Source organism: Oreochromis aureus, linkage group 20 (assembly GCF_013358895.1).
Source record: "Oreochromis aureus strain Israel breed Guangdong linkage group 20, ZZ_aureus, whole genome shotgun sequence".
NCBI classification, from domain to species: domain Eukaryota; kingdom Metazoa; phylum Chordata; class Actinopteri; order Cichliformes; family Cichlidae; genus Oreochromis; species Oreochromis aureus.
The window spans coordinates 7,725,223-7,778,655 of NC_052961.1; the positions used below are offsets into that span (position 1 = coordinate 7,725,223).

The 53,433-nt window shown below is 38.5% G+C and overlaps 3 protein-coding genes across 6 annotated transcripts in view; 1 reads left to right on the forward strand and 2 right to left on the reverse strand.

Annotated features, from left to right (window-relative positions):
* The window catches only part of znf217 (zinc finger protein 217), a 6,758-nt gene extending 4,073 nt beyond the window's left edge, over window positions 1-2,685 (reverse strand). Inside the window, exons 1-2 of one of the 4 annotated variants that reach the window (XM_031741963.2) lie at window positions 2,533-2,685; window positions 1-684 (exon numbers count right to left, since the gene is read on the reverse strand). The exon at window positions 1-684 is cut by the window's left edge and continues 666 nt beyond it. In XM_031741963.2, coding sequence (XP_031597823.1) covers window positions 1-643 — 643 coding nt within the window. In that variant the 5' untranslated portion in view covers window positions 644-684; window positions 2,533-2,685. The other 3 variants (XM_031741962.2, XM_039604676.1, XM_031741965.2) reach the window with 3 other exon arrangements.
* Window positions 2,686-7,955: 5,270 nt separating this feature from the next.
* Window positions 7,956-24,003, reverse strand: bcas1 (brain enriched myelin associated protein 1). Its single transcript, XM_039604635.1, has 14 exons — window positions 23,918-24,003; window positions 22,344-22,499; window positions 22,125-22,191; window positions 21,858-21,942; window positions 19,683-20,062; window positions 15,083-15,262; window positions 14,082-14,141; window positions 13,786-13,821; window positions 13,293-13,508; window positions 11,471-11,512; window positions 11,267-11,332; window positions 10,175-10,297; window positions 9,413-9,631; window positions 7,956-8,994 (listed from the first exon to the last, which is right to left on the reverse strand). The coding sequence occupies exons 3-14, from the start codon at window positions 22,164-22,166 to the stop codon at window positions 8,914-8,916; spliced, it is 1,530 nt and encodes a 509-aa protein (XP_039460569.1). The 5' UTR covers window positions 22,167-22,191; window positions 22,344-22,499; window positions 23,918-24,003; the 3' UTR covers window positions 7,956-8,913.
* Window positions 23,989-29,014, forward strand: pfdn4 (prefoldin subunit 4). Its single transcript, XM_031741989.2, has 4 exons — window positions 23,989-24,079; window positions 25,502-25,609; window positions 27,154-27,294; window positions 28,597-29,014. The coding sequence occupies exons 1-4, from the start codon at window positions 24,053-24,055 to the stop codon at window positions 28,726-28,728; spliced, it is 408 nt and encodes a 135-aa protein (XP_031597849.1). The 5' UTR covers window positions 23,989-24,052; the 3' UTR covers window positions 28,729-29,014.
* The last annotated feature ends 24,419 nt before the right edge of the window (window positions 29,015-53,433 follow it).

Consider the following 53,433-nt stretch of genomic DNA (forward strand, 5'->3'; position numbering starts at 1 on the left):
CGTGGTCAGGGAAGAAAAACCCACAAACCATGCACATTTTGTATGCGGTGCCTACAGGCTCTGATGGAGGCTCTTGGATGATACCATTAATTGTGATTGGGCTCTCTGGGTCTTGCTGGGCCTTGTTCTTTGCTCCTGCTTTTGCATGCATCTTCATGTGGTTCTTGAGGAACCAGTGCTCTCTAAACCGACGCCCACAAAAATTGCAACAATAAGTAAAGTAGTCCTTGTGCTTTCTCATGTGGGCCTCAAGCTCGCTGCCATCTTGGGATACGTGACCACACAGGATACAGCTGTGAACCTCGTCTTTTTCGGCAGGAAGGCTGCTTTGTTTGGCCCGGGGTCTCTCTCCTGGGATCCTGAATTCTGCTTCAACCCGAAGCACAGTCGGCTCGGAGAATGTTGTGGGGTGCTGTGTTAACACATGGGGGCCAAGCTCATCCTGATGAGTGAAAGTCTCCTCGCAGAACATACAGTACAGCGGTGCACTTTCTTCATTTTGCAACACAGTCTTTTCTGGGTAGGTAGTGTGTGGCGTCATGCTAAAGCCCAACCCTGGGATGCTTGCATCTTTACTAATAAGAATATCTTGGGCAAGTCCATCTGGGCTATTTACAAATGGCAGCAATGAATGAGTCGGCATTTTCTCCTAATGTTTTACAAGCAGTCCAGATTATTAGGAGCCTGGAAAAAATGGGAAAAATGTTTTTTAGGCTTTGCTCAAAAAACAAAACAGGATCAGGTAACTGGAACACCTAAGTTATCATAAAATCTGTTTGAAAAAACACCACAGAGAGAATTGCCTTTCCTTACACTGAAACAGGAAATGTATCTTTTTTAGCAATCAACTACACAGACAAGTCATTTCCTCTATGTGCAGGCCAATGATAAAACAGTCTTTTTTTATCACTCAGTCGCAGACATTATTTAACTTAATTTAGAATTTATGCCTTTGTGTCTAAGCTTAATATGACTAACATTAACATAATAAAATTGTACAGTAAGATGATTAAGTAAGGTCAATGTTTTTTTTCATTTTTTTTTCTAAATCTAACAAACCTTTACTTCTGTTTTTTTGTTTCTAACAAAACACACCAACTACTTTAACTAATCACACTAAAAATGTAGTGTTAAAATACAATCTACAGAAATAGATTAACTGATAGTCAACAACATAAAAAGCAACATCCCAGCAAAAGTCTAAGAATTTCAAGTTGTTAAACTATTTTTGAAAACTCTAAAATCTTTACTCACAAATCCCAGCATATCCTTTTCTTCAGGCATCAGTGACAAAAAACAGTGTGGTTTTTCTCTGTGTAGTGGTTTCAGCTTGTATACTGAACTGCTTATATTGGGGAAGGCTCGAACTGCTTAGCTCTTTGATTGGTGGAGAAGTGGAGTAACTGGTTCAGCAAGGACAAAATGCTCAAGGCCCATGCAAAATGCTAATCAAGGCTGTGGCACCAGCAATACCTATAGCTGTCTACTGTAGCATCAAAGACCCTCCCCCTTTTCACACATTTTTAACTGTTACCTTTAAATCAAGTTTTCAGTAGAAGGCTACAAAACAAAAAACCCACAAATGAGTAGATAAAGGGGAAGTCCCAACTGTAGGTTTCAAGTCATTCAAGCCAATGATAAATAGTTTTATTTTCAGTTTTATATAATACATGCGCACACACACATATATTTTTTTTATACATCAACGCTATTCATAACCAATTTACCTGGAATTAGTTTGCTGTGTGGTACTTTTGCCTTAGGCCAGGTGAGCACAGGAATCTCTTAATGATCCTGTGTGGTTTTCTGAAGTACACACATGCTTCGGGAGGCAAGCGTTAACGTTTGCCACCTTGTTATTCAAGAAAGCAAAGCTCCGGTTTGAACGTAATTTTACCCCGGAGGCGATGCTCGAAGTTAACAGTTGAAAAGTTCCAGCTAACGTCAATAAAGTCGGTGCATTTAACAGACTGGCTATTACGTTTCTATATGTGCATCATAAGCCGAGCACGAGGGCTTCCTTACTCATTTTGGAAACACTCAGATCAATTATCAGCCCTGTCCGCGTTTGTGACTGAGGAAGACTGAATTTTAAATCAATACATCCAGACACAAACCCTACTCGAGTGGCGACGACGTTATTTCATGACAACACTGTGGTACAAAAAGAACATTATCGACCTGACTTTTTTTTTTATGTGTGTGTCTACTTACGCTGTCCCCTACGGTTTGTTTTCCAACGCCACTTTCAAAAGTTCACCCAGATTGAGAGAGTGGCATAACAAAACGCTAACTACTTTTACTCCCATAGCCTCGGTCACTCTTAACGACAGCAACGTTAGCAAACAACACTTTCTGTTGCCTCGACTTCGAGCAAACTGTAGAAACTCACCAAACAATACCTACCAACTCAGAATTTCCGGATTAATAATGATACTGATACTACGAGCGACTGAATTCAGGGAATTCGGGTGTTTGCTCGAGTTTGCTTCTTCATTTCACACAACGCGTTGCCGCTGGTGGACAGCTCACCTATTCAATTGTTTGAATGTGAATCATATTTGTTCGACTTGGCGAGTCCTCCCTGCTGCAGCTGTTGAAATCCGGGGCGCGCTCTCTCAACTTTTTCTCAAGGGGAAGATGGGGCGCGTGCACGACAGCCCCCCCCCTTCCACCACCACCACAAAAAAGGGCAATCACGTGGTCACGTATAACAGAGAGGGATTAGTGCACATAATCATCTTATCTCATACACGCCAATAAAGCATGAGGGCATATTTTATTTGATTGTTCTAGCCCACAATGAGCTACTTACAAGTCGTCACATGTGAGGTTTTTATTTTTTATTTTTATTCCCAGTGTTTTCACTATTAGATGTGTAAGCTGCTTCATTTGTGCTTCAAACGGCCAATATTAGAGTCGTATTCGCTTACAGTGAAGTCTCTTGTCACGCTTTGCGTTTCGAGTGGTTCAATCATGTGTCTAACGATGCTTTAAACTTCCACGGAGTAAGAGTGAGTGCGCTGAATAGACGCCATATAACACTCTTTGATGTGTACGCTGCATTTTAAGTTACCTAAAAGTGCAGCCAGTCAGCACGTCATGCACCAGCTACCATGTGGAGCTGGGGGAGGGGTGCCTCAAACTTTTCACAGTTACATGAGGCTTTTTTTTTTTTTTTTTTTTTTTTTTGCAGAAGCAGGTTGGTTGAGTCATGAGAAATTACAAGTTCTTCCTATATGGTGACACAAAAACGTACCAAGGCGCACAGCCCACTTTTATATCCCATATGAGTTGTTGCCACCCAAAACATACCTCTGACAAAGCCATGAGATGGTGCATGTAAACACATTTGATCTTACAGAAAAATGGAAGGAAAAACCTTAACTTTTAGTTATATACTATATTGCTGTTAATAATAATAGAGAATCAGCACACATTTACTGTTGGATTGTGTAATCACCTAAGATTAATAGACTGGTGCTTGTGAGATAAAGACCTTCACCTACAGTAGCCTCCACACCCTCCTATGTAAAATCAACCCCTCCTCCACTCTTAAAAGCAGAGACACTGATGGGCACTTAATCAGTCAATGAAGATATTCAGCTGACTTCAGTGTACACTCATTATGCAGACCCACTCTACCTCCCCCCCAGAATGGCAGCAATGTCTGGAGGAAAACAAAACTTTATCAGTAACCACTCCCAGTTGAAAAACAGTGAACAAAGACTGGAGTGCTTGATTTGCTTAAGCTATGGCTCTCACATGAGCCAAGGGTTGGCTGTAAGCAGCCTGCTCTTTTGCCTATATTACAAGCTGTTGTCAAGCACTTGTTGTCACCAAACAGGTTGAACCAATGTTGTTCTCATAATGAAATAAACATACATGTGATTTTCCAGCCTAGAAAACATACTTAATAAAAATGTTTGGTTTGAATAATGAATTTGATAATTAAGTTCATTCCAAGGATACCAATGAACTTTTTTTCATTTGTATTTTGTCTTAATAAATGACTCAGCTGACTGATTTAAAAAATGCATATTTTTTCTTTAGTAAGACTCATTTACATATGCTGCTTACCCTAAACTAAAAAACACTTTCTCCCCTCGCAGTGCTACGATTCAGTTATAGGTACTCGTGCCTTCCCCCGAGATCCTGTTGCAAACAAGGCTAGTATGTTAATCAAAGGCACCACATGTGACACATCGAGGCCTCTCGGTCATTTCCTATTGTTCAGCAACCACAAAGCCTCTGTGAAAAGCTATCAGTCTGGAGCAGCAGTATCATTCCTCAGGATGATGAAATTGCCAAAAGATGTTGTAGCCCATCACAGGAAATGCCTTTTATCTGAAGCCAGTGGTTGTTTGTGTCTAATCCTACAAATATATCTTTAGCTGGCTGGAACTTTTATCATTGATTTATTATGATAATTTAAATAGCATTCATCATCTGTAGTGGCAATGACAGCAACAAGTGGCCGAGCATTGTTTACTTTTAACTGATTTAATTAACTCTGTGCTATTGTTTGACATTATGCTAATAGATTTTTTTGAAGTCATTATCTCAGATAGTTTCTTTATTAAAACATTTAGCTAAAAGCAGTTAAATCTAATTAAAGAAGGGGTATCTGTAAGAAAAAAACTCAGTACTTTAGAGAATTATAATGTATTCTGCGGGCAGACATCCTAACAGGAATTGGATCAGCGACTCGGGGAAGGCTGTGATGGCTTGTTTTTTGTCTTGACGTGTCAGGAGCAGCTGACCGCATTGTTCTCCTTCAGATTCACAGCCTGAGTTCTTTCATAATCCTGGTGTCGCTTCTGAAAGACACTGATAATACGTAAGCTTCTTTATCACCCCAAACGTTTATTCAGTTCTACCAGCTGTTGTGTTCTGTTGATCATAGAAGTATCAGTGGCCAAACAGAAATTTTCACAGTTCATACTGAAAACAGTACCCGTCTTTTCTGAGTAGAAACTGGGTGAAGGAAGTGTCTCTTTGTTCTGCTGCTAGTGCCCCGCTGTCTGCGTGACCTCTTTTGATGACTTTTTTTTTCCTGACCTTTCTTTGTTTCACTATGACCTCTCAGTGAAGTGCATAAATGACAGTTACACATAAAAAAGACACAAAGGATATACATTATTTGTTGATTAACTGTGCAGGAAAAATATATGCAAATGTTTAAAAAAAGCAAAGAACTTTACCTTTTTAAATTATGGTAATAGTGACGTATGTATTTGCAAACACAACACTTGTTATTAGTTATAATGATGGCAGTCACGTCAGTCTCTTGTCATTCAGAGTGTGCAATCCTTGTGATATAATCATCTCTTCTATAAAAATTTTACGTTATGAGCACCACACCTAAAACTGAAACTGATTTGTTCTGTTTACAAAACTAAGCAAAACCAGCTTAGCAGCCTGGACATACAACAGCTGTGGTATTTGCGCGCATTCCCAAGTTTCTAGCAAGTTAAGCACACATAATAACATGTAAACAACATCTTTTATTATCTCTACTCTCAAAATGATCCCAAAGCTGTAATACTGTGCTCAGATTCTGCCAACTTAGAACAAACTTTGATGTATCCAAGTGTAAAAACAGAAGCGAAAGTGTTTTTGTCTAAATGTATGTCTGTATAGTTGTTCTTAAGATGAACATTTATCTATCAGTTGAAGGCAGGTCATGATTACGTCACTCATTTGCATCCCTTCAGCAGTATAATCTAATTTTCCGCTCAAAAGACTAAAACAAACAAACAAAAAATGTAGAGACACAGTAGATAGCATCCGCATTACAAAACTTCCCTAACAGACACGCACATGTATGTGTTGTCCCCGTAAGCACTGCAGGGGGAACACATTGAGAGATTTAGCTTGCTTTTTCCTTATAGGTAAAACAATTACATCAGTTTGTGAAAGGATCAGAACCGGTTATGACAGTTTTCTTTTTTCTTTTCATCAGTACCCGGAATAGTTTTAACCTCTCATATTCCATATTACTAGCAAGCACTGCCATGATGCACTTTAGTGCTGACAGCAGGCCTCCTATCAGGCTTCTCCTCCCACTATTCCCCTGTTTCACCCCCTCTGAGCTCAGTGCATTCACACAGTCACATGCATTGTCCTAGGATGAACTGCAGCAACATGGTGGCTGAGAAAATCTGCTGCACTGTGTACAGTCTGTGCATTGTTAAATCCATAGTTGGAACTATCTCTTTATTAATAAGCCTTTTTAGGTCATTATCATATGTGATTGTGCAAAAAAAAAAGGGAGTGACTAGTCCTTGTGACGCGCAATCACTTTCCCAACTGGAAAAAGTGTTCCCTTAACTCTCACTCCCGGAACGCTGCGTGTAGGGGCATGCAGCTGTTATCATCATCTTCACTGTTATTTGCCAAGTCACTAAATACAGAAAAGGCTGAGCAGATTTCTAAATAACTGCACACGGAAGTTTAAAACATCTGGAACTGTTAGCAAGGCCACAAAGTTGCTTGTGATTTCCAGTTAAAGTATTGTGTAAGGGCATCTTTTTAGTCACTCTTCCAATTAGTTTTAGTAATCTAAGCGAGATGTGTGAGTAGTTTTGCTTTCTTCTTCACTTCCGTCTCATTAAAACTCAGTCAGAATTCCTCACTCCCAGATTCATCAACACTATACTCTGTTTGCTAATGAAAATGAGCTCTTCACACATAAACAAAACTGCTGGCAAAGTCGTCACAGTGTATCTTAATTGAGACATTCCTCCAGGGAAAGGAGAGACAATGGAGCACATGTCTTAAGCTGTGCAAGCAGCAGTACCTCACTTTTTCTCCCTCAGTGCCGTGGCAATTACTTTGATGCACAATTTAAAATGATCACACCTATTATAGACAGTAATACAAGAATAGTGTGCCTCATTGATACCAAAGGAGCAGTGTGAGTTATGCCTTCGGGGGCTGCGACTCATCACTTAATGGTGGGTGAATAGTGGTTCTCAGACACTTCTATCTAAAACACATCCTTCCAGAGACTGCACACTACGCCATCAATCACAGAAATTACATCATAAAAGGAGAAGATGATTTGAGGTCTTCCTTTACCTGAAATATCAAATTCCTTAGATCTTATTTTACATTTTTTATCTCCAAGGTACGCCTCACAGACACTAAAATTCGGCAGTAATGTCCAACAGCCATCTGTCCGTCTAAAATAAAAATATGAGCTGTACTCTGGTTAATTTGCTTTTTCTCCAGGTAACTGACATTTATTTGCTGGCATTACAAATATATACGAGTGGGTGACAAATTAAAGGAAAACAAACAAAAAAGGAAAACCTTTTCCAAAAAATAACACTCCCTAACTTGTTTTGTTGACCATGGCAGCACGTTAGCCAGCTGTCTAGCATGTTAGACCACTCATTCAAATGGAAACTGATCTGCTGACTGTGAAGGCCACAGAATGCGATTTGAATTCTTGTACATACTTGTGGCTCGAGGTGCCATCTTGGAAGAGGCCACTCCCAACAGAAGCATTTCATCATAATAAAGGGTTAAGATGGCTCCCCATAATCTTATAATGATTTGCACTGACTCTGCCCTATATGAGAACACGTGGACCCAAAAAATGTTGCCATGCAACCACCAGATCCTCTCACCAAAGGGGTCAAGGGATCAGGTTTTTCCTTTGATTTGTCAGACATCTTTATGAACATGAGTCAGACTTACAGTATTTGACTCAACACCCAGAATGGGTGTAGAGTGATACGCCACACCTTTCCTGCACTCATATATGCATAAAAATGGTTGCAATGACACTGCTCACGCAATAGAGGCATCTTTTGTTTTTTTTTTGGCCAGACTTGCCTGGTCATCTTTTTTTTTTTAAATTGCTGGAACACCCAATTATTCTTGATAACACTCCCCATGCTTTTATAGCTTACATTAAAAATGAAAACTCTGAAACAAAACAGACATGTGGTATATTTATTTGCATTTATTGTCTTCAGAATAGCTCAAGTTTCACATGCACACTACATAACGACAAACTAAAGCGTCACATTAATTGCACATACGCCTGACACAGTTTACTTACACCGGAAGACTTGTTAGTTGACACGAGACAAAGTGCTAAAATCAAAATAAAAGCTTCTCGGTTGTGATTTATGAGTAATGCAGAGCTTATCACAAGGAGACATTTGCACAAAGACACCATTTCAATACCTCGGATGCATTTTTAAGCATTTGTTGAGTATTTACAATCAGTTCCCCAAAGATCAGTAGAGATTGTGATGTCCCATTAAAGCTAAAAGATAGCTTTTTGTTTTAGTCCACATATAACTTGCATAGAGTTCAAAAATCTGTAAGCACACTCTGCTATATAAACTTTAATACTCCTTAGACCAGCTCCATTAAGAGCATTTCTATGACTCATATCTACGTACTTCATGTTAACCACTGCATTACCTGAACTGTGTGAATTCTCTGGTGTGAAGTGTAAAAATAGAACCTATATGACATTGAGTTTTATTGATTTAACACAAAATAGTTGTTCAAGGCAAAGCATGGCACTATATATTGCATAAGCCCAGTATGTTAGATTGCAAAACAGAGAAAAGTCATTTTAAATGTCTGTAGAAAATGTCACATTGCTGACAAGACATTTATGTGACAAAAAAATATGTCCAAACAACCTTTGACCATTTTAAATCTCCACAAGTTCAACTCCCTGCTAACTGTTCTGTCCACTTTCCTTTACTCTTCCAAAACCTTACCTTTGATATCGTGACTTTTAAGCAGTAACAATTAAAAAACAAAGTAGTCAAAGTAACTCAGGGGATTCAAGAAGGCGATAAGAGAGAAAAAGAAGGACTGAGTACAAGTGAGAAGGAGGGAAGGAGACTGTACAGGAAAACGTAAGGGTTGCTTCTGGTCTCATTTGGCTTTCTCAGCTCCTTGAGCAGCGGTCAGTGGCTCTGTCTGGACTCCGGCGTCTGTAGAAGGACGTTTCTGAGTCTACAGTTTGCAGGGAGAAAATGGCACATTTTGTTGCAGTGTCTTTAATTTGTCTTTAGAAAATGTAACTCTTTCAATATCTATTTTTATTTAATTTTTGTCTTTTATAAGCTTTAATTGTTTTTTTAGTTGAACAAAAACTTAATTTCTTTCACAGGCATCAAATGTATTAAACTGGACTCTGACTAAATTTGTTACATTTAAGTAACGGTGATTGTCCTAAAACTAAACTGCATTTCCAGATGTGTTATATCAGTCCGCTTGGTTTTCAGTAATGTGGAGCCTACACCTTAAGTGTCTGCTGCCATCTAGTGGGGATAATACAAAAATACTTTGCACTATGCAGTGATAAGGATATTATAAGGATATTGTGCATGTTCCTAATGTCAGTATCTGGGGAAAGTAATGTTCTTCTTACCAGATTTTTAAAGAATAGCTGAATGGAGTTCCTCTTTTCCAGTTTTTTGGGCACACTGGCTGCATCATCGCCAGCTTGGGAAGGCACAGAGGCTGGTTTGTTATCTGCAGCTTGCTCTGAAGACTTGGCTGCCACTTTAGGTTCCTCCTTGGCTTTAACTGCTTGAGCTGCCTCCGCTGCTGCAGGTGGGGTCGGGGTCACCTTGTTGGGCTCAGCAGCCTAAAAGTGTCGTGGCACATAATGAAGCATTCGATTATTTCAGTCCTTGACAAGCTAGAGATTCACATACCGGTGGCTCATACACTTCACTCGTTGAGTGCAGATGGACTTTGAGGTGGCACATGAAGTGGGATTAAAATGTACACCTGCTGTTAGGATACGACATCATGTGCAACATTACGAGGGATGATGACATATGCTCAAAGATAACAGCAAATGGAGAAAAATGCTTCTGGCAAAGAAGTTGTTTAGAGCATGTTTTAATACCAGATGTAATTGATGAAATTACTCTGGTTAATAATGCATCTGTTTGCAAGAGGCAACGTATTCCATGTATTTACCAGTCCAGTAGTTTTCCTGAGGAGCCGAATTCCACTTGTGGAGGCTGCCTGGACTTTTGTGGTCATGTGATCTAATAGTACCTCAAATTCACATTAACCTGTTACTTACCATTCTGTAATTTCACCACAATTCATAGCTAATGTATTTCAGAGTTGTTTCTTTTCAGAGATCTTATAAATGTTTATGGGAATAGGTTCTTACTTGGGGCTTGAAGAAAGAAAGGAATGGTGATTTTGAGGCGCTTTTCTTCTCTTCCTGAGCAGGTGGTGGTGGCTCTGGTTTTGCAGCAGCCTCCTGGGTGTCAGCTTTTGAGGAATCCACCTTCTTTAACCAAAGCAGGAAAAAGAAAAATATGTATCATGAATATTTACTAAAAAATCGGGAAAAAAAATCAAAGGGATGCTCATCAATTTGGGTGACAGAGTGAGAGTAGGAGCTTCCATCTGTGACATGAAAGAGGAGGTAAAGCAGTAAAAAGATATCTGTGATCAGAGTAGAGAGACAGAATATAATCAGTTCAAGATAAGAACTAGTGAGGAAGCCCACATTGTCAAGCGCAAAAGCCAAAATCTGTAAAGAGGAAGAAAGAGGAAAAAGGTAAAGCCCATCAATATTCACTTTACATTTCAGAGATGTCCACCTTTAAAGAAACAACCAGTTAAACATTTTGGGAAAACTTTAATTCTTCAAGAAAGTAAGAAAAGAAGAGTCATATAACCCCAGATATCTAGGTTGATTGTGTCACGGTTGAATAGTGCAAGGCTGCAAGGCTGCAAGGCTGCTTCCTCGTACTTGTAGTCTTTCTGCTAAAGCTCAGTCAGCCATCTTGGTACTTTGGCTTCACACATACTGTGATTGTCAGGTATGACTCTTATGGTTATTTTATAGCCACTCATCTCCCCTAACTATTAAAAGAAACATAAGAAAAGAAAAAAAGCTTTCCCAGAACATTAAACACCACTAATTTACTTCAGTTTCTACCACTGGTTGTGGTACCTCTTCCTTTATCTACAGAAAAGGGAGAGTTATTTGTTATATCCTGAATTCGAAGAGCGTAAATAATGATAGTCATTAAATCTTACATCTTACTCATTTTGTGCCATAATGGGGGTTGTTTAATCTGTACAGTTTGGGATGTGATGTGATAAAATTATTTTAAAAATGGACGAATTACAAAGAGTAAATGTGGGAAATGTTCTGGTACAATATAAGTGTGGCAACGTTATTGCAGAGGTGCCTGCAGAGTGAAGAAAATCAAGAATTAATATTCCTAAGCATTTCTTGCTCATTTACCTGCACTTCTACAACGGGCTCTTCCCCCACTGCTGCTGCCTCCTGAGGTTCAACCTCATTTTGAATCTAAGCAAATAGAAATGAATCTTTACATACAAAAACAGCTTTGGAAGAGGGTACGTGGTTTAATCAGAGGCTCAAAAGACCATTCCACTCCCTAAAAGAGTACAAAACCCCAAGAGTGAGAAGTTTCCTTTCATTTACCTGCACTTCTACAACAGGCGCTGGCACCTCCACTGGTGTCTCCTGCAGAGTAAAACTGTTATTTTATTCTGCACAGATGCAAATTGCGATGAACATTTCAAACCCTGTAATTAACCATAAAGCATGTTTGTTATGTAACACGGGCAAGATGGTTTGCAATTAGTCGTCTCCAGCAAGGCCTCGTGTGCGGTAGATTCATGTTCACATCTTAATACATTAATGTAACATTCCCTACATACAGCTGGGAAGATTAAGCAGGCTCTAGTTCACATGTAAGTTTACACCTGGCTGTATCTCTACTCCTACAGCTGACTGTTGCACATGACTGATTGTCTGCAGGACAGCAAAGGAATTCTTACTTTTGTTAAAATGCAAAATGACTTCAGAACCTCAAAACACGTGGAAAGTTATATTTATGGACTACTCACTATGTTAACATGACAATGAATGGTGACTTTATCAACTGGTTAAGGAAGTTCAAATGCATTAGAAGAGTAAGAAAGATCTCCACACTGTAATGTCAGCACAGCCCCACAGCTCCTCTGGCATTACTGCAGATAGTCCAAAGTGCAGGACAAAACCCGCTTTTAGATTGTGTAGATTACTGATTTAGATTATTTATTTTAATTTATTTTACTGAGTAAGAGTTTGATTTTGTTACTTCATTGTTTTTTTAAGTGTTTTAATCTGTTTTCCTCACTTATGTTTAGTTTGATGTTTGTTGTAATGTGATTCTTTTTCATGAAATGTTGTCTTTTTAATTATTTCAGATAGCAATTAATTACTGTTAGCGTACTTATGTTGGACATTTTACCCTCTTCATGTTGTTTGTCTGTTTACTTTAACTTTTTATTTATTTATTATTTATTTATTGCTGTCTTGACAACTTGTAATTCTGCTGTTTGAAAATGAAAGGTGTTGGGTTGAATTGGTTGATCTGTGTTTAAATATGGGACAAAATCCAGCAATTAGTTTGTTTAGCATAAAAGTTCCCCTGCAAAGAAGAAAACAGAAAAAAAAAACATGGAAAATGCTCAAAAATGTAACAACATAACGATTTGATCTTGTAAATTAAAGCCTTTTTTATTTTAAAATACACATGTTGTTTATTTTGGCTCTACGGAAACTAAAATAAAAAAAATCTGTTGTAGTTATGTTCTATAACACCTTCTCTGGGCAGCAGCTAAATGTAATGGCTTCTTGTTGAGCTCACAGTGATGCAAATGTGACTTAACGGTCAGTGCGGTTAAAAGAAAGGAGATGCAGTGTTGTGGGTGAGCATTTGTGGTGCTGGTGGGTGCTGATGAGACTTGTTAGCCCTTTGTCCCTGCGATCTGCTCCTTATGCTGAAGCTATAATCTTTTATTTTTGTCTTTATCTATTATGAAAAGACATAAGGACAATGTCATTCTTCTTATCTAATTCTCAAATAAGAAAACCTGATTCTCCCAAGAGAAAAGGTTTCAGCATGGGACTAATGCTACTTCACAAAACTATAGCTCCTATTCGAAAACAGTAAATTGTAAATTCCTGCTGCCTCTGGACAAATGAGCTCTTGTTCAGTTAGTAACTGATGAGCCATGGTCAGTTTGAGAATATGATCATTTACTGTACCACTGCTGCAGTCTTGCCCGGGGCTTTGGCTCCACTTGCTGAAGCACCATTGCTTTTGGAGGTCTTGACTCCTAGCAATACCTCAAACTGACATACAGTATGTTTCACACTGTGTTCTCATTGAACATGCAGTGAGTGTCTACATGAATAGCTATTCCTTAAAATAGTGATTGGATCTTGTAATCTGCAGTTAAAGCTGTTTGTTTACCTTCTGGCGGAATAATTTGCTCAGAGTATCTTTGGCTGATTTTCCTTTCGAGGACACAGGCTCCTTTCCAGCAGCTTTAGGTTCTTCTTTCGCCGAGGCCTTTACAGGTTTGGCAGTTGGCTCTCCTTTGATTTCCATTTTCGGTGGCTCTGGAGGTGGGGGTGGTGGGACGGACATTCCTTTCGGTGCTGCAGGCGGTTCAGATATTTGTGCAACCTATTGAAGAAAGAGAGGGGCTGTTAAAGCAATGGGTTACACAGCCCTCGTACACTGCAAAGACATTTTTTGACAGGGCAGGTTTGTCAGATATGACATCAGCAACTGTATTTCCTTCCAGTTTCACCCAATAAAAATGCATTGCTATGTAAAATGAGCAAATAAAGCAGCATATCCCGAAATTAACTAAACCCACCATGTGTAATAAATATATACATTTAATGTGAAATGCAAGATTATGGTTATGGAAATCAAAACTTATGGGCTATATGCTCACAGTAGTGGTTGCCGCTGGTTGGGTCTCCTTCTGGGACTATTTTGCAACAGAAAAGAAAGCATTTATAAAAAAGGTTAAACTGAAGCAAACAAAGGATGCAAAAAAAAGCTTTATGCACAAATTCTGCAAAAATAAACCACCTTTTAAAAATAAATGTTACTTTTTAAATTCAGGCAGAAACAGAACAGGCGAGGGTGTGACAGCTCATTGTATAGCTGTCTGTATTAGATAATCAGAGATATGGTTTGATAAAAGCAGCAGGAGAGAGTGATAGGTTAAAATGAACCTCTGTTCACCTTATCTTTTGCGGCATCGGGAGTAGCCGTTTCCTTTTTGGACGTTTTAGTAGGGGTCACCTGTGCAACAGAGGAATAAAAATGAACCGTCTTTATTTTTTGTGTCGTGATCCACAAGAAAACACAAGAGAAAAAAATCGTAATTTTTAACTGTGAACTGTGTAAGCATTGTGGAGCACTATGTATGTGGCGGTTAAGCAGTGTGAAAAGTAAAATGCCAGGGGATACAGTTGATGAAACAGAAAAATAATTATTTGGATAAAACAGAAGCCTTTCATGAATGCAGACATAGGCCTTTATGGTAAGCTAACTGAGGCCCACAGAGGTCCCTGACAGAGCACATACAGTACATGCGCTGTCATTGTGACAGCCATTGTGCTCCGGAGATGGCGTAGGCCTGCTCTCGCTCTATCTTCACAAATCTCGACTTCCAACCGCACAGGCCTCCCTTGTGAGCTCACACTATGGGATGAACAATAGGCCACCACATTCCCGCATGTTCAAAGACTTGATTAGCATGGGGCTAGGGCAATGGTAACTCTTTAAAACGGCATGAATCCAAAAGACAGCATGATGAAGAGGAAATACAATAGCTGCTTGTTGCAACTTTTCCATCTGGCACTGTCATGATGGCAGATTTCGCTATGGTTACATTTAATGTCATATACAGTTATACTGCCTTCCCACATCACTACACAGAACAAAAAGAGTCGCAAATATATACAAACTAATGCAAAATTTTCAAGTGTATTACTACCGATTACTGCTAAATGATTGGAAAAATGACCACACATCTCACTTTGACTGGGGCATGACTGAAAGGTGCATTAACCTTATTTTAGTTTTTTTAGTTTTTTTGCCTGTTTCCCTTCAGAAAAAGAAACAGATAAAAAGTACATTTGTTCTTTCCCCTTTCCCCCAAATAGTCTAATTTGACATGATAAACAGAAATAGTAAGAGCATAAAAAAGTCAGCTTAAATTCCCAAATGATGCCACTTACTAGGGTTTTGAAGAAGTTCATAACTGGATTCTCTTCTGGGTTACTCTCCTCTTTGCTTTCCACGGCCTCACTGTCTCCGTTGTCAGTTTCAGGAACGTTTTCTTCCTTGGGACTGGAGACTGGAGTCACCCTCTCTGGCTCCTTTAATGATTCAGGCTCTTGGTTTAGGTTAGCCGTCTCCTATACACCATGACAAAAGAATTAGCCTTTGAGAATTATGTTAGAGCAGAGCGGAGCTGATATGTAAGCAGTGAGTGTCTTAATCGCAGCATTGAGATGGGAGCACAATTCCAACCATGCCTCTGCCTACTCGGGGCATTGTCAACAATCACCCTTTTATTAATGTGTGTGTCCCACCCCTCAGTCATTGATATTCAACAATGTGTGAGAGTTATTTCTCGAGAAATGTCAGGAAAATCAAATACCTAGCTATGCCCATATGGTGTGCGTCTATAAAATATGTGAACTGAACCAATGTCGATTCATTTATACAGTTTTTTCCTTTTCTTCCAGCAATCTTGATACATTATTTTGGCCCGATTTATTATCCCATTAGCAACTGTAGAGGTGGCCTATTTTGCTTTTCCATATTTTCTGTTACAAACACCAAAATAAATGTTGCCAAAGTTTCAGTTAATGAGACCAGCAACACAGACCTCCGTCACACAGGTCGGCTCACAGTAGCCAGACCCACTTTCTACTCAGGAGGGGCAGCCAATCAGAAGAAAGAAGGTTTAAATCAGAGGAAAGAGAGCATAAAAGTTTGCTCTAAGCAGTGGATGAAGTGAGGAGCACGAGGGCTGATCAAAGTGTATGTACACCTGCATGCAGCCTATCTCGTCCTTAAACAGATGTGCCAGTCTGAACAAGACTTTGTATGAACATTGTAACACATACAGTGATTAGTAACATATATTTGGGCTTTTTTAAAGATTTATTCTTAATACCAGTTCTCTTGATTTTCATATATATTACATATGTATATATGTAATAACTCCCATAACTCCCCTGTCATGGCATTTCTTTTGTCCCATCTTCCTCTCCATAACCCCTAACCGGTCACAACAGATGGCTGCCCCTCCCTGAGCCTGGTCCTGCAGGAGGTTTCTCCTTGTTAAAAGCAAGTTTTTCTTTCCCACTTCTATCAAGTGGGTGTTTCCCATAAGGGGTCGTCTGATTTGTTGGGTTTTCTCTGTACAATATAAAGCACTTTGAGTAAGTGTTGTGATTTGGCACTATAGCATTAAAACTGAATTGAATTGAACTCAAATAAAAGTTCTAAGAATGTAAAGTGCAGAATGAGCACAATATGTCCCTTTAAGTATTATTTGTCATTAAACACAGTTTGACTAAAATCATGAATGAATGAGAAAAGGAAACTTCAAATTAATATTTCCGTGTCTGCTTATTGATCACTGCTCATTCATAATTTATTTGTTTGTTTGTAGACTTGTGGATGTCAATAATATGGAGGACTGGTGAAATTATCTTTCAGTCACCAGGCATGTTGGTTTTCTCAACAGCTAAAGGTGACTGAAACCTAAGAGGTAAACATTCAGTGTTTGAGCTTGTGACTGAGACGCCTTAGGGAAATTCTGTACTTCACATGTTGAATCTATCCGGTTTGCACTGCCTCTCATGCGTCTCTTCAGTGTCACTCTCCACCTAGAGGTGTATTCAACTTCTGGCCTGGGAGTGCTTCGGCACACCTTGCCACAGGCTCATCAAATGGCAGTTTAAGAATCTTCAGAGGTGAAATGTTCACTTTCAGTTGTCTCAAGGATGAGAAAGAGTGACTCATTTTTATTTGTTCTCTACTATCTTTGCCATCTTTGCTTTTCAGAGAAAAAAAAGCAAAAACAAGGTTGGATTTATTTTTTTAGGATTTAATCCCAAGGCTCACATATAAAATCACACATGACAGCATCTATCCTTGACCAACATTCTCCAGGGCAGTATTCTCCTCAGTGAATTCTCCTTAGACTGAAACACAAGGCTCTAAATCTTCTGTGGTGTCCTTCAGTTGTTAGTTCCTCAAGTTTGTTTCAATTATTTGTAGGATTTCTGGAAAAAAAACAAAACCTAACCCTCACTGGTACCATCTTCTTTACAAAGGGCTTGGGTTCTCGTCCTGCTTCCTCTAAGATTACAAGGGTTTGTTCAGGTGTGTTATGGCTTTCATCATCTTTAGATTCTTAACCTTTTCCTTTTCTATGTCACTTTCTTCTACAGCTTTTTCAGAACTTGCAACCTCTACCTCTCCTTCAGTAGATAAACCTTGGACCATTTTCCTCAACACTGTCAGCCACTGTTTAAGCTTGATCTGAAAAAGCTTGTTCAATCATTTCTTTAGCAGCGAGCTCATCTGAAAGGGAAAGACGTTCTTCATGTTCTCCAGGGAGAAGCACAAAAGCTGTTGTCCTCTTCTGTGACTGTGCTGTTGTTATCCACTGCAGGCTCCTGAAGCGTGGTAGCTGGGTTCAAATTCTTGATTCCATCTCAGTTATCAAACATTCTTCAACCTCAATGTCTTCTATAATAATCTCTAGAATACAATGTGGATTGACTTCAATTGCCAGAGATTTTAAAGTAACTTCAGGCTTCTGCAATATTAATTTCTTCTTTGGGACAACTACTGCACTTTTCTCCATACTCATTGGTAGTTACAGGGCTAATATTGTCTTGCTCACTTATTTGTAGCACATCTTCAGCTGTGGTGCATCATCAGGAGTGACCTCCTCATGGGCCAGATCCACCTTAACTAGATTTCCATTCTGAAAACGGACAGCAGCTTCTTTTACAGGCATGTCTTCATTTGCGGCTGCGGAGTTTGGCTTCTCATGAACAACCTCAGAGATTGTTTCCGTCACTCCAGTCACTGCCTCTTTGTCTAGGGAGGTAATGTCATTTGCTTCCCCGGCCTCAGGAGTGACAGCATTAGACTCAGGTTCAGCGGTTTCAATCAGCACTACATCAGCTGACGTGTCTGCAGCTCCTTTACTGTTGTCTTCAGTAATTGCTTCACCTACTCCCAGCTCTGACGCAATTACAGCGCAGTCAGAGGCAACTGCCAAAACTGCTTCAACACAACTTGCCGCTGCTTTTGGAATGGTGGAAGTGAACTCCTTCGCCAGAGTTTTCTCGCTCGTCTGTCCCTCTGCAACAGTGTCATGTTTTGAGTCAGATTTCTCAAGCCCCAAATTTTATGTAGCTTAAAATTGCTCTGCTCTGAACGTTGAGGTTTCATCTTTTAAAGGGTGTCTAACAACCTCCTCAGCTTTGCTAATGGCATGCTCACTCAGTGGATCTTCCACAGTTGTGGCTGTGAAGGCACCATCACCCATTTGTGTTGAAATATCTGCTTTTATGTTGCTAATTCAACTTTCTGATGTTCATTCATTTCCGTCTTGATGGTCAATGTAAACTATAACGGGAGCTTCCTCTCTATTTGAATATTAAATTATGTAAACCAACACACAACTTGTGTCTATTTTCCCGGGGCACGCATGATAACCGTGTGGCTGATCATGAGTAATCAGAAAAATTAGTCATGTAGTATAACATGCTTACATTTTTATTTATTTACTTGCTTATTTAGGTGTTTGTTTTTTGCAATAAGCGCGATTCTACATTATGTTGCCCATTGCAAACAAGGCTAAAAAAACAAAAACAAAAAGGAAAAAAATGATTAAATGCATGTAGTGCATGGACAGTGTTGGACTACATTACACTGCTAAGATGATTTGGACTATTTGGCAGGCTGACAAAATAAGGTAATTTTCTTTGCACAGCTAAAAGTCGACATCAGGGAATTTTAATCATGCCGAGTGTCTTCTGGCAATCTGGTCAACTGATAATTGACAAAAACAGCACAACATAAAAGAGTGTGCCCCCTTTTAGACATTTTCAGGAAATCCCATGATAAGATCAAAACTAACAATGTGAGCGGCACATCTCAGTGCTCTCTGAATTTCCTGTCGTGGGCGTGGGCATCAGTGCTGCTGAGGCCCACGCCCACTAATCTTTGTCAAAGATAAACAACGTGTGACATATTTATCTTCTTTTATTTTTATTTTTTTTAAAGGGTTATACCCTGTGGGCCTGTTTTAGTTCATGTTAGCTGCAGAATGATAAAATAACACAATTCAAAAACACACCACAGTGTCTGTGCTCACTCTAAAAAGGAAGATGTGTGGTTCAATTTTATCTGCTGCTATATGTATTATTATTATTGCTGTTTTTCAGCAACAATGGAGGTCTATTGCACAACATGAGAGTTATCATAATTTATCAGTTTTTAAAACTTAGCTAAAGATTTTTGCTTTTTCCACTGCTTTTAATTGATATGCCACTATTACCTTTAAAATTCTACTATGAGTTTATTTGTGTTTTTGCATACTTTCATTGCAGTACATCCATCATAGATTCCAATGGCCATTCATCCGTACATTAGAAAATCCCTTTGAATTTCCCTTATGTGTAAATTGTGCTATGCAAAGTAACCTGACTTGCCCTGGCTCGTCTCTTCACAGCTTTGTTGGCAAATAGAAAAAAACAACTAGACTCATCTGATGAGAATAAACATGAAAAGTGCCCTCACCTGCTGTGGCTCAGTGGGAGGAACACTTACATCCGTTTGATCTTCACTCTGTGTCTCTTTTTCTTTTTCTTCAACAGTCTCAGCTTCAGCTTTAGGTTCTGATTTCTTTTTGAACAGTTTGCCAAAATGATGACGACCTTTTTCTCCTTTGCTTTTCTTGACCTCTTCCTTCTGGGTGTTGGTGTCAGGAACTTCAGAAACAGCTTGGATTTTGGCGTCAGGGGCTTCAGAAACATCTTGGATGTTGGCGTCAGGAACTTCAGAAACAGCTTGGACAATATCAGGTTGACACTCTGATTTGCCGATCACATCAGTTGATTGTATGGCAGAGTTTAAAGAGTGGACCTTGCCATTTTGGCAGACTGTAGTTTCACTTTTACCTAAAAAATAAAAAAGTGGCAAAATAAGCAAAATGCCACATACAGGAAAAACATTGAAATAAAGGACTGAAAGTATTGTTAAACCCAGGCTGAATTTAATTTTTTTTTAGGAAAAAATTACTATAAAATAACTGTTGGACATATATGCTTAAAGACCCTTTTTAGAATTACCGTCTGCAGACTTACTTAACATTTTCACTGCCAGGTAGCAACATTTTACCACAGGGTGTGTTCAGATGTTTTCACATGTGTGGTGGTGCTTTTCTTTCTTTCTTTCTTTCTTTCTTTCTTTCTTTCTTTCTTTCTTTAAGATATTTAGCATTTTGCCAGGCTGTCATTGTAAATAACAATAAATTACGTGTCTGGTTCAATAAAGATTACATGGACTTACTATACCACCTAGTGGTACAAATTGGCATTGCATGAAAGTGCAGCCCAGCTCTAGTTCCATTGCAGTTGATATCTCTTCAACACAATATATAGATATTTTAAACCCAAAGTCTTAACCAGTGCATCACGTCATAGCTTTAGTTAATTTGGGGAAAGTGTTTTGTTACTTTGAACCAAAGGAAACTACATTAAGCATCTTTATGGACCGACAAACTCAACAAAGTGATCCTCAAGGCGCCTAAATCTGAGATTGTGGAGCTTGATCCTCTGACAGCAATGGCAGAAAGGGGAAAACTGTCAAAGTTATGGGAACTCATAGATAATCCTTCACATCGCGTCCATGATGTGCTAGGCAGTAATAGGAGCACATTCACCAAAGGCTATGACCACAGCAATGCAACATGGAATGTCAGAGCATATCATTCCTGTTAAAATGTATCAGTTCCTCCCTGCAACATCTGGACCTGGCAACATCATTTGTTCAATCTTGTAAATACTGCACATAGTTTTTTTTAGCTTTGAAATATTTATTTAATATATTGCAGCTTGAATGACACACCTTATTACACCTTAATTAGATGTCTATTACAAAGCAATTTCCTGATTCTGATTCTGGATCTTTTCTATAAATTTCCACCTTAACAAACATCCCCCTAATGAGTCCACAACAGCTAAAAAGGTCAAAATGAACAATTCTGGGTTTTATGGAATTTATTTTTAAACACAAGTGTCATTTTATTTAGTATTAGCCCATAGAGTGATTTTTACTTCCAGCTTAAAGAGAATTTAAACAGTTGCCACAAAATTCAGCAAAAGCGATGTTACTGAAACTGTTCAAAAATGTATGTGAAGCTTGTTTAACGTAACGTCAGGCTGATATGTGCCGAAAATTTCCATGAGCTAGTAAACACGGGCAAGTCAGTGTGAGAACGTTATCTCAGGCATCAACAGTCAAGGGCCATGGGAATCCCACAGTATTTTATTTTTATAGTGAAGACACAAACCACCACACCTTGACAAGTCAAATACTTGCTCCTTGATAATTCCTGAGACAACACATGTGGTTTACTCAGACACCGTGCAACTGGGAGTCACTGTGTTTGCAGAGTATTAAAAGGATTAAAGGAGTAATCACTACTAATAAATTTGTAAAATTATTTGCTTTTTTTTAATTGAAGGAGAACCATAAAGTATATCAGCATAAAGCGTGATACGGTAAAACACAACAGTCTGACAGTAATAAAACATTCATTCTTAAGTAAGACTTTAATTTGCCAGTGTTGAGCATTGATTTGCTCCTGCTTTACAGTGACACCACCACTGTAGATCAGGTAGATCATTATCACAGATTGCTTGGATGTTATTTATCCTAAGAGAAATTAAAAATAAAATAAAACTCACTTACCATTAATCTCCAGTCCGCCAGACGTGACTTCTATAGAGATGCCATTCACGGTTCCATTCTCATGCTTTTCAGGAATTGTCCCATTCTGTGAGTAAATAACAATGTCAGCATTGTGCTTTCTAGTCTAGATGGGTTATCTAGACTAGAAGAGTTTTTTCACCTGTCACCTGTGCATGCTAGAGTTTTGGAAAAGTGTGCATCATATAGAAAAATGACACATGCAGCTTTTAGCCTGTAATGTCTGCCATGTAATTTGCATTGTTTTACCTTGGATAGCTCTTCTATGTTTACTGACTGCTCGTTTCCCATCTTTTTCCCAGTTAAGACCTGCAGGCTGCAATAGAATTAAATGAAATAGAAATGTCATTTTGTTATGTTGTACTGATAAGCAAAGATAATCTGCAAATAATGGTTAACATCTATTAAGACTTTTGCAAAGCCATTTAAAAGTTTTAATACTGCTTTAACTTCAGTGAAATGTCTTACCTTGTTATTTGACTTCCTTCTTAAGGATACGGCGTGTCTGTCTGAGATGGACTTCCTCCTTTTGCCCAACTATGTATATAGACTTTTGTTAACTGGACACTTTATGTGTGTGTTAAAATGGGTGGGTCTGTTTTCACGTTGGCAGTTGGATTTCCTCTGAAAAAAAAAGTGCGCTGTATTGGTGCTTTGATCAACTCACAGTAATCTCCATGTGGCATCCTGAAAATACCCTGACAAGATCATAATGAGGTGTGAATCTGTCCAAGCCCACTGTGATAAGGCGGTCCAAACAGTTTGTTGACCAATCTGGCGGGGGCCTAACAGGATTAAGGATATTAAGGATACCGGTCTGGCAAGCATCCACGCTGACAAAACCAAAACAACTATGTTGGCACTGGTTAAACTGAAGAGAACACTTTTAGCATTTTTTACTGATTTAGTCTTTAAAGATGCAGTTAATTGATAAAAATAAATCTATTCACACAGATGTGCTTTAACATACCCATTGTGTTGTTTTGGTATTATCTGATTAAAAAAAAGAAAAGAGGTCATCAAGGCAGGTAACAAGCTTTGTGATAAAATCATGTCAAAATGTCTGTGTTTAAAGGCTTCCACATGTCCATAGTTAGATACTATTGTTTATCAGTGTATGTCAATATGGTACTGAAGATGAACTCATCTTTATGTTTGCTTTTTTTGTAAGTAAATAGGCCATGATAATGCTGACAAAGGCTTTTGTTTCATTGGATTTAACTTCTAGAAGTCATTCGACTCCTGGAAGACGTCAAACGTCAAATCATTCAACATCTTGTTAATGCAAGTCAATCAAAGTATGTGAATGCGTTTTATCACAAACAAGCATGCTTAAGAAACAAACTAAAAAAGACTATAACATGTGCACTATTTATTGACTTTATTATGGCAAGCCCTGGAATCCATGAAAACAATGGCTCGACTGTATCCTATAGACTGCATTCTGAGGTGGGAGTTGGATTCCCCTGTTTGGTGACTTCATGCAAGGCCTGCAGCTGAGGGGCCTCAAGAAAGCTCTTCATGGTGCACCAACGCATAACAGCCTACTAGGTATGCTAGTGGTTCCTACAAAGTTAGATAAAGACTGCTGATTTTGAGACAGAAAAACCTGCATATTTACAATTTGTTTTTCACTCAGACCAAAATGCCAGTGATGCTTAAAACTACAGGTGGTGCATTGTAATTCGGTTTAGACAAATATGAATTTCTAGTCTTCTCCCATTACAGATGTATTCATTAAATATTTGAACTTGGGTGCAGTACTGTGTGCAAATATTTACAGAAGAGCAGTTCCGGTTGGCATAATAACTAGTTTGGCATATTGAAAGCACGTTTGCACATTTATTGAGATAATTACCTACAACAGAACAAAAAAAATGCTGTTTTTTTTTTTTAAATAAATCAAATTTCAGCTTTTAGATGTAAATGTAAGGGAAAGCACCTTGCGACATATCTAACTATATTTACCAGAACATGAACTCAACTAAATAATCAAATCAATCACACAAAAACTCAAAAAGAAGGAAAAGAACTGAACAAACATTTTGAGAGAAGTAAACATATTTTCTGGCCAACTTGTGGGGGTCAAACTCCAGATCAGGCCTGCTGATAGGTGGCAGTGTGGGGATATTTATCCCGCTGAGCGACGCTGCGGGTGAACAGTCGAAGAAGCAAAGATGGCAGCGACCATGAAATCATCCGTGGTGAGGAATATTTTTAAACAAAAATCCACTTTTTTTGTCTTGCAATTTTGTTACTGTATCGCTGTTTTAACAAGGGATGCAGAAAGAAAGGTGGCATCGTGTATGTGTGCGATTAAGACGCCGAGCTTTCTCACGGCTGTGATATTTGAAAGCGCCGTCACACCCTCGTGTAGCTACCGTAAAGCGATATCTCCTTGTGTTAAAACACTAGCTCGACATACGTTGTAATTTTGCAGCTGTTGTTCGTGCGAGCTTAAAAACTATGTGGTGAAACAATGAGCTCAATATCCAGATCAGGGCAGTGGCCGCTGCAGGTGATGGGACACCCAAGCTAGCATGCTAGCAAACAAAATAAAAACTGGCCTGTAGTTAACTGTCTAAGAAACGACAAGCTAAAGCAGTTTATGTCCCCAATGAATGACCAATACCCTGCTCAGTCTCGTTCAAATGATATTTAAGTGCTTCTGACGGGCCAACAGCACAGTAGGACGACCACATCACAACGAGCCAAATGTGGAGCAAATAGTTTTCATGTGTTGGACAATGTGGGTCACGGTAATGCTAAGAGGCAGTCTGATAAAGCTATGCGGGTTGCAGAGGATGTGACTGACGGGTACAAATCTATATGCACCATTACAAACAACTTTCCAGCTATTGCTTTTTATTTTTTTTAATGCAATAGTCTTGTATTGCAGTACTTGTTTAGAATTTGTCCTGGTGTCTGATCTGCTGTTCCCCTCTTAATAATCTTTGTGTTGAGGAGGAATGCACTGATAAATTTCTTTTAGCACTTCGAATCAACTAAATTACAGGTTTTTGAGGTTCACAGATATAGCCTATCTCGAGGTTCAAATAAAAAATGCATAGTTTATTTATTTATTTTACCCTCTCAAAAGGGAAATTGCAGTGCAGTGCCAGCAAAATCACACCACATAACTTTTATTTGTGGTATTTTTCGATACATAGTCGACTAAAAGCCAGACCTGTGCTGTGGTGAATTGGGGCCAATTCGAAGTCCAGGACAGGAGGTGAAAAATAAAAACATTGTGCAATCCCGCATAAAGTAGGCCACTTGGTCACTCTAAATGAAACTGAACACAGCTCGTTGGTTTTACTCCTTAGGCTTGATTTAAAAACAAAAAAAACTCCACACACATTCTTTATTTATAAGGCTTATTTTGATCTTACTAAATGCTTTTCCCATCATAAGGTGGTGGGTTTTTGTTGTTGTTGTTGTTTTTCCCAGTTAACACAGTTGACATGTCCTTGTGATGCTTGTGATTTCATCTCTGGAAAAGTTGCTGCTGAACAATACTTATAACTCATAGCAGAATGAGTTAAATTCTGTCAGGGCATGTAAGATTGTCATGTTTAACAGGCTAAAATGAACTGCAAACTCAAGTCATTTCTCCTTGTTTGCAGGCAGTTGAAGATGTGAATGTAACGTTTGAAGACCAGCAGAAGATCAATAAATTTGCCAGGAACACGAATCGGATGACGGAGCTGAAGAATGAGATATTGGAAAGGAGGGTGAGTACTACCGGGGCTGGGAAGACGTGGTTTAGTCTTATATCGGAGCAAGGATTTAGAGTGTTCAATTAAATTTACAAAAGTCAAACTACACCCAGATGTGAGTTTTTATATCTAGATAAAATTATTACATTAAATTCAAAATGACAACTGACACTCTGATCAGGAAGATTGAACTTGGTTAATGACTGGAGGAGAAGTCTGACTACTTAGCACTTTATTTGAATCGGCTTGTGTTTGAATTTAACAGAAAGTAACCTCATTCCTTTATCACTAGTGCACTGGTTTCACTTTCTAGCCTAGTTGCTGGAAAAGTGACTTTAATTAGCTGTTTGGTAAACCTTGTCATTGTCCTGCTGGTGGATATGGATATCCGTGGAGATGTTTCTAATGCTCTTTTGTTGTACTTTTACTTTAAAATGACCACAAAACTGACTCAATCAATACTTTGGACCACATTTACTCTCATCAGCACAAACCTCTTGGTTTAAGGGAAAAAAACTGTTCCATGTATCCACTTTTCTGCTGCTTGTCTGGGTCATTGAGGGGCAGCAGTCTGAGCAGACCATGCCCAGATTTCCCCTCCCCAGCCACCTCCTTCAGCTCTTTGGGGTGGGGGGGTTCAGAGGCATATCCAAGGCAGTCAAGAGATGTCTTCTTTCAGACATGTCCTGGGATCTCCTCCCAGTTGGATATGCCCGAAATGCCTCTCCGAGGAGGTGTGCAGGGGGCATCCTAATCAGATGCCTGAACTGGCTCCTAATGATCAGCAGAGCAGCAGCTGTACCAAGTTCCTCCTGAGTAACTGGCCTCCTCATCCTCAATCTCTAAAGCTGAAACCAGATGCTCTTATGAGGAAGCTCATTTCTGTTGCTTGTATCTGATCTTGTTATAGGTCAGTTTAAGAACCAGTTGGCCAGGGAATTGACGGCTTCACCTTTATGCGCAGCTCTGTCTTTGATGCTGTTAGTCCCTCCATCCTAGATCTGAAGGGTATTACATTAATGGTGTTCTTCTTGTGAGATTTAAATCTTGCAAGATGTCTTTCAGGCATTCAAGAATAATTCATTCAGGATTTTGTAGAAACATAAGTAGACGAGTTGTTTGCCTGCAGTTGTCAAATTCCTTTTGACTTCAATAAATGATTACAGTATTGAAGAAACACAGAATGAACCTCAAATCCCTCACATTTGTATTCTAGAGAGAAATGTATGTGAAAAGTTTGGCTTGCACCATATTCTCAGCCCCTGTGTTGTCCCTGTGTTTTGTTACCCACACCCTTACCCACACCCTCATCAGCTGTGACCTGCTAATTTGCTGTGTATATGTGTATAATTATACTCTCCCCCCCCCCCCCCCATTTGCAACATCAAGCTAATTTAACATTTACAGTTCATCCAGTTTTGTTTGTGTCATTAAAAAAAACAAAACTGGATTTGAGCATTGAATGATGCATCTTGAACTGTGACACTAAATGACTCCTTAATTACCGAGGTTTATTTACAACCACCTCAAACTGACTGACTGTGAATGTCTTCCTGCAGAAAACTCTTCAGAACCTTCAGGATGCCAGTGATGACCTAATGCTGTTTGACGACAACTCTCTATTTATCCCTTATCAAATCGGCGACGTCTTTATAAATCACTCCCAGGACGAAACACAAGAGATGCTGGAATCCGCAAAGGTAAGTGTAACGCAGACGGTTTCTCAATACCTTCTCTAAATCACTGTCTTGTGAGCTTCTTTTCAAATTTCAATGGCTTTTATCGATCACGGTTTGTTTCAAAGACATTCCTTTCTGTAAACACAAAGATTTATCCTTGTCGTGTCATTCCTTTGAAAGTCAGCTTATCAGTACTGGAGGCCAATGTAGTCCCAAAATGTTGAGGGAAAAGTGAATTTTGCATGCTTTTTGCTTTCTCTAATGTGTTGTTGTCCAAAGATGAAAATATCGTTGCATGCACAACATTCAGAACTCATCTAAACAGACTCACTGAGCACAGTTTGACAAATGTGTCTGTTGTGTAGTTTATAATTACTTTCAGAAGTGCGTGGACAAACAGTGCTAAATGCCTGTTCATTTATACCTACTGCTTACTAGCTATGAATCACAATTCATCAAAACCGTGTCATGTGTTTTGCAGATAAGAATAACTTGCTTGCAAAATGGAAAAACTGTAGTTTTGTCAGTTAAATCTAATGTATTAATTCCAAAATCTCTTTAGACCAAGAATTTCTTCATAAATCAATCAGGATTTTGAGTCTTTTCATCACTCAGACCTGAATTGGACTTGTGCATTTATCTGATAATACATAATTAACAAATGCTTTTATTTTAAATGGAGAGTATTTTTAGAAATGCTCCACTGGGTAAAGGATTTCTAGCAGTCCTGTCGTTATGTCCAAAAAGCAGTCATTGTTATCTTTGCCTGCCAAGTATTCATAATTCAGTTCCCTTTCAAAAATTCTCGTTTTACTAAAAGTACAAGTCTAAGTCTCAATTTTAGGTTTGAGAGCTTCCTGCTGCACCTTTTGGAAAGACGTGTAGCAATGGCGGTGCTCTGTGGCTGCTGCATGAGAGACGTTAACCAAGAGGGACTTCAGATTAAACCTTCTCCGTTCTGTAATTTCCATTATGTCTCCATTTGTCCTTGTGTTGCTGTGACTTCATCACAATAGGACATACTGCACAGCCCTGAACTGATTGATTGAAAGGAGTCTGCTGCAAACCTTGAATGACAAATATGTCGAAGACAGCTCAGTCATTATATCGGCAGATTATATTTTAATGTGGATTTATACCAGTCATTTTAGATGATTTCTTACCTAAAATGATCTCTTTTAGTGTTTGGAATGTGCTTTTGATGACATAAATGGAGTCATTTGGTGAAATTGGTTTAGGAAATGTCTTGTGTCTGTTGCTTGCCTGCTGTGGGGAAATTGAACTGGCTGTTCTGTAATTGGAGTTTCTGTGTTCTGTAATCAGGAAACACTGGAGCAAGAGGTCCAAGACCTTGAGAAACAAGTGTCAGCGATACAGCAAGTGTTGAGTGATCTGAAGGTGCAGCTTTATGCCAAGTTTGGTAACAACATTAACCTGGAGGCAGATGAAAGCTGAGCAGTGAAATGGACTTTGACAGTTGCCCCAGTTTGGACTTTTCCACAGACCTCCTGTATCGGCTTCACAACATCCCCCAAAAAATGATTTCTTACGTTTGGTAGCATCTTTCATTTATGCTAATAATGTGTTTGCAGTTTGGTGTTCACAAGGTCATCAAAAAGAAATGTTTTGTGCAAATGAATAAATGTACTTCATTTCTAATGAATTTCAAGTGGTCGCATATTCAATTGTTTTTCACTGAACTGATTACAAATTTGCCAGAAATTAAAATATTACAAAGCTCTTTGTTCTTTTTACAGAGTCTGAAATGCAGCAAAAGGATTTGTCATTTGAAGTCTTATTTATTTTTTGCTAAAGTCAAAGGTAGGACAAAGTGCTTGTGACACATCGGTGTAGTCGTCAATCAATAATTTAGAGTACACTGATTTGTACTCATTGCAAAGTTTTGACGTCATTCTCATCAATCATTAATTCATTCTGTCTGAGAGTTTTAGAGTTTGGTCTTTGACAGAAACGATAAACGGACGCGTTTTCAGCAAGTGACGCTTCGCTGAGACACGTAGTCGTAGGCTGAACGAGTGTGCAAATATCGAGGTCTCTGCTTTAATATGTAGCCATTCGGTTTAGATATAATTTAAAACAACATGCAAGAAATCTGCCATCAAATCCACAAAACTCAGTTCAGAGGGGAGTCATTTTTAAAAAGGTAAAAGGAAATAGCCACTCACTAGGTAACATAGAAGTTTGATTTTTGGGTGTACGTTGAAAATGCTGATTAAATTCTCAGACCAAGAAGACTGCACGAGAGAGATAAAGAGTGTATTTGTTGTTGGAGGAGGGGGGCGGGGGTAGTATAATCTAGTACCCAGTTCAAACTGAAATGCACTTCATTGATCTGTAACAATTCAGCAGAATTAAAAGATGAATTATGTTGTCTTTAATGTCTTTCCTCCATTTTAATCCGGCATATACAGTGTTCTGGATGGTTGGTGGCTCTCACAAATATCAACAATGCACAAACCTCATTAAATTGTGCCCTCAAGTGTGGCCTGCGTGAGCTAATAAAATGTCTGGGATAAAAAAATAAAAAATAAATAAAAGAAATGGAGAGCTTGAAGTTATAGCAGACACCTCTGGAGAATCAAGATCTCAATTAACAAGTTTCCCCTCCCTGTAGGGTTCCTGCTGAACATTCATAGCTATGATTAAGAGGAACACTGCCCACACAGGCTTGTCTTTATGCACAGCTTGTTAAACCTCAGGCTCAGAGGAACATGCATGGAAATGACTGGAGTTATTTCCCTCATGGCCTTGTTTACTCAGTCTCTGCCCCTTCGCCCCCTGCATCTGTTCGTTTTTACCTGTCCGCTCATTCCCTCGCTTCCCCTCAAATGACGCACACGTTGATATTTATCAACCGCGCTGCTGGATTGATAGCTTTTAAAGTGGCACGATTTGGAGTGAATATTCAATTAAGGTCGGGTATAGTCTGCCAGAATCTTGAGATTCATTAGTGTTTGGACACAATTTCAATAGGATGAAGTCTGTTTAATTCACCAAACACTGTCATCTTAATTTGTTTATTTGGAGGAACGCGATCTGAAGTTGTGACTTTAAATAAGGTACATATATGTGGTAGTCTCTGCTTCCTTTGATTTAAAGTAACAGCAAAAACATACCAGTGGGTGTCTCTAGTTCCCCAGTAATTTCAGTGAACTCGTATCTATAAGTAGAATCGAGATAAGCTCTCTGAGATCCCTCAATATAGCTGCGCATTGCAAATATACGTCCAAACATGTTCACGTCATGTCTCCTGCAGAAGAATTATGAATGAAATGTAAAATAAACCAAAACAAAAACAGCAGTATGCATCTGGGGCATCATTTTCCCATAAAAATCAATTGCATGTATTACATATACAACAAACAGTTTGATTTGCCTGCTTTCTAAATAATAAAAAGAAATAGTTGTTTGAGCGGGTATCCCTTGTTTTTCCATGAAGAGTTTGTGCACACTTTATATCATTTTCTGCGCTGGTGCTACAGTGAAAAATCGTGTTTGCTCACTGTCTCTGTATGTTAGCCTAAATGTCAGGAGAGTCAACTCAGACGGTTTGAAAAATCCATAGCAGCTACAGCCATTCTTCATCACTTACAGCTGTTCTGTCTCAGCCAGCTTTTATTCATTACAAAGGGGAGCAATCCAGCCCCTCTCGAAAGCACAATGCAGCGTGCTGCTTGTCAAATGGCAGGCAGTTCAATAACACAATATTACATGAATTTGCAAAATTAAAAACCCTGCAGTACATCGTGTTGTTATTTTGCTGTTGTTATTAGCATACAGGTCTGCTTTTTTTCCTCTCTTTTAATAGACTGGAATTATTTTCTCTGCGACAATTCACAGCAAATTGTGAAAGGAAAGGGAGTAAGATGGCAGGAAAGAAGAATGCCTGGCCAGACCTGATTGGGGAAAAGTATTAGGTTTGCAGAGGGGATACAAGGATGTCATCTTTGTAGAGGGCATATTGATAATTTTGGGTGGGCATAAGGTCTCTAAACAGGGCTCGGGTTTTGAGACATTCACAGTAAGTTTGTTGGAGGAGTGCTAAAGGAATAGTTCAATTCAATTTGATTTATATAGCGCCAAATCACAACAACAGTTGCCTCAAGGCGCTTTATATTGTAAGGTAGACCCTACAATAATACATGTAGAGAAAAACCCAACAATCATATGACCCCCTATGAGCAAGCACTTTGGCGACAGTGGGAAAGAAAAACTCCCTTTTAACAGGAAGAAACCTCCGGCAGAACCAGGCTCAGGGAGGGGCGGGGCCATCTGCTGCGACTGGTTGGGGTGAGAGAAGGAAGACAGGATGAAAGACATGCAGAATAAATTGATTGTATATGTTTTTTTAAGTAGGTGAAAGGCTATTCATGTAAAACTGAGGATTTTATGATGACCTAGCGATGCGAGCACCTGTGTAAAAGTTTAGGTTTGGATCTTTTTTTTTGGGTTAGAAAAGAGTGGGACAGCAGCACCTGTATAATGAGCAATGACATTTCTTCCTGGGATAGAACAGAATTATTATGTAATATGTTAATGATAGATTCAATGGCGAAAAGGTAAGATAGAAAAATAAACAAGCAGCTCAATGCAGTCATTTCTATTGGAAGCTGGGATGCAAGTAATTAAAAAGCAAAGTGTCCAAAACTTGCAAACTCAACTGCAAAACCATATAGACGACTACTAATACAACCCCAACACCGAGTCCTTACTTGAAAATGATGGTAGGAAGAAGGAGAAGATCCTGGGAGTGTAGACGCTAGTGGCGGGGAAGTGATGGGGACTTGGACGAGGCCTAGAAAGGTGTCGTGGTTTGGCTGTATTGTAAAGAAGCACTGACTGAGGACAGAAACATAGGCAATATAGTCAATATGAAAACAGTGCATATCTTGGTAACAATGGCAAAAATTCAGAAAAATATGAGAACTTAAATTTCATAGCATAGATTCGACATCATTTTTCCAAGAAAACTGGGCTACTCTAAAATGTCAATTAAAAACGGAATGCAATGAATTGCATATCTCAAATGATTTTAGTCACAATAGTTAATGTTTAAACTGACAAAATGTATCATTAAAAAGACAAAAAAGGTTATTTTGAATTTAATATCAGCTTCTAAAAAAGTTGGGATAGGGCCATGTTTACCAAGTTAGCAGATGCATCCCCTCTTCTTTTAACAGCAGTCTGTAAATGTCTGGAAACTGATGCGACCAGCTGCACGACTTTCGGGGAGGAACGTTGTCATATTCTTGTCTGATGGAGGTTTCTAGCTCCTCAACAGTCCTGAGGCTCCTTTGTCATATTATTCGTTTCATGATGCTCCAAATGTTTTCAATTAGTTAGAGGTCAGGACTGCAGGCAGACCAGTTCAGCACCGGACTCTTCTACTACAAAGCCACACAGTTATAATAGCTGCAGTATGTGGTTTATCATCGCCTTGGAAAGACGCTGTCTGGATGGGAGCAGATGTTGGCCTAAAACCTGTATATTTAACACCGATGGTGCCTTTTCAGATATGCAAGCTGCCAGTTCTATGGACACAAATGCATCTCCATACCATTAGAGATGCAGGCTTTTAAACTCAGTGCTGATAACAAGCCAGATGGTCCCACTCCTCTGTAGTCCAGAGGATGCAGTGTCCTTGTTTTCCAAAAAGAATTTCAAATATAGATTTGTCAGTTTTCCACTTGGACTAAATGAGATTTGGCCCAGAGAAGATGCTGGTGCTTTTGGATTATGTTCACATATGGCTTCTTCTTTCCACCATGGATCTTTAACCTGGATTTATGAATGGCACGGTGAACTGTGTTCACAGATACTGGTTTCTGGAAATTGAGGACAGTTTGAATACAACAGGAAGAGTTACATTCGCTTTGAATGTGTGGATATCACAAGTCTTGGATTGATATTGATATGAGGCTATAAAAGCAGCAACAAAATTCAGAACAACTTTAGTAGTACAGTAGTCCACAGCTCTGTTTGTACACAGATAAGTTTCTGTTGTAATTTCATATTGTTTACTTATCATTTAGAAAGGTGGTGTCACTACAGTATGTTATAAATCAAGGATTTATAACATACTGTAGTGATTGACCAATAGGCACGCCTCAGCAGAATGCTAGCATTGGCATCATTTCTTTAAGAAAAAAAGACCCCCCCCCGGCCAAGTTGGAGGCAATTTATGTATGATGAGATTAAAAGGAAGTAGAATGGCTCTGCTGTGAACCCTAAAGAATAGCAATAATTATTATAATTTCTTTATAGGTTCATTAGATGAGATAAAGATTTCTGTAAGTAGGAGAGTTTTATCTCATGCAAACCACCATTACACACGCCTGTAGTGATTTGTTCCTCGGTTGGATTTGAGATGATTTCTCAGTCGATTTGCAGATTAATCACAGATAATTTAGAGGTTTAAAGCTTTGCTCTTATATTATTACTCAAATATGGTTGATTTTGGACTGTTTGGATATTTCAATACATCAGTGGAGCATAAAGAAATAGGGGTGGTCAATTTATATGCCAAATAGTTAACTGAACAATCAGAACAATTACCAAGCAAAGTGAAAACAGTAACAAGTTGCAGCCTTAGTCTTACACCGTTCTGCCTTTGTTGTGTTTCAGTCAAGTAGATTGGAAAGCCCAACTGAATTTCTGAATGATGGGACAGGATATAAGAGTCCTTAGCCTTGACAGCTGCAGTGAAATACATTATGAGAGAATGTCAAGTAAGCTATATCATGGGGATTAAGAGGGAAGGCCTAAAAAGCACAAAGCGAGATTGAGTGCAGTGAAGAGACCTCGTGTCGGGGGCTGCGAGAAGCACAATCCAGGGATGCACCTGTGTCAACAAATGTCACAGATCATTTAGGAGGCAGCGATAGGGCACACAGCTCAAACTGTAGACGGCACGCTAAGTTTTTGTGAGACTTTTAAGTCTAATTAATTTGATGGTAATGAATTCCTTCACTTCCTGTGGACAGGGACTCTGGGCCGCATTATGTGTGGAGGCTGAGCACTATGTTGGGATATCTTCTGTCATTCATTTCATTACTGTCTGTCAAGATGATCAGCCGAGACAATAAAGGCGCAATTCCACTGCGGCGGCTTATGAATCATCTGAATGATGAAGACAAGTCTGTGTGTGGACTGATCCCTCTGTGAGAATTTCTGTGTGTGTGGGGGGGTGGGGGTGTGTGTATGTGGGGGCATCGGTGCAGCAATCAGAACTTATAAGTGCTTCGAAAACAAATTGGTGTCTCAGAGCCAACATCCAGTGGTTTATTTAAAGATTTGTTTATCTTTCATTTATGAATTGCTGAATTGGAAATTAAAACTTTCACCCCGTGTATTACCAAGCCTCTGCCTAGAATGCCTAAAAATGTGTGGGAGTCTAAGGCTGTAACTTTCCATCAGTTAGCTGCTTTAATCAGAGGCCCCTAATATGCAGAGAATATTACTTCAGAAATACATTTCCATATCCACCATGGAAAAATAGACCAATAACTTACCATATGAAAGACAGTAGAATGACTCCAAATATATCAATGAATATCATTACCTAAAATTTTTGTCAGTTACACAGCAAAGACCTTGAAGAGACGGACATATGCACGCTTCACGGCATGTTAAGAAAGAATAGACTGTTTAAAACCTACTATAGTTTTGTCTCTTAAAGGGATTTTATAGAACTATTTTGAGTTATATGCAGCAATGTGTCTATAATACCCCACCTCCTGCACTATAACAGCTGGGATTTATTTGTCACATTTAGCTGACAGTTGGTTGCTAGTGGATGTTCGAGGCTCTGGTTGCATCTTTCTTTTGTATTTACCAGACCCTCATATGTCAATCAATATATGTTTCACTCTGATTGGTAGGTGCTTCCCATTTCACAGCAGTAAAAGTTATTTTGCATCATCGTTGTGTGATATGTGGCGCGTTCTCTGTGGAAGGGTGGATGATTTCTTTTAACCATTTTAGTCACAGTGGAGGTCGTGTTCGTTAAGGGCTAGACAATCTGGATCAGTGCGTTTGTCTACCCCTCTGGTTCACAGGTGTTGTAGTGGGTCAGTGATAGTTTATTCAGGTATTCAAGGTTCCCGGAAGATCAAGTAAATTTCCTTTTGTACTCCTTTTTACATTTACTGTAATGTCTGGAAAAAGATACCGGCATATGAAAATGCAGAATCTTTGGACGAAGGACAAGATTGTGGGTTTTGAGGTGTTATTGTCAATGTAGCTTTCTCTATACGTTTTAGGTCTTTGTCCACATATAAAAGGCATTATGGGTCACTGAAAATGGAGCTTTTGAAAAAGTCCCTCCAATGTGAATGTTTTCAGAGACTCGAATAATGCATTTGACATGCAGACAGGGAAAATGAAGATTTTGTGTTATGTCAAAGGCGTGCACCTTTATGTCCTTTTTAAAATATCAGATGGTATGCAGTGTTACTGTTTTTAGGCTTCTGATTAGCCAACATTTCTATACACTTACAGATATAACACAGCCTCTTTCTTTAAGATAGATAAGAGCTTTATTGTCATTGCACAGTCATATATAGTACAATAGTACAATGAAATTGGTAAACTGTATAACACAACACAGTAACTTAGTAATAAAAGGCAGAATGAGTGTATGTTTATTGCACATTATTATTGCACATTGTTATTAATATTATTATTGTTATTGTTGTTACCCCCCCCCCAAAAAAAGTCCAGGCCAGCTGTTAGCATTGATTAGGGCTATTGCCCTGTTGTAAAGCTGTTCTTGAGTCTATTTGTCAGGACCTCAGCAGCCTGAACCTCCTGCCAGACGGCAGCAGCTTAAACACCCGGTTGTCCTGGGTGTGTACAGTCCCGTAGGATTCTGCCTTCTTGAGACAGCGAGTGCTGTGCAGGTCCTTCAGGGAGGGAAGAAGATGTCCACTGATTTTTTGGGCCATATTAATGACCCTTTTTGTGTGCTGTGGTGCAGCTGGAGAACCATACAGAGATGCCATATGTCATATAACGGTTGAAGACGATCAGCAGCTCCTTTCTCAGGTCCATTTTTCTGAGGATTCTCAGAACATGGAGATGCAGTTGGGCCTTCTTTAAAACCGCTGAGGTGCTTTTAGTATGCACTTGAGACAGCATGGCATCTGTTACATTTTCATGTGGACAGATGTATCTTTCAAAACAAAAGCAGAAATTCTCAAGTACCCATATACTGTACATGTGGACTTAGTCTTAGTATTGACTCTTAATATTTGACCAAGCATTTGGGTACATGTATGTAAACAGTCCACTTGGAGAGCCAGAGCGACTATGTTTACTGAAACTGTCACCATTAGGGGTGGCTGTAGCTCAGGGGGTGGAGCAGGTCATCTACTAATCAGAAGGTTTTAGACCTTCTACAAAAAAATAAAATAAATTTTAAAAAACTGAGTGTGAGTGTTAGATAGAAAGCACTTAAGCAAAGTGTATGAATGGGTGAATGAGACAAATTGGATAAGCGCTTTAAAGAACCAGTCCATTACTATCATGTGATGATGATTTAGATTCATCTCCAAACAGAGGCTGGCACGTGGCACCAGAGTTCTTGAACTGGGGTCAACAGTCTAACAGGGATTGCTTCCAAATGCCTCCATGAAGTGGAGATTTTTGTTTAAATGAGGTGTCTGGACAAGTGTCGGATGGATACGATGTTTCCAAAATATCTCAACATCTACTAAATGAGTTGGCGCAAAACCTTGTGCAATTATTCACTTTTAAGACACTTATGAGACAAGGGTGCAAATGTTTGCTCCTCAGTGAAATATTTGAGTAAGTCTGCATGACATTACACTAAAGTCAAACTAGTGTGGTAAACATTATACCTGTTAAAAATCTGTACGTTAGCATCATTAGCACAACAACTGCTGTGCCTCGGATAGCTGGCAGTGGGTCTGTAGAAGTCTGCTAATAAGGTATTAGAGTCATATTTTAATTTTAAGCACACATACCACAGGGCACCACAATCTGGGCGGATCGCCCCACCTTATGCTGAGCTGATGCACCACTGGACAGCTTCAGCAGACCGATTGCGGCCTCCGTGTCTTGCACAATATTACTCTAATGACTTTTACTGAAGAAAGATGAATGCTTCAAATATACTCCAGGAAGATTTTCCCCAAGTACACGTTTAAACCAACGATCCTTCAGTCATATTAGTGTTGCACTGACTCAGCTCTACTGTCACCTAATTAGTTTCAATTTATGGTACAACAGCAGCAGAAAATATTCTTATAACCTCGCTTTAGGGTGACATTTCTGATTTCTGTAATCGCTCAGGTGTTCATCTTTTCTTGTTTTTTTGAAATATAAACATAGCTTAATCATTTAAAATAAAAGAAGCAAAAAAAGAAGACTGAATCACTTTATTATAAAAGAAATAAGTGTGTTCATTGTGGACAAGCAATAAAAGTTTCAGCATAATGTTCATCTGTGTCATAGAATTCCATTATAAGTCCCACAGACTAAACCCTCATTCGTGTGCTTTATAAATTCCATTATAAAACGTGACACTGTGATGTTTGTGGGTGTTGTTCACCTTGATCCTGCTGCTGAATCTCTTCTATTAACACCTCGGTAGGTGCTGTGCTGTATTTTCACTTCACTTTCGGTTTCAACACATCAGTCAGCTCCAACTGGCAAATGTAATGCTGATGTGTGCCAGTAAGCTAATGTCATCCTGCCAATAAATTGTCTATTGAATACATTCAATTAGGCCACTCGACCAGCTCAGAGGAGAATACCATCAAAAAGGGATGCATAATATTGGAGCACAATTAAGTCTAGCCTTAGTGTAAGTGGTTGAATTGGATGGAGCTCAGTGGTTAAAAACAAAAACAATCTGGATTGTGTCATTTCATCTCACAGTTGTCCTGGATGTAGGGTACTTGTGGGCCAGGAGCATTTTTGTGGATACTAACAGAGTTAACTAAGAGCAGAGGTGGCAAAAGTACAGACAGTCTGTACTTAAATAGAAGCACTTATTCAACTTCTTACTCAAGTAAAAGTAAAAAAAGTACAGCTCTGAAATGTAATCAAAGTAAGAATAGCTCTTTGGAGGACGTTTCTATTTTTGTCCAAAGCTAATGTTTTTTTTTAATTCTAATTATATTCAGCTTGAATCTAAAGAAAAAAGAGAATTAAAAACAATCTCTTTATTTTCTGTTGCCTACACTGTAGAGGGCGACTTTGCCTCTAAACAGGAAAATGTCAGGGGTTAAAGTGGATTCAGCAGGTGGGAAACCTAAAATTGGTTGTAATGGCTCAGTGTGGGGAAATGAATCATACCTCACAATATTTTCTATTGCGAGCTCCAGGAGGTTTTCTTAGTGTACAGGATGTGATCAGCTGACCTGCTGCTTTTTGTTCAATTACACACCTGAATTCAACCAGATGTGAGCAGATGTCTTATAAGTTCTTCTGGCTGATTTCATCCGCTACACTGACACTACACTGTTTATGGTGTCTTTTTTTCTAGAAGTTATAAAGTTGGTATAAAGGTGGAATTTAGTCAGTGAATCTCAGCATCATCAGCTAAAACTTCAGATGAATCTCTGCTACCCTTGATGTAAGTAAACTAAGTAAGATTTTATTTGTATAGCACCTTTCAAGATAAAAATCACAAAGTGCTTCACAGTAAAGCTAAAACATAAAAACAAAAATTAACCAAAAGCAAGTTTAAAAAGATGAGTTTTTAGCTGTTTTTTAAAAGAGACCACAGATCTCAAGCTCAAAGGGATCTGTGTAACCTAACTCTGACCATGAACCACAGCCACAGTACAGCAAACTAACCTGTTTATCCTGCACTAACCTGCAGAGGATTTTCATGCAACCTTTAAATAACAGTTAGTCCACATCAGTTTGCTTTGCAACATGAAAAAAACATGATGTCACGTGTACATACCCAGTATTTAATTTAAAAACACGAGAACTTACATGTAAGCTTTACATTTCCAGTTTATCAGATCCCACCGAGCAGTCCTTACCTTTAAATCTAACCTCTCTTCTTCCTCTCCTGTCCTCTTTCTTATCTTTCTCCATCTGTGAGTGAAGTTAGCTCTCTTTCTTTTCTCTCCCTATAAAATACAGCAGCTGGACCTTTAGTTAGCAACACACTGTGAGACAAACTGCCCATTGTGCTTGTTGATGTTTGTTATGCTGATAGAAACGCTGCATTTGAAATCACCCGCCACTTAATAATATGACTCCCTTTATGCTCACTCCTCTTCAGTAGGGCTAGCTACATGCTGAAGTACCGCAGCTAATAAACATATCCAATCACCCAAAACACAACCCACTTTTAATCCCTGATTTTGCTGTGTTTCTTTTTAGGCTCAAATCGGTTTGATGTTTGAAGGCTTACAGTGATGAAATAATAACTCCCTTGAAATGCGTTAAACCAAAAGTAACGAGTCTGTTTTGAAAATGTAAGAAGTGAAAAGTACAGATATTTGCTTAAAAATGTAGGGAGTATAAGTAAAAAGTACTCAGAAAAATACATCTCAAGTAAAGTGCAGATACCTGAAAATTGTACTTGAGTACAGTAACAATTATTTGTACTTTGTTACTTCTCACCTCTGACAAAGAGTGATCATGTAATTCTGAAATAATACCTTATTTAGAGCAGGAGCTGGTCTTAGTGCAATGTTTGTCAAGTTCATCAGTTTCAGTGACGTAGAAACCGTAGAGTTGGTGTACTTGTTCAGTCATTAACAACACAAAATTCAACAACTTGACACTCTTATAAAAAAGGCACACAACACCAAAAAAGAGATATTTTGTTTTTTTCTGTATGAATTGTGTTTTAATAATAATAGTCTTAAGATAATACACAAGGATGCACATTTACAGACACTTATGGATTATTAATCACGTCAAACTGTGCACATTTTTTCAGTGGACAGAAGCCAATATGATTTGAGTGGTTTCATAATTTAGCCAATAAAGAGAATTAAACACGATGAATCTTTATTGTTAAACTATGGAATAATGCACAACTATAGAAATGTGAAATTTGATTTTGTTTTTCAAAATAAAAGTACAAAGATATTTTGAAAGATTAACAGTGTGAATAATTTGGTAATGTTATTGTTCTTTTTGTTTTCTTCTGCACAGTAGGTTTTAAAAGAAGAATATGGACTGACCCTGTTAGGTTAATTGATTGAGAACCTTCTATATAAGCACTGTAAAAAAAAATATGACATGAATGAAAATGAAAAAATTAAAATGATTAAAGAAGCTTATATCCTTCCATATCATTCCGCACATTTAATCGCAGCAGGTTATAGTCATTACAGGGTGAACTGTGTGTGACAGTCTGTTTTATCAAGACTTTAACAGAAATGAGGAAATCTTATCATTGTTATTTATCCTGCGTCCCTTACACGTGACTTACAGCTGACAACAGGAAAGTTTTAATGAAATGAGTAAAACTATTTAACATGAGAATTAAAACACTGAAAAATAACTAAGTAAAAGAAAAAGATGTTTTATAAAAAAAATTGATAAGAAATTACAACAACAAATGAAACAGACAGCAACTTGTCTTAACTGCTTGTCCCATTCTGGGACACCTACAACCAATTACAGCCATCAGCTAACTTAACACTCGTGTCTCTGGGCTGTTGGAGGAATTCATAGAGCACAGCGAGAACATGCAGATGCTACACAGAGATTCAAACCCAGATCCTTCTTTTTGTGGGGTGACATAGCTAAACACTTCATCACCATGCCGCCCTTATTTTCTAAAATGAAACAATGAAACAAATCATCTTTAAGCTGTTCTCTTATCCTAGAACATAAAAACTAAAAGCTGGCTCATCACAGATTTGATCTTGCACCTTGGAGAGTTTGAAGGCCTGAGAGAGCGCCCAGTATCATGAGCTGTAAGGATGGAAGACCATGGAGTCCCAGGACTTTAATATATTCATGGTTATAGTTGAAATGTGGTTGCACCTTCTACGTGTCAAAGTACCACTATCAGTGTAACACGTGCTGTAGTATAACTCCTTCTTTTGTTCTTCCCCTTTTTTCTTTTTGCTCTGTTCTAGTTAGTCTGATCCGGTGGCACAGGGCATGCCATCTTTTTAAAGAATATTATCTTGAGCTCTTTGATAAGAGTGAAAGAAAAGATTAAAGGCTCATTCACTGTGGACAATCCTTCAACTTGTGTTTTTTTCATGCAGACATTTCACAGTCTAATTCAGACAGTGACATACAGTTTGACATTTAAATGTTTTATAAGAGTAATGGTGTTACCCCAACTAATAAACTGTGAAGAAAATGTTTTGCATGGAGAATATTGGAATTCAATGTTTATCACTCTGTCCACAGATCAGATACGGATACTGTTTTGGAGATCTGGTGCAGGATAGCAGCTGCAAACCAGCTACTGTACCTGCTATGATTGTAAATGCGGATACTTTATCAGTATTATCTACCGAAGGTAAAAGTATGTTAGTAAGAGAAAAATATACACATAACACCGCTACTTCAGAGGCTGTATCTTTGACCCTGCCATGAATCATCTGGCTGATACACTCATACTGTATATGAATGCAAGTACAACATATGCCTGACTTCCATGAATAGCATAAGAGAGCAGCTTCTTTGGAAGGATGTGTTTTTAGCATTTGTAAAGTTAATGGTTTGATACATGCAGATTTCTCTTTCCACTGGTCCCCAGCAGCTGTTTAGCCTCTAATACTGTTCTGTAGTTTGATCAGCTGATCACCCAAACCATGGCTTTCAACATTGTCACCATATAACCAGTTGTCAAGTAACATAGACCAAAAAAATAGGTGAAGTTGAAGTTACTGTTAGGAAAATTCAACAGGAGTTGTGCCTCTAACAAACTAAAAGCTTGGTAATTTTAATTAGTCGCATCATTTCTGAACACACAAAAAGCAAATCGTTTAATGCTGTAGCCATAAATTTTCCTAAGTTTCTTATCAAAGTTATTTTTAATCATCTCCTTGTAATTTCGGCTGTTGAAAAGCTTCTACAGTGCTCAGACCATGCCGTTCAGCTGTTATTAAAGCTATGTGAACTAACTTCAACCCCTCAACACCCTCCAGGTCTTGCTTCTCCCTTTGAGCAGACACTTTTGACCTTTATGGAAAATTGTGTTTACCGAAGGTCACTAAAGAACATAAATATTGAATAATCAACAATTTTTCACTTCAGCTCTCTATATCACAGTTTTTTGATTAAAAAACAACCAAAAACCTGAAATAATATTCATTGTAAAACCTGGTTAAGCTGTAATGAGGCAACTTATGATGAATCATAATAATTTTTTATACGTTTAAAAATTATTTTGGTGTTTGAAACACACACAAACACAAATTCTGCCCCAAAATTTAAATATATGTAAAATTTGTTACATTTGTTAAGCACAATGTAACATTTTGCACTTCATAGAATCTGGTCAAATCCAATTTACGTGATTGGTATGTATTCATTTTATGTGAATAAATAAACCTTTTATTTTTATACTTAAAATTATTGCCTCGTGTTTTCTGAAGGTGAAGAATCTTTTTTTTAGTGCAAGTTTTAAAAAAAGTATTCTAATGTAAGCGTAGAGGTTTTGTGCAGGGAGGACCTTGCTTATTTCAACAAGAGAATGCCAAAATATGTATGTGTATGTATCACAAATTAATGCCTCCAAAGAAAAAAAAAAATGTGGGTGACCTTTCACCTTTTCACCTTTTGAAAACATCACAAAAATGTCAATGTCAATGTTTTTACAGAAAGTTTTTAATTTTGCAGCTCAGTGGCAAATATACTCTGACATGTCTCAAGTTCTTTGAAACATCTTGCTGGTTTATTAAATAAGTATTTATTTAATATTTATTTAATTTTATTTAAAACTATTACTTAAAGCTATTTAAAAAGAGATTTATGTCTAAGTTTCAACATACAGTCATATTAAAAAAAAATTTGAAATGATCATTTTATGTATGAATTTATCCATCACTCACATCAATGTGGAGGAATTTTGGCCCACTCTTCTTTACAGTGTTGCTTCAGTTCACTGAGTTTTGTTGTCATTATTTTATGCACAGGACCCACCACAGCATTTCAATCAGGCTGAGGTCTGAACTTTGAGTGGGGTAATGCAACACCTTGATTCTTTTCTTTTTCAGTCATTCAATTGTAGATTTGCTGCTGTGCTTGGGATCATTGTCCTGTGGCATGACCTAATTTTGGCCACATTTAGCTGTCAGACAGATGGGCTCACATCTGACTCCAGAGTGGGTATAAAGAGGAGTTAATCGTGGACTCAATGACTACAAGGTGCCCTGAGGGCTATACTATGAAGAACGATTAATGGCTTAACGAGCTAAGTCAAGCTTAAAATGAAGGTTTTTTGTGTCACAAAAGTGCCCCACTTTTTACCTGGCTAAAAAAACCCATGGTAACTTATGCTGAACACATAACCTGATCATTATAACCTGAAGTCGAACTGTAAGTTTACAGCGCCGCAGTCTTTGCATTGCATTCTCACTGGGATTTGCATGTATTTAGCTGGTGATGCAGAAAATGTATAGAAAGTGTATTCCCTGAGTCTTTTTTACATTGTTGGAATTGCAACTACTAGAACTCAAACCAAGAATATCTATTCAATAAATCAAATTCATTTATCTTTGATCCGCGACAAGCTAAATTGAGTTCCGCGGCTTCTTGATTAGGCTATGGGGCAGTAACTTTTAATGTTTAAATGTTTCCAGTTTAAAGTTTCACAGTGCTAATGTGCAGCTGTCACATTATGAATAAACAGCAGCACTGAGAGGGCACTCATCAGTGAAATAATTAACTTGAATTAAAATGTTTAGTTTACTGCTCTGTGTGCTAAATCACCAGATTAACATTTTCCGCAGCATTAATCTCTCGTCTTATTTGCAACATCGTTGCATTTTTCAGTTCTTTTATGTCCTTTTCGTCGCCATTTTATCATCAACATCATCAGATAACATCTCCGATTGGAGCAGGTGGCACTCGCAGGGATCGTTTTGTGTGTGAGTCATGTGATGTCAGTCAACAAGAGTCATGTGATGCAGAAAACTCCTTTTTTCGAAGTCCGCCCTCACAGAGCCTGAAGCAGAATGCCAGCTTAAGAGAGACTGTTGATAGCCTTCATTCTCATTGTTATACTTTCTCTCTAACTGGGGGTTTGAGGTTTTGTCAAGCCAGATAACTCAAATTAAGCCTGGCTTTCTTGAGGGGCCAGCATACATCTCAGGTCCCGTGACTGTAAAACAAATCCATTATGGTCAAACATCTCTACTCTACTCTCTTTAAAGAGAAGAGGCTTTCTCTTGGTACCCCTTCAAAATAAGTCATATTTGTTGTGTCTTTTTCTAATTGTACTGTTGTGAACCTTAGGATTTAAGACATAACTGAGGCCTGTGGAGTCTGACGTGTACTTTAGCTCTTTGCTTTTTTAACAATTTTTCCATCTGAACTTGAGGTGAATTTACAGTGAGACGTCCACTCATGGGAAAATGGTGGCATAGTGTTAACACACACCTGAATGCTGCAGACCAGTAAAATACCAAAAGGCCACTACTTTCATAGAGGTGGTCACAGTGGCTAATGATCAATTAATCAGGTGCCTTTGATCAGCAGCACCTGGCCACTACTTACACACTTCTTTGCTGTGGAAACAGAGTCCTGTAAAAAACTGTGTTCTTATGACTCTATACTGTCTTTCTTCTATGTTTGTGTTATATTTGTTCATTTACATTTTACACAGCATCCCATTTTTCCCCATCCCTACAGATTTATTCCACAGCCCTATTCGGATGCTATAAAAAATTTGGACAACCAAAACTGTCACTAGTTAGTGTGTGTGCTTAGTTAAAGATGCTAATCTTTGCCTGGATAACCAGGAGCATGTCTAGCAATGCAAAGGAGCTAGACATGTAGTATTTCTGCAGTTCCACATCTACTGGAAATGTTTTTACAGTAAGCACTTAGGTCAGCTTCATTGTCAACATTGCTGAATGGTTGACATAATTTTATAAACATTGCAACACATTAATATAAATTCCCCGTGTGCTCAGTTGATGTAAAGCTCTCTTTTGGTCTTACAGCAGCACTATTCTACAAATATTTGATGCAAGTATAAAAGGAGCAGAATGTGGACACATCTGGCTGCTTACGTTGATACTATGAGGATATAACTGTGTGTGATAAGATTTATCCAGCAAGTCATTTATCAACATAAGGTAAGACAGCAATAAGGAGCCGTAAAAATACATTTATGTTCAGGCAAGATGGTGTAAAGTCATCTGTGCATTTACAAAAAGATGTTATTAATGTTATTAAAATTGTGTATGTTTCTGTTCTGTGTCCTGTGTACTGTTTGTTTGTATATGTGTGTTTTTGGCTGCTGTTACAACCAAATTTCCCCTTGTGGGACAATTAAAGGATTATTCTATTCTATTCTATTCTATTCTATTCTATTAATATTAATTGTGATGTTGAATAATGACAGATTCTTTAGTGAATTATCTCATATGCTGTTTTTTTAATATAAAATTAGTGTCCATGTGACCTTTTTTATTTTTATTTTATTTAATTATATATTTTCTATATACTATGGACATAAAGCCTTACAATTCAGTCCATGGCATAAACTGGATTAAATTAGACTTGTGGTAAGACTAAAGCGAGTGTCTTCAGATAGTTTGATTCTGCCCAGATTAAAAATTAAACACTGGATGCCCTGGGCTTCACAAGCATACTCTAGCACATGCATGTTTCATTTCCACAAAAAGGTTGGAATGTCAGTAGTTGAATGGAGATTGTGTACTCGTACCGATAATGCAGCTATTTTGGATGCAGTGTGAAGTTGCAACACAATTCATTACCATGTCTGTACTTACTAAATTATTAGCTTCAGTACCACAAAGTTCATCCTGTATATGAACTACAGCAATGCTTCTGGGACTTCACCTCCACATTTGACCATTTTATTAAAAAAACAAAAACGATTTTCAATTTTTGTAGTTTATTGCACTTTTTTGCAATTTATGTAATTACTATGCACTTAATGCATACATATTATCAAAATTTGGGTGATAATTGTTGTATTGATGTATATCAACTTGAAATGCTCCCAAAAATGGCACTACAGCATGTAAAAATATAATATAAGCTCTGGCGGACTTGGTTCTATGGTAGGTCTTAAAGGGTTAATAACTGCCTCATTCTTGGACCTGAGCTCCTGTTCAAATAATGTACTAATGTGCAATGGCACCAAGTGCAGTTTTCCCTATGTAACAAAGTATTTTATTCTATTTGTATAGTACTTATTCTATTGTATATAGTATTTTTTCTATTTTGTGTTGTATGTTATTCTGTTTATCTTATTCTATTCTGTTGTTTTTTCTCTTTTTCTCTTAATTTTTTTACTGCTCTTGTACTTCCTGTCATTACCAAAAATTTCCCACATGTGGGACTAATAATGGTTTATCTTATCTTATCTTATCTTATCTTATCTTATCTTATATCTTAATAATTTTGTTTGAAATATTACTTCCATAATTCCTACATTCATGAGAGTTTTGCATCTAATGCTTATTAACTGTGGAAGTGTATTTATTGGAATATTCCATTGTGTGCAAAGTTTAAGTTACTGTGCAAAATGCATGCATGTGGACATTTTTTGTTGCTTTGCATGTAAATACATTTGTAATGTGATTCCTACAAAGCATTTTGTAGATTATGCACATAACACTGTACTGTAGATGCATGACTAAAAACTAAATGTGCATATGCAGTATTTTATTCAAATTATTACGGCTGGAAACTCCTTATTAGAGTTCTCAGTATCTAGAAATGGAAATATAAGCCTTATTTGCACCCACTGACACTGAAATGCTCATATACATCCAACTGCTTTTACACCTTTCAGACAATGCTACAGTTGGCCTGAAGTACTGCAAAGAAATGCAGACACTGACTTTACAGCAATGCTTTCACAGTGGGCCACAAATTAAACACATGTAGCCTACCTGTAAATGATTGTTGGCATAGCTACAATTACTATTAAAGATAAGAAGGATAAGCAGTGATTTTATCTGTTGCAAAGGCACGTTTAAAAGCTAAAGGTGACAGAATATTTACATTTCAGTAAGACCCTGAAGCTGCAGAATGAACAGCCCAAGTAAAATAAGATCAGCTGAGACAATGACCTCTTCTTACGTCATGTGTTTATCCCCGATTTGACTTATCTATTTTTGTTATATATTTTCAAATTTCTGGTCAAATTCACAGTTAGTGTGTGTGTTTAATGTGTATGTAAATCTATTCTTTATTTACTAGAAAGCATTTCTCAATTTTACTGATCGACTTTTATTTCTGTTCCTTTTAAATGTTCCTTGTTAAGCTGTATTATTCTTTCTTTTCTTGGTTTTATGCCTTCTAAAGTGCTTTTTTAAGCACTTTGTGCTCTATAATTAATGATTATTATTGTTATTATTTCATAGGCCATTTATTGAAATGGCCTTTGCAAAATGTTTTGCGGTTTGGGATAAAATGAAAAGCTCTTTTATAGCAGTGACATCAAGGCTAAGAAATTCACTCATTAATGATTATGTTTTGTACGTTGATGAATACTGTGTACTGTGTTAAAAAAAGGCTTACATAAACAATGACTTACCTAGGATTTCTCATATATATTTATTCTCTTTCTTTTTGTCTCACCTGCACGTCTGTCTCTGTAGAAAGCTAGTACAGCTGTAGCACCCTTTGTCTCGGGTATATGACAGTTGGACAATTTTATCATTAGCTTGGATCTAATAATTAAGAAATGCCTGTATTGGCTGATACACATCACCAATTCCAGGATACTACTAATGATGACTGGCTCACTTATACATGCAGTAAATAGTCATAGACATCCAGGTGCAGGACTTTACGGCCTTAAAGGGTTTCTGTTACCTGGATAATCAGTCACATCATTATTAGATCTGATGCATCTCATCTTGGGAAACATACAATGCCATTACTTTGTGAGTCTTTCTGCCACTTTGGAAAATTGCCAAGACTAAAGCTGCGATTTCTGCAGCTGCTTTCAACTTGCCATCTTCCCAAGGTCTAAGTTAAGTAACCTATCTTCTGCTGTGCTGCTTGTGCTTTTCTTCACTGCTTGTATATTTTGACAGGTGTGTTTTTGGCATAAACCTGTAAACAAACTGGAAATTCTTGCTGCTCAATTTACTATTATGCTGCTGAATCTCTGCATATTTATTCAGAATCTATTGTCCAGGTCATTATTAGAAGTCCATACAACAGTTAAGCTAACTTTTGCTTGGGTTATTTGGCATGACTTACGCCCAATGCACGCAGTGATCATAGTAGGTTGGGCCATATTTTATTTTCCACTCATGATTTTTGAGGTTTTCCCGTCGCTCCAGTGTGCTTTTCATCTAATTATCGTGGTTTTTGTTTGTTGTTATCCTAGTGTAATAGAATCTATATCTATATCCCTATGCGACGTTCTTCAAAAACTAAAACCAGTATACATTTTGTTGAATAAAACAATCCCAGATAAACAACAGATACCCAGGCCACACCATATCACTTCCTTTTTATCACTCCAATCCTGCTCATCAGCAACTGAGAATCAAACAAACATGAAAATGATCAGCGTTGCATTCACAACAGGACTTTCAATTTATCTCAGTTTCATCTCATTCTAATGAATAATTTAGTTGCTTTAAGAGAGGAGAGGAGGCCTGACTTGCATGAAAGAAGAATCTACGTCCCTTTTAGTGGTGAAATATTTCTCATTTAACAACATGCGTGTTAACAGCATGCCATGGGTTTATCAAAGTAATCACGATAAATTGCAACAATCTTTGTTGCTTCCCATAGAAAAGGTGGGCTTGGTTTAAAATTTAGTGGGCAGCACGGTAGAAAAAGGTTCTGGGTTCAGCTGGGGCCTTTCTGTGTGGAGTCTGCACATTCTTCCTGTTCCTGCATGGTCCCACGTTCCCCCAGAATCCACAAGACGTTCGTTTTAAATTGGCTGTAGATGTGAACGTAAGCATGCATGCCTGTCTGTCATTGTGTCCTTGGTCTAAGCTGGGATAGCCTTAACTCCATCATGGCCTTAGCTGGATAAACAATTAAGAAATGGATGGTAAAACTGAGACGTATTTAGTTTAGAATATTTCCTTTCACTGGGGATTCATGTTTACCTGAGGGCGTCCGGCATGCTTCCTGAGCTACTTCTCAATCAATAAATCAAACAAAATTTATTTATACAGCACCTTTCATGGAAATGGTTTACAACTGACTGAAAGATGCACAAGGCAGTAAATATAGTCTGGGACAAGTAATATGTGCCAAGATACCTCCTTTTTATTGCCATTTTGTTTTTATAATGTAAATAAAATAATGAAAACCCAAAAAATATACATCAGAAAGAAAGCTGTGATAAAACTCACATAAAAATAATTTATTGAAACGCAGCTATAAGGACTAAGGAAGTGAACGGTTTAAATATAAATGATGAAATTAAACAGGGAAAAAGAATTACAGTGAAGTAGTAAGCTGTTATTTATAAAGAAAATGAAATGAGCAAAACAGCAGTGATGCCTTGAAATGATAAAAACTGTTCTTGGAGGAGAAGGGCTTGAGTTCCTGTGAAATTGTTGCACAGACTCATATTGGTGGATCACAGAGGCTCGGTTGTTTTTTGGAGTGTTTTATGTGCTCCCTTCCAATGCTTATTAAGCAGGAAGCAATAATTTTGGTTCAGGGTTAGATCTCAGAATCCTTGTTGCTTTGGGAACCGAGTCAAAGTTTTTAAGTATTTGTTACGCATGGTAATTTTCTCAATTTGAAGTGTCTCATACTGAAATTCCAGCCTACGTGTGACTTTTATTGCATGCACGATGTTTGCAACATAAAGAAAACAACAAAGAACGACTTATTAGAAACCCTGTAAAACTGGTTATCTTCATCTTGCTTAATTCCATTATCTTTTGTAGCTGTTTAAAACCTTGTGATGAGTGTAGATCGAAAGATATTCCTGGTGCTTTGCAACAGTCTCTGAATATGAACAGACTGACCTCATTTGAGGGTATGGGTTGGTGTTTTCTGCATTACCGTGGGAATGCCATTCTATTTCATCCTATTCGTGGCATATATTTATCAGTCAGTTGCATATTTGTAAACCGCCTCGTCTAATGTGTAATTGTGAACTGGCAGTGTGGCTACTGTGAAGGTCTCTGTTGAGCAGACTGGATATTGCATGAAAAGAATTGTTGCACGATGTAAACCGATGAATATTTTACATGTTTGGAGAAAAATGAAACAGCTTTTTCTTCAAAGTAGAAATTACCTTTTTTTTCTCCCCAGTGTAAAAATCATTCTTTGGAAGAAATGTCAAGAATTTTCAAAACATGAACATCATGTCCGCACAGAAAGAGAGACGGGACTATCTGATATTGAAACATATTTGTATGAAAACATTGTCTTTGCCAATCACTTCTCGCCGCTGGGGTGGGGAGTGGCTGTTAACCTCATTTGTTTTCAGCGAGCTCGTCTCTCTCTGGGTGTTTTTAAGTGTGATATTTTCAAAGTCTTTGAAGAAAGACAACCTAGATTTTTTTTTTCTTTCAGTCCAATTTATGCGATAGCAGAATTTGAAGGGGTGCTATGAATACCAGTCATATGTTGACGATGCTGCAGAGAACTCATAAGATTTTAAAAGATACTGAAATTTTAGAAATTAGAATTAGTATTGCATTTGAGAAAACTGATCAGATGCATTCATTGTTTCAAATGCATATCCACAAGGATGAACCATTAATAAGGCAGGATAGGAAACCGCAGCAGGAGAAACCATCAGGTCACTGCACATCCCTTGATTGATTTGATCAATTGCTAATTTGCACCACTTGAGTACAGTATCAACTATGCAGATCTTTCATTAAAAGTTAAAGGAATAGCTTGACACTTTGTGAATCATGCTTATTTGCTTTCTTGCAGAGAATTTAATTAGTTAGACTTCCTGTTCAAACAGCATCCAACAGCCAAATGAAGCTCCTGCACGTATCTGCCTATAAAGTAACATCTTGTTTTTACAATATCCTCTGTGAACCGTGCAAATGAGATGCAATGTATTCATTTCTGAGTTTTAAAAGTTACGGCTGACTTATTTTTGAACTTTGGGCAGAGTAAGGCTAACTGTTTCTCAACATTTCGTTTTTATGCTAAGCAAATTTGAGCAACTCCTGTTTCCTGCCTCACAGTTAGCGCACAGATAAGAGAGAGGTATCTTGTCATCTAGCTCTTGGCAACATAGCAAATGTAAATAAATATTACAAAGTTCTAAATAATTTGGTTTAAGGGCATTTATTATGCTCTGAACCAGAAAATTTCAGGCTTCACACTGTTAAGTTTCTTCCTGGCTTCGTATGAGGTCACTGAGAGCAGACCTCACGAATATGGTAATCTCAGGTACGGAGCTCTGGCGGTGAGCACAGAGGTTCTGCTGCTTTTGTTTGCTCGAGGCGACCGGGGACAGAAAAATTAGTTTAAAGGAAGTAAAACTACTTGTTTCAGACAGTGACTAAACTGAATGGTTGCAAAAAAGCCCGTTAAAAATAAAAAAAAAATACAGAGGATTATTTTGAGCAAAGCTACTTTATTCCCAGAATAAAAATCTGGACCCTGGTGTAATATGATCTCAGTAGACCCTCTTTTATAATATCACATTTTCTTAGAGACGGTGTCAAAGTTTAGTTTTAATGCTTTTCAGTATTTTATATTATTATTGTGGTGTATTCTGCTTTAGTTCACAAAATATAGGCTGACCAGGCAGTGATTAAAATGAAAAGAAATAAACAATGGGTCCATTATCAGTCATTTAGTTGTTTGTTTTATCCACATTCAGTCAGTCTATGGTCACAGCATGTACATTACAATTTAAAGATCGCAGTGATGCTACAAATAAAATAAACCTGAAAATGTGAAGTGGAACTAAACAGCTTCAAGCTTAGTATTTTGATTGAAACCATCCCACTGACACGTCTTCCGAGGAGGAAGCAGAGTCTGGGGATGAGGGGAATGACCCGCCAATTTCTGGGGTCGAGGTCACTGAGGCAGTTAAACAACTCCTCGGTGGCAGAGCCCTGGTGTTGATGAGGTCCGCCCGAGTTCCTGAAGGCTCTGGACGTTGTAGGGCTGTCCTGGTTGACACGCCTCTACAATGTTGCGTGGAGATCAGGGGCAGTACCCTGGACTGGCAGACCGGGTGGTGGTCCCCATCTTTAAGAAGGGAGACCGGAGGGTGTGTTCCAACTACAGGGGATCACACTCCTCAGCCTCCCTGGGAAAGTCTATGCCAGGGTGCTGGAAAGGAGAGTTCGTCCGTTAGTCGAACCTCGGATACAGGAGGAACAATGCGGTTTTCGTCCTGGTCGCGGAACACTGGACCAGCTCTTTATCCTCTCGAGGATACTTGAGGGTGCATGGGAGTTTGCCCAACCAGTCTACATGTGTTTTGTGGACTTGGAGAAGGCATTCGACCGTGTCCCTCGGGTGTCCTGTGGGAGGTGTTGCGGGAGTATGGGGTGTCTGGCCCACTGCTACGGGCCATTCGATCCCTATACAACCGTTGTAAGAGTTTGGTTCGCATTGCCGGCAATAAGTCGGACTCGTTTCCGGTGGGTGATGGGCTCCGCCAGGGCTGCCCTTTGTCACCGGTTCTGTTCATAATTTTATTATGGACAGGATTTCTAGGCGCAGCCAAGTGGCGGAGGGCTTTCACTTGGTGGCCTCAGAATCTCGTCTCTGCTTTTTGCGGATGATGTGGTTCTGATGGCTTCATCGGTGGGGGCCTCCAGCTCGCACTGGAACGGTTCGCAGCCGAGTGTGAAGCAGCGGGAATGAGGATCAGCACCTCCAAATCTGAGGCCATGGTTCTCAGCCGGAAAAGGGTGGAGTGCCCACTCCGGTCGGGATGAGTTCCTGCCCCAAGTGGAGGAGTTTAAGTATCTCGGGGTCTTGTTCGCGAGTGATGGGAGAAGGGAGCCGGAGATCGACAGACGGATTGGTGCTGCGGCTGCAGTGATGCGGACG

Excerpts from the sequence above, each read along its gene's own strand:
- pfdn4 (XM_031741989.2), top strand. The coding sequence starts at position 24,053 with ATGGCAGCGACCATGAAATCATCCGTG. Across the intron at positions 24,080-25,501 it reads CGACCATGAAATCATCCGTG|GCAGTTGAAGATGTGAATGT; the intron begins GTGAGGAATATT and ends CCTTGTTTGCAG. Across the intron at positions 27,295-28,596 it reads AGATGCTGGAATCCGCAAAG|GAAACACTGGAGCAAGAGGT; the intron begins GTAAGTGTAACG and ends TTCTGTAATCAG.
- bcas1 (XM_039604635.1), bottom strand. The coding sequence starts at position 22,166 with ATGGGAAACGAGCAGTCAGTAAACATAGAAGAGCTATCCAAG. Across the intron at positions 14,142-15,082 it reads TGAACTTCTTCAAAACCCTA|GTGACCCCTACTAAAACGTC; the intron begins GTAAGTGGCATC and ends TCTGTTGCACAG. Across the intron at positions 11,333-11,470 it reads CGCCTGTTGTAGAAGTGCAG|ATTCAAAATGAGGTTGAACC; the intron begins GTAAATGAAAGG and ends CTATTTGCTTAG.